General features: G+C 49.2%; 2 protein-coding genes and 1 long non-coding RNA gene across 8 annotated transcripts; 1 reads left to right on the plus strand and 2 right to left on the minus strand.

The window, feature by feature from the left end:
• The first annotated feature begins 24,578 nt into the window (after window positions 1–24,578).
• On the plus strand, window positions 24,579–29,701 carry LOC103634940 (Protein translocase subunit SECA2 chloroplastic). 6 transcript variants are annotated; one of them, XM_008657518.4, is made up of 7 exons: window positions 24,579–26,335; window positions 26,465–26,520; window positions 26,704–26,979; window positions 27,334–27,570; window positions 27,710–27,829; window positions 27,928–28,056; window positions 28,510–28,911. In XM_008657518.4, exons 1-7 carry the CDS (start codon window positions 24,709–24,711, stop codon window positions 28,528–28,530), a joined length of 2,466 nt encoding a protein of 821 aa, XP_008655740.1. In that variant the 5' UTR covers window positions 24,579–24,708; the 3' UTR covers window positions 28,531–28,911. The 6 variants fall into 6 exon arrangements, 2 of the variants coding, with proteins under 2 accessions (XP_008655740.1, XP_008655739.1); XR_004851906.1 differs by lacking the exon at window positions 28,510–28,911 and adding an exon at window positions 28,946–29,701 and having other exon boundaries at window positions 24,607–26,335; window positions 27,362–27,570; XR_004851907.1 differs by lacking the exon at window positions 28,510–28,911 and adding an exon at window positions 28,946–29,701 and having other exon boundaries at window positions 24,607–26,335; window positions 27,392–27,570.
• A 765-nt stretch (window positions 29,702–30,466) lies between these two features.
• LOC111589984 (uncharacterized) lies at window positions 30,467–31,775 on the minus strand. The gene has a single exon (XM_023300924.2). The coding sequence runs from the start codon at window positions 31,558–31,560 to the stop codon at window positions 30,808–30,810; it is 753 nt and encodes a 250-aa protein (XP_023156692.1). The 5' UTR covers window positions 31,561–31,775; the 3' UTR covers window positions 30,467–30,807.
• Window positions 31,776–44,560: 12,785 nt separating this feature from the next.
• On the minus strand, window positions 44,561–45,179 carry LOC109942020 (uncharacterized). The gene is made up of 3 exons (XR_002264648.1): window positions 45,113–45,179; window positions 44,936–45,004; window positions 44,561–44,861 (listed from the first exon to the last, which is right to left on the minus strand). It is a non-coding gene; the product is annotated as an uncharacterized lncRNA (long non-coding RNA).
• Window positions 45,180–71,265: the final 26,086 nt, after the last annotated feature.

Genomic DNA, 71,265 nt, shown 5'->3' on the forward strand with positions numbered 1-71,265 from the left:
GCCCCGAAGGACCCAACGGGCCTTGTAGCGGTCGAGGGAGCCGTCCGAGGTCAGCTTGTCGCGAAATAGCCACTTGTCGGTGACCACGTTGGTGCCTGGTGGACGCGGCACCAGGTCCCAGGTGTGGTTGGCCAAGAGGGCCGCGTACTCCTCCTCCATAGCGCGACGCCAATGTGGGTCGGCGAGGGCAGTGCGAACGGAGGAGGGTACCGGGGAAGCGTCGGGTGGAGTGCTAGTCGTAGCGGCTGCCAGGATGAGCCGGTCGACGGGGCGGAGAACGCCAGCAGCGCGCCGAGTCACCATCGGGTGGACGTGCCCGGGGTCGAGGTGGATGGCGACCGGATGGTATACGGACGACTCGGAGTGAGCCGCCGGAACGTCGAGAGCGGCTGGTGGGGCCGGCTCACGGCGGTGATAGACGACGGCGGGGTCGGTGAATCGGGCCGCGCTCGTCGACGGGCCCGAGTCGGGGGGCGCCGAGGTAGTGGCGTGGTCGCGGCGATGGTAGACGAGGAGAAAGCTTATGTGGAGTGGTAGCGGAAGTGTTAGGGTAGCAGGCACAGCCGAACACGCGCCACCCCGGCCGGAGGGACCGCCACGAGAGGAGCCACCGCTCCCACGGCCGCCCTTGCGGGAGCGACGACCCCCGTCGGTCGTGGAGGTCGGACGAGGGGCCGCCGGGACGGCAGGTGGGGGGCGGGTGGGAGCCCCGGTCGACGGAGGACGGGTGGCCTGGCCCCCTGAAGGCGGCTGACCACTGGTAGGAGCGTTGTAGAGGGCTGAGGCAGGGGTGGGTGCCTCATTCGCCATGGTGAGCTCCCGACGCTTCCCCGGTACCCTCCTCCGTTCGCACTTCCCTCGCCGACCCACATTGGCGTCGCGCTATGGAGGAGGAGTACGCGGCCCTCTTGGCCAACCACACCTGGGACCTGGTGCCGCGTCCACCAGGCACCAACGTGGTCACCGGCAAGTGGCTATTTCGCCACAAGCTGACCTCGGACGGCTCCCTCGACCGCTACAAGGCCCGTTGGGTCCTTCGGGGCTTCACCCAGCGCCCCGGAGTGGACTACGACGAGACCTTCAGCCCTGTCGTCAAGTTCGCCACTGTTCGCGTCGTCCTCTCCCCTTGTGGTCAGGGGAGTAGCCAAGGAATAGACAGCGGGTGGAGCGAGGAGAAAGCTTATGTGGAGCGGTAGCGGAAGTGTTAGGGTAGCAGGCACAGCCGAACACGCGAAGGTGGTCATAGGAAGGGGTTGTGCCGTATAGGGCGAAGTGGGGGGTAGGGTGTTATCGAACTCGCGGCCATTGTCACACTGCAGAGCACGGACCGGGCGACGAAACTGAGTGGATACCCAGGTGAAGAAGTGTGTGAGGGTGGTGAATGTGTCCGACTTCAACCGAAGCGGGAAGGTCCAGAGAAAATGGGAAAAATCATCCAAAATCACCAAATAATATTTATAACCAGAAAGACTGAGTACAGGGGAGGTCCAAAGATCACAATGAACCAGGTCAAAAGCCTACTCAGCCCGAGAAGAAGAAGTAGTAAATGGGAGACGAGTATGTCGGCCTAACTGACAAGCATGACAGAGACCCTCAAAATGTCCCCTACTACATGAAAGATCTAGACTACTGGTAATCTTGGTCATGACGTCGGGTCCAGGATGGCCGAGACGTCGATGCCATGTGGTGGAGGAGGTGGTGGAGACCAGGGCAGGAGGTGGAGACACGCCGGCGGTGGAGGGCTGGAGCGTGTAGAGAGGCCCCGAGCTGTCACAGCGGGCGAGAAGGGTCCTGGTGGCCAGATCCTTCACAGAAAAACCAGAGGGGTCAAACTCAATGGAACAGGAGTTGTCAGTGGTGAATCGACGAACAGAAAGAAGATTGTGGGTGATGTGGGGAGCTACGAGAACATCGTTGAGGTAAAACGGCCCAGGGAGAACTGAGGCACCTACTGAGGTGACTGGCAGAGTGGAACCGTTTCCAACGACGATCGAGGATGGGTGAGAGGGGAGGGGGGATGAGAGCGAGAGAGCGTGCCTGCCGTGGCAGTGGTGTGGTACGAGGCACCGGAGTCGATCACCCAGTCGGAGGGGGGTGGGGTCATCGCCATGGTGCTGAAGGCAGCAGCGAGGGAGGTGCTGTCCCAACCACCGGCCGGCGGGGACCAAGGCGTCGAGGTGGGGGTCCCCGGGGGCAGGAGCGCGGGCGGAGCCTGGGGCACGACGAGAACACCATAAGGAGGTGCGCCGTAGTGAGGTGTAGTCAGGAGGGCTGGCGCCGGAGGATGGGGGGTACTCGGTGCTTGGCCCGGCCACATGGCGATGGTCCCGGTCCAGGGGTTGTAGAATGACGGCCACGCGTGGCTGCCACCCCGGCCGGAGGGACCGCCACGAGAGGAGCCGCCGCTCCCACGGCCGCCCTTGCGGGAGCGACGACCCCCGTCGGTCGTGGAGGTCGGACGAGGGGCCGCCGGGACGGCAGGTGGGGGTGGGTGGGAGCCCCGGTCGATGGAGGACGGGTGGCCTAGCCCCCTGAAGGCGGCTGACCACTGGTAGGAGCGTTGTAGAGGGCCGAGGCAGGGGTGGGTGCCTCATTCGCCATGGTGAGCTCCTCGAGGAGAAGCTCGTTCCGCACGGCGTGGAAGGTGGGGAAGGGCACGCTCCTCTTGATGAGAGCCTTCAGGTGGCCGTAGCGGGGGCTGAGGCCACGCAGGAGGTTCAGCACCAGGGTACGATCGGCAACTGGCTCGCCGAGATCGCGGAGAGAGTCAGCCAGGCCCTTCATCTGGCGGCAGTATTCTCCCACGGAGAGGTCCCCCTGAGAGAACAGGTGGAACTGGGCATCGAGGTGGAGCGCCCGCGCATCTCGATTCCCAAGGAACTGGTCCTCGAGAGCGAGCCACGCCTGGCGTGCAGTGTCCGCCTGATCGCGGATGATGTCCTGCAGCTCAACGGTGATGGTGTCGTGGAGCCACGAGAGGACAACGATGTCCATGAGGCACCAGGAGCGAGGCGGAGGAGCGTCGTGGTCGACGAGGACGTGATCGTCGAGGACGAACCGCCGCAGCGTGAGAAGGACCTGTCCTCGCCAGCGTGGGTAGTGGGAGGACGCCGGATCCAGCACCACGAACACGAGGGCCCGGATGTTGTGCAGACCCGCGGCCTGAGCATGGAGAGCAGCGATGAGGTCGGCGTCGAGGTCAGAGTCGTGAGGGTCCTCCGGGTGGTCCACATGGGCGACCGGTGGGCGGCCGAGGAGACGCTGCGTGGTGACCATCTGGGTGGTCAGAGGGAGGCGGCGCGCTCACGCTCCCGCGAGGCCATCACAGCCGCCTGGATCGTAGCGAAGGTGTCGCCAAGTGTGGAGTCGGTACCGGGGGGTGCCGCGAGGGCAGGAAACCCCGGTGGAGAGCCACGACGGTGGGCCGGGGAAAAGGCGTCGCGGAGGGGCCGGAGGCCGACGATGTAGGGAGCCTCGGCATCTGCCACGGAGCGGCCGGGGCCCATGGGGTGGGTCTGGCCGGCAGCAGGGAGGCCCAGGGAGGCGACACCGGCGGCCAGGGAAGTGGGGGCCGCGCTCAGGCCCGCGGTCAGGGGCGGGTGTGCCAGGCCGGTGGTGGGCGCGTCCTGGGGAAGGTCCGCCATGGGCAGGAAGGGCGGCGGCTGGCAGCAGGGGACTGCGGCGAAGGGGGAGAAGGTGAGCCGGCACTGGCACGCGCGGCGCGGGGTGCGCGCAGGGCGCGGCTCGCACGGCAGAGGCAGCACGCGCTGCAGCGACGCGGCCGAGCGGGGCTGGGCGGCAGTGCGCGCACGGCAGAGAGGCAGGGAGGAGAGAGGGTGGGAGCACGCGGACCGGTGCACGCCGGAGAAGGAGGGGGGGCACAGCCGGAGAGAGGGAGCAGGGAGCCGGCGGCGGCTGCGCAGGGGCAGGCGCGCGCGGAACTGGCGACGCAGCAGGGAGGGAGGGGGAGGAGAGGCCGGCGCAGGGAGCTTCGGCGGCGGGGAAGAAGGCCCTAGCGGCGGCTGGGCAGGGGGCCGGCGGCGGCAGGGAGAAGCCCCTGGCGGCTGGGCAGGGAGAGGACCTAAACCTAAACCAAAGCTGATACCATATTAGAATAGGAACCCATAACCCTAACCAGGGATGGGGAGTAGTATTAATAGACTCCGTAACTGGGCCAGGCCCATTACAGTGAGGGGTGAGACGGTAATTACATGGGGAACACCCCAAACCCTAGAAACCTAGATGGGTAGTCTAACATCTACACATCACAACAAAATGGTATGGTAGAGAGGAAGAACATGACACTAATTGACATGGCAAGGACAATGCTTGGAGAATACAAGACGGCTGAGTGGTTTTGGTCGGAAGCTGTGAATACAGCCTGCCATGCCATAAACCGGCTCTATCTGCATCGCCTCCTCAAGAAGACATCATATGAACTCCTAACCGGTAACAAACCCAATGTTTCCTATTTTCGTGTATTTGGGAGCAAATGCTACATTTTGGTAAAGAAAGGTAGGCATTCGAAGTTTGCTCCCAAAGATGTAGAAGGGTTTTTACTGGGCTATGACTCAAATACAGAGGCGTATAGGGTCTTCAACAAGTCATTAGGTTTAGTTGAAGTCTCTAGAGACGTTGTATTTGATGAAACTAATGGCTCTCCAAGAGAGCAAGTTGATCTTGATGATGTAGATGAAGATGAGGTTCCAGCGGCCACAATGCGAACAATGGCAATAGGTGATGTGCGACCGTAGGAACAACAAGAGCAAGATCAACCATCTTCCTCTACATTGGTGCATCCCCAACTCAAGATGAGGAACGAGTACCTCAAGATGAAGGGCTGGATCAAGGGGGGCACATGAAGAACATGATAAGGAGGAAGAAGCGTCACAAGTTCCTCCAACTCAAGTTCGGTCAACTATTCAAAGAAATCATCCAGTGGATCAGATTCTGGGTGATATCAGCAAGGGAGTAACCACTCGCTCACATCTAGCTAATTTTTGTGAGCATTACATGTTTGTTTCTTCTATTGAGCCTTTTAGGGTAGAAGAAGCCTTGCAGGATCCGGACTAGGTGTTGGCCATGCAGGAAGAGCTCAACAACTTCAAGAGAAATGAAGTTTGGAGCCTGGTGCCATGTCCGAAGCAAAATATTGTGGGAACCAAGTGGGTGTTCCGCAACAAGCAAGATGAACACAGTGTGGTGACAAGAAACAAGGCTCGACTTGTGGCAAAAGGTTACGCCCAAGTCACAGGTTTGGATTTTGAGGAGACTTTTGCTCCTGTAGCTAGGCTAGAATCAATTCAAATATTATTGGCCTATGCTGCTTACCACACTTTTAAGTTATTTCAAATGGACGTGAAGAGCGCCTTCCTTAATGGATCAATCAAGGAGGAAGTGTATGTGGAACAACCCCTGGCTTTGAGGATAACAGGTATCCCAACCACGTCTACAAGCTCTCTATGGCGCTCTATGGACTTAAGCAAGCCCCAAGAGCATGGTATGAATGCCTTAGAGATTTCCTTATTTCTAATGCTTTCAAGGTTGGAAAAGCTGATCCTACTCTCTTTACTAAGAATTTTAATGGTGATATTTTTGTATGCCAAATAAATGTTGATGACATTATATTTGGTTCTACTAATCAAAAGTCTTGTGAGGAGTTTAGCAGGGTGATGATGCAGAAATTTGAAATGTCAATGATGGGCGAGCTGAATTACTTCCTTGGATTTCAAGTGAAGCAACTCAAGGAAGGAACCTTCATCTCCCAAACGAAGTATACTCAAGATTTGCTCAAGAGGTTTGGGATGAAGGATGCAAAGCCCGCAAAGACACCGATGGGAACGGACGAACATCTGGACCTCAATAAAGGAGGTAAGTTCGTTGATCAAAAGGCATACCGGTCTATGATGGGATATTTGCTTTATCTTTGCGCTAGTAGCCCAGATATTATGCTAAGTGTATGCATGTGTGCTAGATTTCAATCTGACCCCAAGGAGTGTCAACTTGTGGCCGTTAAGCGAATTCTTAGATATTTGGTTTCTACGCCTTGCTTCGGGATCTGGTATCCAAAGGGGTCTACCTTTGACTTAATCGGATACTCAGATTCCGACTATGCCTGGTGCAAGGTTGATAGGAACGACATATCAGGGACTTATCAGTTTCTGGGAAGATCCCTGGTGTCCTGAAGCTTTAAGAAACAAACTTCCATTGCCCTATCCACCGCTGAGGTCGAGTATGTTGCCGCAGGACAGTGTTGCGTGCAACTACTTTGGATGAGGCAAACCCTCCGGGACTTTGGCTACAATCTGAGCAAAGTCCCACTCCTATGTGATAATGAGAGTGCAATCCGCTTGGCGGATAATCCTATTGAACACAACCGCACTAAGCACATAGACATCTGACATCACTTTCTGAGAGACCACCAACAAAGGGGAGATATCGATATTTACCATATTAGCACCGAGAACCAACTAGCTGATATCTTCACCAAGCGTTTAGATGAGAAAAGGTTTTGCAGGTTGTGTAGTGAGTTAAATGTCTTAGATTCATGTAACTTGGATTGATCTATAGCATACATGTGTTCTATGCCTTTGATCATGTTACTTTAAGCATTAATGTCTTTAATTGCTTATTTTTGGTGCTCAAGTTGTACAAGTCATCCCCAGACCTCACAAGTCCATATGTAAATGATGCACATATTTAGTGGGAGGATGTGCTACAACTTGACTCCCTTGATACTAACTTGTTTGTTAAGCACTCTTGATATAGTTTCAAAGCTGCATTGAAAGGGAAAAGTGAACTTGGACAAAGAAAGGGCTTCCACTGCATTCCAGTATCAATGTATCTTGTCCCAAGTTCGTACTTGTGTTCTCATTGCCTTTTTCTCTTATTTGAAATTTTGGTGAGACAATGGGGTTAAAGGCCAAAAGTTCTCCTGTTTTGGTGCTTATGCTAAAGGGGGAGAAATTAAGGCCAAAGCAAATGGATCAGCCAACCACCTGTAAATTTCAAAAATTGTAGGATTAGAATCTTTGTGTTCGATCAAAATATTCGATCAAATCCCTCTTATTGCAAAAAATTCTTTTATGGGGGAGAATTTTGATTATGGGGAAAAGAGGGAGTTTGTGGCATTTGATCAAATTTACTCTTGAAAGATCTCTTGATTTGCCAAAACAAGTGTGTTGGACTTACATATAGGAAAAAGAATTTGTTTTGTGAAAATAAACCAAGTGGTGGCAAAAATGATCCAAACATTCCAAATTCCTTGAAAATCTTATTGGTCCTCAATTTGACATAAACTTGCGATTTTGAGCTCTTCAAGATATATTAGTTCGAAATGAGTTTTTTTGATGTGTTGGCATAAATCACCAAAAAGGGGGAGATTGAAAGGCAAATGTGTCGTTGGGCTATTTCTATATTGTTTTGGTGATTAAATGCACAACACACAATATGTGAACTAACATAATGTTGAGCAAAGGAAACAAATGTGAAGTAAGTTCTAGACACTTAGGGCTGATTTGGTGACTAGGGATCAGAGGAGGATTGGAGGGGATTGAGGGAGAAATTAGTTCATTTCCCCCTCAATCCCTTCCAATCCTCCTGTGATCCCCTTGTCACCAAATCAACCCTTAGTCAATTATTTTATGTGCTAAATATGCTTGTCCCCTCTAGGATACTTTCACGGTGCCACCCACCGGACAGTCCGGTGTGCACTAGACAGTCCGTTGCACGATCCACCAAACTCTCTGCTCTTGGGTTTTCCTGGCTACATCAACTATAATTCACCGGACAGTCCGCGCGAGGCGTCGGACAGTCCGGTGTACCAACCGTGCAACGACTACCTACCACGTCGACCAAGAACCAACAGTCATATGGCGCATCGGACCGTCCGGTGCCCCACACCAGACAGTCCGGTGCCCCACAGAAAAGGAAACCAACCAATAAGTCGATTCTCTGTCACGTCCTGAGCTCATATTGTTCATAGTCCGGTGTGCACCGGACAGTCCGGTGCGCCCACGGGCAGAAGACAAGAATTGCCTACCAAATGAAGCTCCAACGGCTCCTAGCTGCCTTTGGGCTATAAAAGAGACTCCTAGGCGCATGGAGCAGTACACCAAGCCTCCATTGAACATCCTAAGACGCCCAAACTCCGCAAGCACGCATCCAGATCACTGTGATTGAGATTTGAGCACTTGTTGAGTTGTGAACTCGTTGCGCTGTGTTTATGTGCTCATTTCTTAACTTGTGTGCGTATCGTTGCTGCAACTCTAGCTTTTGCGTGTGTTTCTTTTCCTCCCTTACTCTTGTGCTTTTCATTGTGATCAATATTGTAAGGGTGAGAGACTCCAACTTGTGGAGATTCCTCACAAAGGGAAACAACTGCTAAGGAAGAAAATTGTGGTATTCAAGTAGATCACTGGATCGCTTGAAAGGGGTTGAGTGCAACCCTTGTCCATTAGGACTCCACAACGTGGAAGTAGGCAAGTGTTTTACTTGGCCGAACCACGAGATAAAATCGATGTGTCATATGTTCTTATTCGTGTGCAATTCTCTCTCTGCTTCTACTCACTTGATAATTGCTCTAAGTTTAATACTCACCTTGTGAAGAGCAATTAAGTGAACAAGTCATCTCTTTCTCTCTAGACATAGCACCTTGGTTTTGATTCCACTAACATTTCATAAACCAAGTTAGTGCCATTTAGTATTGATTTTTACAGGATCACCTATTCACCCCCCCCCCTCTAGGTGCTCTCAGGTTCAACGGTTGGCTTCGCCAAAGAAGGAAAGAAATTGTGCACTGTTCATGTCCGGTGCGCCAACGGACAAAAGGCAAGAATTGCCTACCAAATGGAGATCCAATGGCTCCTAGCTGCTTTGGGGCTATAAAAGGGACCCCTAGGTGCATGAAGCAAAAAACCAAGCCTCCATTGAACATCTCAAGACGCCTAGACTCCGCAAGCACACATCCAGATCATTGTGTTTGAGATTTGAGCACTTGAGTTGTGAACTCGCTGCGCTGTGTTTGTGTGCTTGTTTCTTGACTTGTATGTGTGTCGCTGTTGTGACTCTAGCTCTTGTGTGTGTTTCTATTCCCTCCCTTACTCTTGTATTTTTCATTGTGATCAATATTGTAAGGGTGAGAGGCTCCAACTTGTGGAGATTCCTCACAAAGGGAACATCTTCTATAAGGAATAAAACCGTGGTATTCAAGTGGATCATTGGATCGCTTGAAAGGGGTTGAGTGCAACCCTCGTCCATTAGGACACCACAACATGGAAGTAGGCAAGTGTTTACTTGGCCGAACCATGGGATAAAATCGCTGTGTCATCTATTGTTATTCATGTGCGATTCTCTCTACTTCTACTCACTTGATAATTGCTCTAAGTTTAATACTCACCTTGTGAAGAGCAATTAAGTGAAGAAGTCATCTCTTGCTCTCTAGACATAGCACCTTAGTTTTGATTCCACTAACATTTCATAAACCAAGTTTGTGCCATTTAGTGTTGATTTTTACAGGATCACCTATTCACCCCCTCTAGGTGCTCTCAACAATAAACTAAACAAAACAAGGAACTCAATGCCAACAATCAAACTTCAAATGCAGGATACGATAAAAAAGAAACTCAACACTTAAGGTAGATAAGACTAGCAAGCTTTATTCATATAAGCGGAAGTACCATTATAGAAGAAGAGCCAACTCATCATGAACTGACCCTGACGAATACCCTTATTGTTCTTCTACTACTATTCCTACTACAACATTCTACTACTACTACATTACACTATACTAATATCTAAGCATGTGGCGCCTTGCCACCGACTCTCCCTCCCTTGCCGCTGGCACCATCACCGTTGCTACCACCCTTGTCGTTGTCGCTGTCACCACCATTGTCGCCATTGCCGCTATCGTCCTTGCTTCCCTCGTCGTCGCCGTCGTAGACGCCCTCGTCCGCTCCACCGACATCCTCTTCCTACTCCTCCTCAGAGTCCTACTCCTCCAAGTCATTCGAGCCTTCGAGCCCCGCTCGCTCGTCGGCCCGGATGTACTCTCTCCACCACAGAGAGCCCCATAGTGTCGTTCGAACCATCGGACGACGGTGAGGGGGGAACCGGCAGCGGGGACTCATCGCCCTCGAAAGAGAACCACTCCTCCGAGTACTTCGAGTCACCGAAGTCCTCCGACGGAGGAGTCAGAGTGCGCTTATCTATACTTGCTAAGGATGTCATGACAGTTCCTGCTTCTACTATATCTTCAGAATCTATTTTTAGTTTTAGTTTGGTTGGCAGGGTGATCGACGAGCGTCGTCGACGGCTCAACTAGACATGGGGAGGTTCTATCATGTATCAAAGACTGAGAGTTAGCAGATTTACACATGCAACACAATCTTGAGAAGGACACAATAAAAATAGAATTTGTCCTTGAAAGTTTGAACAATGATGGAGGAGACCAAGGAAGCCAACTAAGGGCCCAAAAGCCAAGGGTGAACAAGTGAATTATTGTAACTTGTAATCTTGTCCTTTGTCTCTATCTTTGATGAATTGTTGTATTGAATTATGGACATGGCGGCATACATTATAACTTTGAGCTGACTGTACTCTTTTTTCCTTCCTATGGTTTTCTCACGAGATGTAAGTTTTTAACTAGGAAGGTTTTTAATGAGACATCATTGCACAAAAAACTTGTCGGTGTTTCGACCCCGGGGGTCCCTGGACCGACGAGTAAATTGTCGCCGCGTGTCCCAGCCCGGATGGGTCGGCGCGAGACGGAGCACGAAGGGGGAAAAAAGGAGGGAGACAGGCAAAAGGGGAAACCCGCGGCCTTCGTGTTGTCCTGCGCCTAGGTCGGGTGCGCTTGCAGTAGGGGGTTACAAGCGTCCGCGTGGGAGGGAGCGAGGGACTTTGCGCGTCGTCCCGTCCTCCCGCGCGGCCAACCTTTCCGTAAGAGAGCCCTGGACCTTCCTTTTATAGGCGTAAGGAGAGGGTCCAGGTGTACAAGGAGGGTGTAGCGGTGTGCTAACGTGTCTAGCAGAGAGGAGCTAGCGCCCTAAGTACATGCCGTCGTGGCAGCCGGAGAGGTCTTGGCACCGTGTTCATGTGATGTCGTGGCCGTCGGAGGAGCGCTGGAGCCTTGCGGAAGGACAGCTGTCGAGGCTGTCGAGTCCTTGCTGACGTCTCCTTGCTTCCGTAAGGGGCTGAGAGCCGCCGTCGTCATGGAGCACGCGGGGCGCCATCATTATTTGTTTACCGGGGTGAGCCAGATGGGACGCTGGTCTTGTTCCCTGTAGCCTGAGCTAGCTAGGGGTAGGGTAATGATGGCCCCCCTATGACGTGGTCGGTCCGAGCCCTGGGTCGGAGGCTCCTCCGAGGTTGAGGTCGAGTCTGTCTTCCGAGGTCGAGGTCGAGTCCGAGCCCCGGGTCGGGCGAGGCGGAGACCATCGTCCGAGGCCAAGGCTGGCTCCGAGCCCTAGGGTCGGGTGAGGCGGAGTTCGTCGTCTTCCGGGGCCGAGCCCGAGTCCGAGCCCTGGGGTCGGGCGAGGCGGAGTTCGTCGTCTTCCGGGGCCGAGCCCGAGTCCGAGCCCTGGGGTCGGGCGAGGCGGAGTTCGTCGTCTTCCGGAGCCGAGGCCGAGTCCGAGCCCTGGGGTCGGGCAAGGCGGAGTTTGTCGTCTTCCCGGGCCGAGGCCGAGTCTGAGCCCTGGGGTCGGGCGAGGTGGAGTTCGTCGTCTTCCGGAGCCGAGCCCGAGCCCTGGGGTCGGGCGAGGCGGAGTTTCCTATGGCGCCTGAGGCCGGACTTGGCTGCTGTCAGCCTCACTCTGTCGAGTGGCACAGCGGTCGGAGCGACGCAGGCGGCGCTGTCTTCTTGTCAGGCCGGTCAGTGGAGCGGCGAAGTGACTGCGGTCACTTCGGCTCTGTCGACTGAAGAGCGCGCGTCAGGATAAGGTGTCAGGCGATCCTCACATTAAATGCTCCTGCGATACGGTCGGTCGGTGTGGCGATCTGGCCAAGGTTGCTTCTCGGCGAAGACTGGGCCTCGGGTGAGCCGAAGGTGTGTCCGTTGCTTGAGGGGGCCCTCGGGCGAGACGTGAATCCTCCGGGGTCGGCTACCCTTGCCCGAGGCTGGGCTCGGGCGAGGTGAGATCGTGTCCCTTGAGTGGACCGAGCCTTGACTTAATCGCACCCATCAGGCCTTTTCAGCTTTGTGCTGATGGGGGTTACCAGCTGAGATTACGAGTCTTGGGGGTACCCCTAATTATGGTCCCCGACAGTAGCCCCCGAGCCTCGAAGGGAGTGTTGATACTCGCTTGGAGGCTTTTGTCGCACTTTTTTGCAAGGGGACCGGCCTTTCTCGGTTGCGTTTTGTTCCGGTGGGTGCGCGCGAGCGCACCCGCCGGGTGTAGCCCCCGAGTCCTCGGAGGAGTGGTTTGACTCCTTCGAGGTCTTAGTGCGTTTCGTGATGCTTCGCCCGGTCTGGTTGTTCCCTCATGCGAACTGGTCGTAGCCTAGGTGCACAGTCGAGTCCCAAGTTCTCGGGCTGGTATGTTGACGCTGTCAACGGTTTGGCCGGAGCCGGGTTTGCGAGAGCAGCCCCCGAGCCTCCGCACAGAGCAAGAGGACGGTCAAGGACAGACTCGGCTTTTCGCATACGCCCCTGCGTCGCCTTTTCGTAAGGAGGAGGGGGGAAAGCGCCATGTGGCCTCGGAGGGTGCCAAACATGGCGTCTCCAGTGAGTTTCTAACGGGTAATCCGAGTGGACGCCCGTGCCCCATTTGTTAGGGGTCGGCTAGTGGCCTGGAGGCGCGCTCCAAAAGTACCTGCGGGTGATTTGCCGGACTCGGTCCCCTTTTGACGGGGTCCGAGGGCTCGATGCCTCCCTCTGGTGGGATTCCGTTACAAAATCGTTCCCGTTGGTCTCGAAAATGTCCTAGGGTACCTCGGGAGCGTAGCCCGAGCCTCGGTTATGTATCGAACGTACCCAGGGTCATCCCTCGCTCTGCGTCTGAGGCGGCTGTCGAACCCTTCGGGGACCAGCCTACGAACCCCTGATCAGTAGTGGGCATGGAGCCCGAGTGGCCTGAGGCGGCCGTTGAACCCTTCCGAGGGGCCGGCCTTTGAACCTCTGACCAGTAGTGGGCGCGGAGCCCGAGTGGCCTGAGGCGGCCGTTGAACCCTTCCGAGGGGCTGACCTTCGAACCTCTGACCAGTAGTGGGCGCGAAGCCCGAGTGCTCTGAGGCGGCTGTTGAACCCTTCCGAGGGGCCAGCCTTCGAACCTCTGATCAATAGGGGGGCTCGGGGCCCGCTTCCTTCACGGAGAAGGGTCCCTTTCGGGGCATCCCCTTTCCCGGTCCCTGTGGCAAGAGAGAGAAAGAGGAAGTGGAAAAGTATACGAAATCGAATGACGTGGCACACCTTTTTCTGACGCGGTCATTATGGCGGAGGTGAAGCGTCGCCTGCTTCGCCTGCCAAAGGTGCCGCCTGTCCAGCCGCAGAGTTAATGCGACAGGACGAGTGGTTTGCGGGGCGGCTGTTGTGCGTGCGCGAGCCGTTCGAGGAACGGAACACGGACACGTCGTCTTCACGCCGTGGGAGAGGGCTCTCTCGCTGTCCCAGGAGGGGACGTGAGCTTGCTGACGACTTGACTGCCGCTTCCGCCCGCCTGCCACCGCCATTACTGCCGGCCCATTTCTGGCCGTATCGACCGTCGCGCCCTCTCCCGCGGCTGACTGACTCGTGACCGATGTACTCGGTTGGCACTGTCGGGTCATGCGCAGGGTCGCCTCGAGTCGCGACACTAGTTCCGCGGTCGAGAAGGCGCGGTACTGGCGTGAGTGGTGGTGCAGTTTCTTGCACGTAGTAACCGGCGCGCCGGTTACATGACGTGTGGGCCTGGGCCTCCATGCTGGACGCGTCGAAGTCGAAAGGGTGCGCCCCCCTGGGTGCGGTTGTATGCCGCCTGCATGGCGGTCCGCCTTTTCACCCGCTGGTCTGGGCGAAAGTGGAGGAGCGCTTGTAACCGCTGGGCAGTTACGCGCACCGCGCGTGGCGGTTTGGCTTCTTCTGCCCTGGGCCAGCTTGCATGACGCGTGGGACCCAGCCCCCGTGTCATAGGGGGAGGACCTTGGAGCGTGTTGGAGAAGGCTTAGTTTGCGCCGGCTGAGGATGCAAGTGGGGAGAGTTGCCTTTAAAAGGAGGGTGACCCCTTGGAAGGCAACCATGTCTTCGCACTCCCCTCATGCATCGCGTCCTTCCACCTTCCGAGCCCCCGGATGGGGAACACTCGCGTCGCTTTCGTCTTGCTGTCGTTGGAGGAACGCAACTTCGCGGAAGTTGGTACCTTTCAGCCATCGTTCGGCTTCAAGGATTTTTATCAGGCAGCCCGGCTGCATCCCCTCGCCGGTGGTCACCCAAGACGATGACCACCAGTTCGATGGTGGGGAGAAGCGAGCCGGGCTGCGATCTTGGTCCCGCCCTCAGCTTCAAGGATATTCATCATCCTGGCTGGGGCGAAGGCCGGGCTGAGCCGGAGCTCTACCTCCCGCGCAGGTTCGAGGGTCACCTTCTCCCTCAGCATTCAAGGGAGAGGGCGCTCACCAGCCTAGCGGGAGGGTCGGACTTCGACAACGCGGGGCTGGTCGGCGGCGAGCATCGTCAGCTTCAGCGCGTTGGGCTCGCTGGCTCAGCTGGCCTGGCTCGGCTCCCGGTGGACCCTCCCGCCGCGAGAGTGATTGTCGCGCCGCGCGCACCGGGGGACCGCCCAAGACGTCACGCGCTGCTAGGGCGGCGTTCGTTTTCTGGGGCTGTCCTACCTTTGCCCCGGTACGGCGCCTCTGCACGGAGGTCGGTGCTTCGCTCGTCCGGGAGGATCCTAGTGGGGATCTGCCGGTGGGCAGATGGCTTCCGTCGCCGGCGCTGAGGTGGTGGCGGCTGAAGAAGTCCTCGTCGCCGACGGGGTCACCGCCACCATCCGCGCTCCGGGCCTCCGGCTCTTTAGCTTTGATAGCTTGTCCTCGCCCCTCGAGTGGGGGACGTGGGCGAGGGCATTGTTGTAGCGGCGTCCGCCCTGAGGCCATTGCCGCTGCAGTTTGGCCACCTAGAGTGGAGGTCGTTGTCGCTGCTGCCGGAGCGGGCGACGGTGAGTCACCTGGAGCCTTGTCGCCCCGCGGGCCCTCCAATGTGGGGGGTTGTTCGTACCCGCGGGGGCGGAACCGAAATTCCGTTTGTAATGGCACCTTGAGTGCCGATGTTTGTTCATTGTGGCTGTCGGGGCCTAAACATGTATGTATTTTTGGCGTGAAGCCGTGTTTTTCCCTCATTCCGAGCACTAGGACTCGCCTGTCAGCCAACTGAACCGCTTCACCAAGTGTGAGTTGCCTCGTGTGAAGGTGACGAGTGAGGTATCCGTATCCCGGAGGCGTAGGAGTCCCTTGGCTCGGTCGACCTTGCCGCTCGAGGCTTCTCTTGCTTAGTTAAAGGAACCCTCGGCCGCTCTTCGATGAGCCGGAGCCGGAGGCAGCGGTATCAGCGTGGACAGAGGCAGAGTTGGCTCGAAAAGAAGACTTCGTCGGCCGGAGCCTGACCGGGCCGTCCACTAGCGGGACCAGCGCCGGAGTCGAGTTGCCGAGGCCATGAGCCGGGCTGATGTCCTCGGGGGACAGCTGGCTGAGGCTTCGGGGCGGCCGACCGAGCCGTCTGCTCGAGCCGAACTCCTGGAGGAGACCCTGGCGGCGATGGCCCGGGCGCGGTGCTGATGTCGTCCTTTGGAGCGGAGATCCTCCGACCGCGTTGCCGTCCGAGGCTCGGTCGGACTTCGCCGAAGGTGTAGTTGACGCCGAGGGTGCTGCTGCTCCCCCTCCGTCAAGGTTTGAGCCTTGGCGATGACGAATGACCCTTCCCAGGGAGGCGTGAGCTTGTGCCGCCCTCGGGCGTCTTGTCGCAGCCGAAGCACCAAGTCGCCCACCTGGAGGTCTCGGGACCGAACCCCTCGGGCGTGGTAGCGTCACAGGGACTGCTGATACCGCGCCGAGTGTAGTAAGGCCATGTCCCGAGCCTCTTCGAGCTGGTCCAGTGAGTCTTCTCGGTCGGTCTGGTTGCTTCGGTCGTCGTACGCCCTCGTCCTCGGGGAACCGTATTCTAAGTCCGTGGGCAAGATGGCCTCGGCCCCGTAGACTAGAAAGAACGGTGTGAAGCCCGTGGCTCGGCTCGGCGTTGTCCTCAGACTCCAGACCACCGAGGGGAGTTCCTTCATCCATCGCCTGCCGAACTTGTGGAGGTCATTGTAGATCCTCGGCATGAGTCCTCGCAGAATCATGTCGTTGGCACGTTCTACCTGCCCATTCGTCATGGGGTGAGCCACGGCGGCCCAGTCCACCCGGATGTGGTGATCCTCGCAGAAGTCCAGGAACTTTCTACCGGTGAACTGGGTGCCGTTGTCGGTGATGATGGAGTTCGGGACCCCAAAGCGATGGATGATGTTGGTGAAGAATGCCACCGCCTGTTTGGACCTGGTGCTATTCAGGGGTCGGACCTCGATCCACTTAGAGAATTTGTCGATGGCGACCAGCAGGTGCGTGTAGCCCCTAGGTGCCTTCTGCAAGGGACCGACGAGGTCCAGACCCCACACAGCAAACGACCAGGTGATTGGTATTGTCGGCAGAGCCTGAGCGGGCAGGTGGGTCTGCCTTGCGTAGAATTGACACCCTTGGCAGGTGCGGACAATTCTAGTGGCGTCGGCCACCGCGGTCGGCCAGTAGAAACCTAGTCGGAAGGCGTTTCCAACAAGGGCTCGGGGCGCTGCGTGATGACCGCAAGCCCCCGAGTGTATTTCTTGTAAGAGCTCCTGGCCTTCGGTGATGGATATGCATCGCTGGAGGATGCCGGAGGGGCTGCGGTGGTAGAGCTCCATCCCGTCACCCAGTAAGACGAATGACTTGGCGCGCCGCGCCAGTCGCCGAGCCTCGGCTTGGTCGAGGGGCAGCTCTCCTCGGTGGAGATATTGCAGGTACGGGGTTTACCAGTCTCGATTAGGCAGGACCCCATTCTGCTCTTCCTCGACGCGCGGTGCCTCACCCTCGGGGGCCGAGGATGCCTCGGGCCGAACCGAGGGCGCCTCGGGCTGAGCCAAGGGCGCCTCGGGCAAGGTCGAGGCCTTCTCGGGCTCGGGCGTGTCGTCGGTCTTGACTGAGGGTTGATATAGGTCTCAGGAGAAGACGTCCGGGGGAACCGTTGTCCGCCCCGAAGCTATCTTAGCCAGCTCGTCCGCAGTCTCGTTGTATCGTCAGGCGATGTGGTTGAGCTCAAGCCCGTAGAACTTGTCCTCCAGGCGCTGAACCTCATCGCAGTAGGCTTCCATCTTCGGGTCACGGCAGTGGGAGTTCTTCATGACTTGATCGATGACGAGCTGTGAGTCGCCGCGAGCGTCGAGGCGTCGGACCCCTAGCTCGATGGCGATGCGCAACCCGTTGACCAGAGCCTCGTACTCGGCCACATTGTTGGACGCCGGGAAATGGAGGCGCAACACGTAGCGGAGGTGCTTCCCGAGGGGCGAGATGAAGAGCAGGCCCGCGCCTGCCCCTGTTTTCATCAGCGACCCATCGAAAAACATGGTCCAGAGTTCCGGTTGGATCAGAGCCGTTGGGAGTTGGGTGTCGACCCATTCAGCCACAAAGTCCGCTAAGACTTGGGACTTGATGGCCTTCCGAGGGGCGAACGAGATTGTCTCGCCCATGATTTCCACCGCCCACTTTGCAATCCTACCCGAGGCCTCTCAGCACTGGATGATCTCCCCCAGGGGGAAGGATGACACCACAGTCACCGAATGAGACTCAAAGTAGTGTCGCAACTTCCGCCGCGTCAGGATCACCGCGTACAGCAGCTTCTGAATTTGCGGGTAGCAGATCTTGGTCTCGGACAGTACCTCACTGATGAAGTAAACCGGCCTCTGGACGGGCAATGCATGCCCTTCTTCTCGTCTCTCAACCACGATCGCGGCGCTGACCACCTGAGTGGTAGCGTCAACGTAGATCAAGAGGGCTTCTCCGGCGGCGGGGGGGGGGGGCACCAAGATGGGCGCGTTCGTAAGGAGCGCCTTCAGGTTCCTGAGGGCTTCCTCGGCCTCGGAGGTCCAAGTGAAGCACTCGGTCTTTCTTAAGAGGCGGTACAGAGGTAGGCCTCTTTCGCCGAGGCGCGAGATGAAATTGCTCAGAGCCACAAGGCATCCCATGACCCTCTGTACGCCTTTCAAGTCCTTGATGGGCCCCATGTTGGTGATGGCCGCGATTTTCTCCGGGTTGGCCTCGATGCCCCGCTCGGAGACGATGAACCCCAAGAGCATGCCTCGGGGGACTCCAAAGACGCACTTCTCAGGATTGAGTTTTACGCCTTTCGCCTTGAGACACCGGAATGTCGTTTCAAGGTCGGAAAGGAGGTCGGAGGCTTTCCTCGTCTTGACTACGATGTCATCGACGTAAGCCTCGACCGTTCGACCAATGTGTTCGCCGAACACGTGGTTCATGCACCTTTGGTACGTCGCACCCGCATTCCTCAAACCAAATGGCATAGTAATGTAGCAGTACATGCCAAAAGGTGTGATGAAAGAAGTCGCGAGCTGGTCGGACTCTTTCATCCTGATTTGGTGATACCCTGAGTAGGCATCGAGGAAAGACAGGGTTTCGCACCCAGCAGTGGAATCCACGATTTGATCGATGCGAGGCAGAGGATAGGGAACTTTTGGACATGCTTTGTTTAGACCAGTGTAGTCTACACACATCCGCCATTTCCCTCCTTTCTTTCTCACAAGCACAGGGTTGGCAAGCCATTCGGGATGGAATACCTCTTTGATGAACCCTGCGGCCATCAGCTTGTGGATCTCCTCGCCTATGGCTCTGTGCTTTTCTTCGTCGAATTGGCGCAGAGGTTGCTTCATGGGTCAGGCTCCAGCTCGGATATCTAGCGAGTGCTCGGCGACATCCCTCGGTATGCCAGGCATGTCCGAGGGACTCCACGCGAAAACTTCGGCGTTTGCGCGGAGAAAGTCGACGAGCACTGCTTCCTATTTGGGGTCGAGCTCGGAGCCGATCCGGATCTGCTTGGAGGCGTCGTTGCTGGGGTCGAGAGGGACGGACTTAACCGTCTCCGCTGGCTCGAAGTTGCCGGCATGGCGCTTCACGTCTAGCGCCTCCTTGGAGAGGCTCTCCAGGTCGGCGATGAGGGCCTCGGATTCGGCGAGGGCCTCGGCGTACTCCACGCACTCCACGTCGCATTCGTACGCGTGTCAGTACGTGGGGCCGACAGTGATGACCCCGTTGGGGCCCGACATCTTGAGGTAGGTGTAGTTGGGGACGGCCATGAACTTGGTGTAGCATGGCCTCCCCAGCACTGCGTGGTAGGTTCCTCGGAACCCGACCACCTCGAACGTGAGGGTTTCCCTTCTGAAGTTGGAGGGAGTCCCGAAGCAGACGGGCAGATCGAGTTGTCCGAGGGGCTGGACACGCTTCCCGGGGATGATCCCATGAAAAGGCGCCGCGCCTGCCCGGACCGAGGACAGATCGATCCGCAGGAGCCCAAGGGTCTCGACGTAGATGATGTTGAGGCTGCTGCCTCCGTCCATGAGGACCTTGGTGAGCCTGACGTTGCTGATGACGGGGTCGACAACGAGCGGATACTTCCCCGGGCTCGGCACGCAATCGGGGTGGTCGCCCTGGTTGAAGGTGATGGGCTTGTCGGACCAGTCTAGGTAGACTGGCGCCACCACCTTTACCGAGCAGACCTCCCGACGCTCTTGCTTGTGGTGCCGAGCCGAGGCGTTCGCCACTTGCCCACCGTAGATCATGAAGCAGTCGCGGACCTCGGGGAACTCCTCTGCCTTGTGATCCTCCTTCTTGTCATCGTTGTGGGCCCTGCCACCCTCCGCAGGTGGCCCGGCCTTGTGAAAGTGGCGCCGAAGCATGACGCACTCCTCAAGGGTGTGCTTGACGGGTCCCTGATGATAGGGGCACGACTCCTTGAGCATCTTGTCGAAGAGATTGGTGCCTCCGGGAGGTTTCCAAGGGTTCTTGTACTCAGCAGCGGCGACAAGGTCCGCGTCGGCGGCGTCGCGTTTCGCTTGCGACTTCTTCTTGCCTTTCTTCTTGGTGCCACGCTGAGTGGACGCCTCGGGAACATCTTCCGGCTGGCGGCCCTGGGGCTGCTTGTCCTTCTAGAAGATGGCCTCAACCACATCCTGGCCAGAGGCGAACTTGGTGGCGATGTCCATCAGCTCGCTCGCCCTGGTGGGGGCCTTGCGACCCAGCTTGCTCACCAGGTCGCGACAGGTGGTGACGGCGAGGAACGCGCCGATGACATCCGAATCGGTGGCGTTGGGCAGCTCGGTGCGCTGCTTCGAGAATCGCCGGATGTAGTCCCGGAGAGACTCTCCCGGCTGCTGGCGGCAGCTTCGGAGATCCCAGGAGTTCCCAGGGCGCACGTACGTGCCCTGGAAGTTGCCGGCGAAGGCTTGGACCAGGTCGTCCCAGTTGGAGATCTGCCCCGGAGGCAGATGGTCCAGCCAGGCTCGAGCGGTGTCGGAGAGGAACAGGCGGAGGTTGCGGATGATGAGATTGTCATCTTCCGTTCCACCCAGCTGGCAGGCTAGTCGGTAGTCCGCGAGCCACAGTTCCGGCCTTGTCTCCCCCGAGTACTTTGTGATGGTAGTCGGGGTTCGGAACCGGGTCGGGAACAACGCTCGTCGTATGGCTCGGCTGAAAGCCTGCAGACCGGGTGGTTCGGGCGAGGGACTCCGATCCTCCCCGCTGTCGTAGCGTCCCCCACGCCTGGGGTGGTAGCCTCGGCGCACCCTCTCGTCGAGGTGGGCTCGATGGTTGCGGTGGTGGTGCTCGTTGCCGAGGCGACCCGGGGCCACAGGCGCTGTGTTGCGCGTGCGCCCAGTGTGGACCGAGGCTTCCCGCATGAATCGGGAAGTCGCGGCGCGATGCTCCGAGGGGTATCCCTGCCTTCGAGAGGCAGAGCTTTCGGCCCGTCGGACCGCGGCATCCTCCAGGAGATTCTTGAGCTCTCCCCGGATACGCCGCCCTTTGGTGGTTGATGGTTCCGGCATTGCGCAGAGAAGTATTGCTGCTGCGGCCAGGTTCTGGCCGACCCCACTGGAAGCCAGTGGCGGCCTTGCCCTGACGTCGTCGGCAATGCGGAGCTGGATGCCCTGGGGTAGATGACGCGCTTCTCTGGCCGGAGCTTGGCCTGCCCATTCCTGCCCGATGTTCCGGCGGAGCGGCTCAAGTGTTCCAGCTCCCTCGTTGAGCCTGGCCTGCATCCCGCGGATTTGCTCGAGCTGTGCGTCCTGACCCCCCGCAAGGACTAGGATCACAGCTAGCTCCCAAAGGATGTCAACGCGAGGCGCAGGCCTAGGGGATCACTGTTTTCCAGTATACCAAGATGGTTGCCTTCGTCGGGACCCCCTAGATCGACGTGGAAACATTCATGACTTGGGCCGCAGTCTCCGTCGCCGAAGCTGCGGCTACCGTCGGAACAAACGGAGAGGCAGTAGTCGCATGCGGTCATGAAGTCCCGCATGGCACTGGGGTTACCGAGCCCAGAGAAATCCCAACCAAAGTCGGGCTCGTCTTCTTCCTCGGAACCCGAGGGTCCGTAGGTCGAGACGGCCGTCAGCCGGTCCTAGGGTGACCGCATATGATACCCTGGAGGGTTGGTGCATGCCTCTATGAAGGCTTCCACCGAAGCGGGGTCGCTTGGTGGGTAGAGGCTGAATCCAAAAGGCACGAGATGGGAATCGGTCGGTACCTCTTGGTCGACAGGCGGTGACGAAGTCACGTCAGGGGCGGACTGCACCGTCGTCTCAGGTACGAGGGTGACGCCCAGCAAGTCCTTCGCAAGCGTGCTGGCGTCGTCCGCCCGCTTGGAGTTGGTGTGTTGCAGGGAAACGACGCTCGTCTTCGTCTCAGACGCGAGGTCGACGCCCGACGTGTCCCCCGTCGGGGCACCGGCGTCATCGACTCGCTCGACAGCCGACGAGGTGCCGCCTCCTGCTTGGCCACGGTTGCCCCGCCTCCTCCTCCGTCGGCGGGGGAGGTGACGGGACAAACTCGGATGTTGTTCTTCCGCCACGTGGGGAAGACGTCGTTGATTCCGCCGCCGGCGTGCGGGCTGTCGGCCGCCATTGTCGCTGTCGCGCGGCGGAGGAAGGAGTATCATGTCGTAGCTGCCGTCGAGGGACATGAACTCAAGACTCCCGAAACGGAGCACCATCCTGGGTTGGAAAGGTTGCTGGAGACTACCCATCCGGAGCTTGACGGGAAGCTGTTCGTCAACACGCAGCAGGCCCCTACCTGGCGCGCCAACTGTCGGCGTTTCGACCCTGGGGGGTCCCTGGACCGACGAGTAAATTGTCGCCGCGTGTCCCAGCCCAGATGGGTCGGCGCGAGACGGAGCACGAAGGGGGGAAAAAGGAGGGAGACAGGCAAAAGGGGAAACCCGCGGCCTTCGTGTTGTCCTGCGCCTAGGTCGGGTGCGCTTGCAGTAGCGGGTTACAAGCATTCGCGTGGGAGGGAGCGAGGGACTTTGCGCGTCGTCCCGTCCTCCCGCGCGACCAACCTTTCCGTAAGAGAGCCCTGGACCTTCCTTTTATAGGCATAAGGAGAGGGTCCAGGTGTACAATGGGGGGTGTAGAGGTGTGCTAACGTGTCTAGCAGAGAGGAGCTAGCTCCCTAAGTACATGCCGTCGTGGCAGCCGGAGAGGTCTTGGCACCCTGTTCATGTGATGTCGTGGCCGTCAGAGGAGCGCTGGAGCCTTGCGGAAGGACAACTGTCGGGGCTGTCGAGTCCTTGCTGACGTCTCCTTGCTTCTGTAAGGGGCTGAGAGCCGCCGTCGTCATGGAGCACGCGGGGCGCCATCATTATTTGTTTACCGGGGCGAGCCAGATGGGACGTCGGTCTTGTTCCCCGTAGCCTGAGCTAGCTAGGGGTAGGGTAATGATGGCCCCCCCTGTGACGTGGTCGGTCCGAGCCCTGGGTCGGAGGCTCCTCCGAGGTCGAGGTCGAGTCCGAGCCCCGGGTCGGGCGAGGCGGAGACCGTCGTCCGAGGCCAAGGCTGGGTCCGAGCCCTGGGGTCGGGCGAGGCGGAGTTCGTCGTCTTCTGGGGCCGAGCCCGAGTCCGAGCCCTGGGGTCAGGCGAGGCGGAGATCGTCGTCCGAGGCCAAGGCTGGGTCCGAGCCCTGGGGTCGGGCGAGGCGGAGTTCGCCGTCTTCCGGGGCCGAGCCCGAGTCCGAGCCCTGGGGTTGGGCGAGGCGGAGTTCGTCGTCTTCCGGGGTCGAGCCCGAGTCCGAGCCCTGGGGTCGGGCGAGGCGGAGTTCGTCGTCTTCCGGAGCCGAGGCCGAGTCCGAGCCCTGGGGTCGGGCGAGGCGGAGTTCGTCGTCTTTCGGGGCCGAGGCCGAGTCTGAGCCCTAGGGTCGGGCGAGGCGGAGTTCGTCGTCTTCCGGAGCCGAGCCCGAGTCCGAGCCCTGGGGTCGGGCGAGGCGGAGTTTCCTATGGCGCCTGAGGCCGGACTTGGCTGCTGTCAGCCTCACTCTATCGAGTGGCACAGCAGTCGGAGCGACACAGGCGGCGCTGTCTTCTTGTCAGGCCGGTTAGTGGAGCGGCGAAGTGACTGCGGTCACTTTGGCTCTGTCGACTGAAGAGCGCGCGTCAGGATAAGGTGTGAGGCGATCCTCGCATTAAATGCTCCTGCGATACGGTCGGTCGGTGTGGCGATCTGGCCAAGGTTGCTTCTCGGCGAAGACTGGGCCTCGGGCGAGCCGAAGGTGTGTCCGTTGCTTGAGGGGGCCCTCGGGCGAGACGTGAATCCTCCGGGGTCGGCTGCCCTTGCCCGAGGCTGGGCTCGGGCGAGGCGAGATCGTGTCCCTTGAGTGGACCGAGCCTTGACTTAATCGCACCCATCAGGCCTTTTCAGCTTTGTGCTGATGGGGGTTACCAGCTGAGATTAGGAGTCTTGGGGATACCCCTAATTATGGTCCCCGACACAACTCAAATATTATTCCTTCATTCAATTCTTGTGTGGTCTTTTGTGTTTTTTGTGAATTCTATTATATACCAGTATATATGTATTTTCTGTGATCTTCGGGCCAGCCCCGGTCCTGTACTGATGGGCTGTCAGGGCCAATGGTATGACATGACCCGCTCGAGTACCCACCGGGCCATGCCTTTTGGTCGAGAGATCCCGTGTCGCACCTGGCACGCTCTGAATAGGCCGGTGAGCGCATGCCCATGCCAGACTGGACGTCACGTTTGGACATCTAGAAGAGGTTAAAACCAAACTTTTTTATTTTTACGAACTCCTTCCATCATAATTTATAAATTCGTTTTACTTTTTCCTAAGTTTGATTGGTTCGATTTATTCATTTTTAAAAAAAATAAAAAATTGAAGCCATACTTAAAAGCATATTATATGTTAGACGATATGATAATAAAAATAAATAATAATTATGATTTTTTAATAAATCAAGTTAATTAAATTTAGAATAACGGGACTACGGGAGTGTGCAGCATGCACACCGGAACGGAAAGTCTTTGTTTGGCTGCTGTTCGTTGGTCAACAAAAAACAGTAGAAATGTTCTCCGCAACTCCGAATACACCTTGCTAATATCTACCCGCCGGCCGCAGGCCGCCGCCCGGCTTCCAGTCTCGCCGATTCGAGGAGACGACGACCATGCCAACCACAGCGCCACCGGTGGATGCAGAACCTCCCGAGTGCCCGGTGTGCCTCTCCCCATTCGACGCGGCCTCCGTTGTGCCGCGCGTCCTCCCGTGCGGCCACTCCCTCTGCGGGTCTTGCATCGCGGCCCTCCCGCCCGCCTCCGCGGCCGCAGGCGCCTCCTCCCTCCGCTGCCCTCTCTGCTCCCAGTGCGTCCCCTACGCCCGCGCGCTCGGCCCCTCCTCCCTCCCCAAAAACCTCGCCCTCCTCACTCTTCTCCCCTCCCCATCGCATGCTCTCAGCGCCGCCACCCTCGTCACAGCGCCGCTTCCCCACCCCCATCCGCTCCACGCCGCCCACTCGCGCCTCCTTTCGCGCTTCCGCCATGCCGTCCTCCCCGAGTCCGCCTCCCCGCTCGGTTCCGAGCCAAGCCCCGTCCACCTCGCGTTCGGATCCCTCGGCTCCGACCTCGGCGCGCCCTGGTTCTGCGCGCGGGGCCGCCCCGTGAGCCTCCTCCCGATCGAGACCCAACCAGTCCCCCCGACGAAGCAGGAAGCCGAATTCTACCGGCCCAGCCACGCGACGCGGGTCCTCGCCGCGGTCGACGCGCTCAGCGACGCGACCAAGGAGGAGCTGGCCGGTCTGATCGCCTCTTCCGCGAGGCTAGCACGGATGGTGAGCAGGCTCTACGGTGTCTGGATGTCCCCTCACGCGCCGCCACTATGGATGGTCTCTGAACGGCACCCACGTACGGTTTCCCAATTGTTGGAGGAGGAGATTATCAATAGAGAGGAGACGGTGGTGCGGGCCGGATTCCTTGTAATGGAGGCATGTGAAGTGATCATGGGGTTGCACAGCGAGGGGCTGGTGCTGGGGTGCCTCGGGCTGGACTGCTTCTGCCTCGATCGTTTTGGGCACTGCATGCTTGATTTGAATCAGGCGTTGGCCTTGTGCCGGGGAGTCCAAGCTGGGGCTAGCTCGAACAGTGTTCGAGCTTTCATCGCTCCAGAGGTGGCGGCAGTGCTAGGTGACACGTTGCGGACGGAGGGTCGTGATTTTGATGGTTTGGTTGGCTGTACCTCGGATATCTGGTCGTTGGGTTGTGTGTTCGTGGCACTTCTTACTAGGGATGAACAGCTTGTGCCTGTGGCAGGTTGGAACTCTGAAGGACTGTATGATGATTGGGAGAAGGAAGTGGTTACAAGGCTTGATGCCACATTGCTTGGTACTATACTTGAACCATTGGCTGCAGTTATAGCATCGTGCTTGAGATATGATCCAAAATCCCGTCCAGAGATTGCTGATGTTTGGAAATGTATTAGAGGCTTGTTGACAAAATTTGGTGATGTTACTTTAGCTCCTGATGATGATGTTGCAGCTCAGAAGAGTTTTAGATGTTTACTCCTTGGGGAGTTATCCTCCATGTTTGTTGATTCTGGTGCTGTTGAGTCAGATGATAAAACACAACTGTCTCGAGGAGCTGATGGCAACAGTTCGAATCAGGATCATGGAAGTAATGATGGTTTCTTAAACAATAGCGGAAATGATTTGTCAGGAATCGATGGTCCACAGTCTGTCGGAGTGTTTAAATCATCAACACTGCTTGCCCACCGTGATTGTGTAACAGGATTAGCTGTTGGAGGTAAAAATCCAACACTGCTAATAGATATATCTAAAACATTTGCTATTTTGTTTGTCATTTTCTTGTGTTCAGAGGGTTTTGTAATGCTGGCTCAAGAACTGCCTATTTTCATTCTTTCTTTCACTGCAGGTGGGTTCTTGTTTAGCTCTTCTTATGATAAAACTATCAATGTGTGGTCACTGCAGGTACGAACCTGTTACTATTCTCTCTGGATAATTTTTTAATTGGTCATCATTCTTGAAATAAGACAAATTTCTCCTGCCATGAGAAATCACAGTACACATTCATAATTATATTTCAATTCACTTCATTTCCTAGTTTTAATGTGGCTTCTCTTGATATTTTTATTGGTTTTATTTGTTCCATAGGACTTCTCTCATGTGCATTGTTTGAAGGGTCATGAACACAAAATCACAGCAATAGTTGTTGTTGACAATGATAGCCATTCTCTTTGTATAAGTGGAGACAGTGGCAGCGGAATTTTTGTCTGGCGTGTGGATTCTACTCTGAAGGAAGAACCTTTGAATAAATGGTATGAACATAACGATTGGCTCTATCGAGGGGTTAACTGCTTGGCTGTCTCTGGAACTGGTTATCTTTACACTGGTAGCAGAGACAAAACTATCAAGGCTTGGTCACTAGAGGTACTAATGTTTGCTTCATTAATGCTTTGTACTAGAATGTGTTTTCATATGAATGCTCTTTTTACCTTGGATCATTGAGTTTTTATATCTAATACTCCATCTGTTCTAAATTATAAGACACTTTGGATTTTTCAGATACATTGCTTTTACTGTGCATCTAGACATAGTATATATCTAAGTGCATAGCAAAAGCTATGGATCTAACAAAAAGGCAAAATGTCTTATAATTTGGAATGGAGGGAGTAAATAACAGCTATCCCCATTTTGGTTTTCATATTTTTTAATGAGTTTGTTGTCAATTCAACATAATTCAACCATGTTCTGTGAAGTTAATTCACTATGCTACTTTGGCAGGATTATTCACTTCGCTGCACTATGACAGGTCATAAATCAACTGTGTCTTGCCTTGCAGTGGCCAGTGGTATTCTTTACAGTGGAAGTTGGGATGGTACCATTCGTTTATGGTGGCTCACTGATCATACACCATTGTCTGTCCTGGAAGATGATGCAGCAGGAAGCATAGCCCCTGTATTGTCGATTTCAGCAGGAACCAATTTTGTTGCCTCGTCATATGAGAATGGCTATTTTAAGGTTGATCTAAACCTGAATCATGAACCTTAGACTTTGCTATCCCAATTCCCAAAGTGTTTGGCATACTCTTTTCCCCTAAATCCTGATGACATTCTTTTCTAAAATTTTAAGTGTTCTGGTTCCCTCTTCCTGAAACCAGGTCTGGAAGAACGATGTGCTTGTCAAATCAGAAAAGCTTCAAAATGGTGCTGTTTATGCAGTTAAATTGAGTGGCAAATGGCTCTATACTGGTGGATGGGATAAAGTCATAAACATCCAGGTATGTTACTTGCTTTGTTGATCTATAGTCTTCCATGAAAAGGTCCTGCTTAGATCTAACTGGTACTTTGGTTTCTTTCCCTTCTGTTAACTCCATAGGAGTTGTTGGATGATGAGTCAGAGGTAGAACTCCGAGACGTCGCTTCCATTACTTGCGACTCAATTATAACTTCGATACTGCCCTGGGATGAAAGGCTGATAGTTGGACTATCCAACAGGGAAATAAAGGTAAGAACTATTGCTCTTTGCTCATGTATCTGTTAGTTATAGCATTTTTCACTTTAGCAAAGCCTGTAGGCAGAGCTGTGCATATTACATGCTTTTCTAACTTATGGTTCTATTTGTTTATTTTCGTCACTTTGTGTATAATCATCAATTCTGCTATGATATTTTGCATCGTGATAGTTAATATTTTTTGCTCCCTTGTCCTATATGGGGAAATACTGAAATAGTACCTTCTTGTATGGTCCTCATCCGCAGAGTTTGGTTTGTAGACTGTATGCTCAATCATACCCTTGCCAATTCTGCCTGCCCAAAATACATGTTTTGCCTTGTCAATAATCCTGTGCGTTTCTTTTTGTGATGCAAGAAATAGTCTACTAAATGGACATTACTCTCTTTTTTTAAGAAGCGTCGTTACACTTAAACCACTATAAATTGTATATTTTCATATTTCACCAGGTTTACTACAAGGCATCATGACTCTTTGCTTCAACCCCATGTATACATTGTGAATAGTTCAGTATACAGTAAACGTGAGATAGAGGATTGGAATCCCCAGGACTAGAATACATCAAAAGTACAATCCGTGTTTTTTTCTTTAAACAACAGGGGCGTTCGTGTCCCCTCCTTTTTTTTATATTTTCTACAAAGGGATAGTATACAAGGGGCCTGTTTGGTTCAGCTTTTTTCTGACCAGCTTTTCTGAAAATCTGGCTGTGGGGAGAATCTGGCTGTGGGAGAGAATCTGGGTATCATTACGATTACCTGTGGAGGAAGATAAAGTTGTTCATAGGCGCAGTATCTAAAAAGTGACGTATTCCTACTATTACAACGACTCAACCGATTATGTGTTTATATTGATTTTGGATGGTTTTTGCCCCAACGAATTTTGTAGAAGCTGGCTGAAAAGCTGAGCGTTTGGCAGTCCGCAGCAGCTTTTGGTGGCCAGAAGCTGTCAGAAGCCGAAACAAACAGGGCCTAGGTGTCGCAATGGCCCTAGGCCAAAAACAAACTCTGTTTTCGTGGGAACTGGTGCCTTGAAGACTCTCCGTTTGAAGCATCGATGTGTAAGACTCTCTTCAACGGTGGACGCTAGCGCCCCCTCCCCTCTCTGTGACGGCTACAGGCCTCCCTCTACCGCTCCCTCTACCGCTACAACGGTGCCCCCTAGCACTGCTACAGTGCTAGCGGCTGGTGGGTGCGCACCCTACATCAAGGGATACCACAAGGGCTCCCCTTGTCTCGGTTTGTGTGTACAAAAGTATTTATTAGTTGGGAAAAAATTGATAATAGATGGTGAATAGGTATGGAAAATAGTATTTTATGATTATAGTGGAGTATAGGGGAAGTATTTAGGGGGAACCGCTGTACAGGGTGGAGATATAGGGGGAAGAGAATACTGACGTGGCAGTGGGATATAGGGGGAGAAATTTAGGGTTAACCGCTGAAGACAGTCTAAAGCCTATGCCAGAGGCGTCTCCTAGAAGGAGAGTACCAACATCTTGCTGCAGCCGCATACTCGCATACAAATTACCAAAGTAGTTGTAGCAGTAGCAGACTAGGACTCTGTTTATGGTACTGGTAACTTGGTTGTGGTAATTATTTGAGTATCTGTGTGATTAACAATATACAAAACATATATGCAGCTCCAGTCTTTTACCCACTACTAATTTTGCATACGTTGACGTACCTAAAGCTGGGGCCAGTGAACTGAACGAACAACGCAACGACCGACCCATCCGCACCTGAATATACGTTGCACGCATTACGTGCGTGCGTACTTGTGGATATATATGATGATGGATCATGCATCTACGCAGATATATACGGAGTATATTCTCCTCTTATACGTATATATAAAAAAGAATAGAATGCCCGAGGAAATGTTGCCAAATCGTGTACCAAAGAGATTGTTGGCACACAGTACAGTCCCTTTTGAGAGGATAGCGAATCAAAAGGTAATTAAAGAGAAAAAAAATGTAACGCTCAATATATTCGGGTATCCAGCGATCCTCGATGTAACGACATTATGTAGGATGCGACATGACCGATCGCCGACCGGAGTCGCATACTCGTCTCTGCATACGACACCAACATACGCTATTAAGAGAGTGAATTAATCTCATAGTTTAAAAAAACGGGCATGTTCCACCGTAATAAACACAAGCATTTCAGCTAAACTTCGGCACGCATGGATATATATGGCCTCTTGGCCTACAGCAGAAAGGTGCATATATACATGCTCTTCGGTGTCTCGTGTCTATAGTACGCTTTTCGCATCGGATGTATGACGATGATGCATCGAGATCTCTCTCTCTCTGTCTCTATTTATATTTTTATATATATATATATATATATATATATATATATATATATATATATATATATATATATATATATAAAGAAATATGTTGACTGAAATGCTGAGAATGAAGTTATAGCATTTCATCTCATATATACATATGAAAGACAGATCGATATAGATATGAGGCAGCTACCCAGCCTTGCTTGTTCTCGTCTCCTCACCGACCGACCCTATCTTATACTCGAGATCGATTATCACGGACGAGGAAAGTAAAGTAAAATTACACATGCAGGCAGTAAAACAGATCGGGCCCGCATGACAGTAGCAGGAGTATATATTATTTTATTTATAGGCCCCCGTGCTCCGCGGTCCGCGCCCATAGCCATATGCATGCAATGCACGCTGTAGCCATGCGGGCGGCGCGGCGTCCCGCGTCCGTGCTGGATGGACAGCTAGCGGCGCGCGCGGTTGTCAGGCGTGGCGTCGGCCTGCTGTAGGCGGAGAGTCTCGTAGAACTTGGTGATGAAGGCGTCGAACGTGGAGTCGGCGCGGGCGTCCAGACCCTCGGGCGGGTCGAGCGGGAAGGGCGAGTCGGTGACGCGCAGGCGGCGGGCTCCGGCGGGGCTGCGCCCGAGGCTAAGCGCCAGCATGGGCGAGGGCGTGGCTCCGGCGGCGGCCGCCAACGGCGACGGGTGAACGGCGACGTCGTCGGCGGCATCATGCATCGTCTCGAGCGCGCGCGCCACCTGGGCCAGGACGAGCCCGTCGTCGCCGCACCCGTTGGCTGCGGAGGCGCCGCGGCGGCCGCGGATCCTGAAGGGGAGCAACGCGCGTCCGAGGCCACCGGCGGCGGCCGGACGTGCGACGCCGCCGCCATTGTTATTGCCGGAGGAGCATGACGGCGCGGCGGTGCAGGAGTTGAACGACTGCACGTCGACCTGGGGCTGGGGGTCGGACGGGAGCGAGAGGCCCGCGGCGGCGGTGGGGGGCGCGCGGGAGGGCGGACGCGGCACGACCATGTGGTGGTGGTGCTGGTGGTGTGAGGCGGCGGTGAGGAGGTCGCGGAGCGCCTTGCCCGCGAGCTTGCCCCGGCCGAGCAGGAGGTGGAGGTCCATCATGAGACGCTTGCGGCACAGGCCACGTCGCATCATGTGGTAGACGGCATGGAGCACGGTCATGAGGCGTTTGCCGAGCCCCGGCTCCATATGCTGCCGCCGCCCCCGGCCGGCGCGCGGAGCACTACCGTGGCTTGCTTTTGCTTCACTTGCGCTTAGAGAGAGAGAGAGAGAGAAGCTAAGGCTGTTGGGTGTGGGTGGTGTACATGGGATGGGATGGAAATCACGGAATGGAACGAATGGGACGAGGAGGTCGGGGGAGTATTTGAAGGCGGAACTGAAGCCCCACTAGCACTGGCAGAGGGGACTTAACAATTAAGGAAAGGTGGAAAGGGGGGCCGGACCGGATGAGCGACGTCGAGGGCTTTTGCTGGTGCGCCGGCCGGTTCGGGTTCGGCAGGGGCTTTTGAATTTTGATGGTGGTGGCTTGCGTTGCGTCGCAGCAGCAGCCGGCCGGATCGACAAGAAGGTTTTGGTTTCCCGTGTGTGTCGTCTCTGTACGTAGGTAAGTTTTGAGAGAAACAGCTGGTCGAAATTTATAAAGTGGCCAAAGCAAGCAGCTTTCTTCCTTCTCGATCTTAGTGGCTACGTACGAATGAAAGGAAGTGGAGGAGGAGGGCGCGGGCAAGTTTTTTTTTTTTAGTTTTTGGTCGGTTGATCTATCTTACCAACCAGGATAAAAGAGTCTCCGGTGTGTATAAAATTTAAATCTCGAGCTAAATGTACATATATCTACGTAATAAGATCATTGATCTCCATTTCGACAAATTCATTTGGAACTAACGTTGCTGGGAAGAAGGTCTCTGGCCGAAAGTCTAAAATTGATGAAATCCGCATGCATATTCAAAGTTTTCCATGACATGCATGGTTATTACCGGCCAAAGCCAGAGAAGAAATTAAAGCTAATTCAAGAGCTTGCATCGAGACACACGTACGGACAGATCGAAGGTGCATGAAGACGAAGAAGATACGGGAAGCCAAATCTCTGGCGCTCCGAAAGAAATACGTTTTAGACAAGATAAGATTATTCATGGAGAGCCAGCCTACGAATAGAAAACATGCTCAACACGTCTCCGTATAGCGAAACGACCATATTGCTATGCGCTCCCTAAATACTATAGTGTTTGGTTGAAGAGCCAAGTAGAACGGAGCCGTTTTGTTCCAGTTTTGTTGCTGTTTGGTTACAAAGTAACTAGAACGGAACGAATGGCTCCAATTAGTGAATATTCTCCTCAGATCCGGAATCATTCCGTTCCAAAAAATCAACCGGACGGAGCCGCTCCGTTCCCATCCCGCTCTCACAGTCACGCTCCGTTCCGTTCACTCTGCAACCAAACAAAAAACAGAGCCGCTCCGTTCCAGATTACCAAACACAGAACAGAGCGGCTCCGTTCCTAGAATCAGGGATGGAACGGCTCCGTTCTACTTAGCTCCTCAACCAAACGCTAAGAGCGTCTATGTACCAGGGAGGGGTAAAAATATAATTTCTTACAAAGATGTATATGGGCTTGACCCTTTGAAATAGATGAAAAATACCATCATTTTCACATTCGTCCGTTTTCGTCTTTAGAGTATTCTGGTGTGTGAAGAGTCTCCGAAATTAAAGCATTAATGTATCGAAGCTATTGTATTAAGCATATATATGTTTGTTTCACGCTCAAGTATTCATATTCTTTCCCTCATGTGTAAATATAAGTAGAAAGAGAGCTATGATCTTTGGAGCTGTAATCAAACGAATGATATTGAAATTGAGGGGTGTTTAAATGCACTAAAGCTAACAATTAGTTGAAAATATACAACCCGTCTAGCTAATAGTTTAACTATTAGCTATTTGTAGCAAATTATCTAATATTGAGCTAGCAATTTGGTAGGTATAGCTAATTATACTAACAATTTTTTAGTTAACTAACTATTATTAGCTCTAAACACCCCCTAAATTGTTGAATGACGTACAATCTTACTACATCTTCTTCCCTTCAAAAGCTTCGTAGGTAAGAAAGATTTTTTTTACATGAATGATGATGTTACACTATCGTTGTTCTTTTTTAAAAAAATCGACAGATACCCAACCAACAATATAATCGTGCTTGTCGTTTTGCACGCGCTCGATCGTACGCGGGAGCAGCTCATGCATATTGTAGCGTTTTCCAAGTTAAAGCTGTGGGCTGTGGCTAATACTAGCTAGCTAGGGAGCAGCTTTATATATATAGTTTTTCTGTTCCAGTTATTATTATATATACACACACTAGTACCGCCAGTAGAATATATTCATTTATTTACAAAGTAATAATAAAGCGTAAAAAGTGGCAGTAGATGGTGGTTAATCATTAATCTCACTGCGCCGATGGTCGGTCGGTCAGGTAGTACGGCGCACACGACGGGTATTAACAAAGTGATCGAGTCGCCTTCCAGGAAGCTTCCAAAGAAGAATGTAGGTATATACTACTAGCTAGTAATAGTGCATGGTACCCATGTAACCCATCCATGCATGGTGCCTGATCGAGAGCCGCCTTTGCAAGTTGCAAGTCCATACCCATCCATCTCTCTGTAGGCAATTAGGCAGCAGCAGTGACCATGCATGCATTGCCAAGGTTTCTGAGAACAGTTTCTTGCTTGCGTATTTAATTAGTACTAGTTGTTGGCCGGAAACACTGCAGCTTAAGCTCGCGGGTCGGAGGTCTCCAGTTTTTTAGTTTTACCATGGCGAAAGTGTGCTTCGGCCATTCGGTGAGTATCTCACCAGTGAGCAGGGCACGAGCATTCATGGTCAGCAGGCGCACGACTGGCAGCTATACTTAGATAATTTTATTTTAAAATGAATAGAAAATAGACTCTTTCTAATCTGATCCGATCTTAAAATTTTGTAGCTCATTATCACCTCTATACGGGGGACGAACTCGCCCATGAAACGTGAGGTTCGTGGGCCACTCGAGATTCCACTGGCTGCTGCGACTAAGCAACCCGTGCGACCTGCTTAAAAAGTGAGTTTCGGTAGTGGCGGACTGCGGACCTAGGGGTTGAAGGTAGTGGGGCAAAAATGAAAAGCATCATTCATTTTGTATATCTAGCTATGGACATGGAGCCATGGCGAGACGAACTCCATAGAAACTCTATAGTGTTGTCCCTCTTAACCCTTGTGGCGAAGCTCGAGTAGTGCTCAGGGTCGTCAAACCCTGGACCGTCACTGAGTTTCAAGGCTGGTTTGGTAACTAGAGATCACGAGAGGATTCCTTTCCATTGATCACCTCGTGATCCCTGGTCATTAAATGAAATAGAATAAAGCCTGGTTGCTGAGATGACTATACAAGTGATGAGTTTGGTGTCTATCTTGGCTATCAGGTATAAACAAGTCTACAAAGAGTGTAGATTTGTGGAATGAAGACAGACTGCCTGAATTAAGTAGCATAAAACAAATAAAGAGCTGCTCAAACAAAATATGCAAAATCCTAGGAATCTGTAAAAGTATTTAAAAAAACTTTCGCTAAAAAATAGCGCACATCTAATTTGATCCCGAAATGGTCAATGGAACTAAAAATTAGTCAAAGCTAACTCTAATCCATTTAAATCTAAAATGGAAGGCTTGCAGATAAGACTATATTTTCTAGCCATGGCTTCTACTATTTCGTAGCCAACTAACCAACTAACTTCCATCTAACCAGAACTAATTCTTTAATCTCTATCTAATTTCGATCTAATCTGCTCTTTCTTGTTGCAACAAATCGTTGTGTAATTGAATGGTGAGACCAAGATTTCAGACCACTAAGCTGTACAAACTAACAATATCATAAGACCGGCCTATCTAAGAAGGGTATCCACTACCACTTCGGAATCCAAAGAAGAAAAATACCATCACATGCTCACTTGAATTCATGTTCATGCAGGTAGAGCAACACAAAAGCAATACAACAAGATGCATATAAGAATCAAATCGATGTAATGAAACGCTTCAGAAGACCGAGGAATGGTGAAGCGGGGAGGCGCCTGTTTATACAGTTCTGACGAGAGAACCCAACAAAAACACATCGATGGGAACCATGAAGAAAAGCTTGCCGCATCGCACCAATGGCCTCCGGCTCACAAAACCGTCAAAATCAAAGCAGGCTAGGACGAAGTGTGACGTGACTGGTTATACTTGTAGTAGTTCTAAAAAAGCACAACACCAGCAAGGGGTTGGGGTTCCTTGCAGGCAATCACGAGATGATTAGGGCAAACCGAAGTAATTACTCCTAGATGATGATAATAAGGTAGGATCAATGAAAATTAACCACGGCCATTATTAGCACAAGAACCTAGAACTGTCAGCCTATCTCCGAGTCCTGAGACAAGGAGCACATGGCGAGGCAGGGGGCGAATAAAGCCAACAACTTATCCGAGGAAAACCACCACAACAATATTTGTTGCAAAAAATAATCGAAGGGGGACAACAAACATCGGATCTCCTAACGGTCTGGTACCAACTTGGGGTATGGAAAGATAATATAAAACCTTAAACCCGAAGAGAGTGAGAGCCTGAACCCTAAACCCCAGATCTAGAAGCTAACACCATCGTCTATGTGTCCAAGCATGGCGTGCATGTCGCCGAGCAGCATCCAGCCGGAGAAGGCGGCGAGTGACAACTCCTTGCCCCTCTGGCTAGGCTCGACAGGCTGTAGCTGTAGGTGGTCGCCATCGCCGGCTACCCGGCTCGGCAGGCGCCTCTGGCGACGGCATGACGCTGCAACGTTGCGCTAATGGACGGGGATGTAGGGGAAGGTGCACGAGCGGCGGGAGCAGGGAGGGAGCAGTTAGGGAGTGCAAGTTGGGCTTCCCTTTTCCGTGGAGGTTGCGGCCACGAAAAGAATAGGAAAATAGTATATCGCCCATGCCTCTGCGGCTCTGTGTACGAGCGGATGCACACAACACACGTCAAGTCGTGCAAGCATCGTAGTACGCGTGAAGCGCGGAGGTGAGTCGAAAGGGGTTCAGGTTTTAAGGAACCTGATAGACGAAACTGCATACTATTATGCTATTCACAATAGAGGTTTCATGGGGTGTTTCATGTATTAATTAACCTGCCACATCAGCTATTTTGATGACATGTCACATCATTTAAGAAGGAAGAGTTTCATGGAGTTTCATGGGGATGAAACCATGTTAACTCGTTTCCAATATCTTGGAAACTGTGTGAAACCTCCACTGAGAGTGTTTTGTTTCATCTTCATATAATTTAGTAAATCCTATTGGTTATTTATATGCAGCATTTAAGAAGTATGTTGACATATGAAATAGTGAGATGAAACTCTCTATTGAGAGAGGGTATTTCATTCATCCATAAATCTGATGTGACATTTTTGGAAACAGAGACATGAAATCCTCATTGTGAGTAGCCTTAGGGGGTGTTTGAATGCACTAAAACTAATAGTTAGTTGGCTAAAAGTTGGTAGTAGAATTAGCTAGCTAACAAATAGCCACCTAACTATTAACTAAATTACCAAAAGTAGCTAATAGCTAAACTATTAGATAGGGTGTTTGGATGTCTCAACTAATTTTAGCCACTAATTATTAGTTTTAGTGCATTCAAATACCCCTTAGGCTGGTGGCAGTGCGGGCGGCAGCGCGGGCGAGAAGAGGCCGCTGCCACCCGCGCGCGGGCGAGAGGCCGGCGCCGGGCGATGGCGCTCTCACCCGCGCTGGAGCGCCCGCCCGGGCGAGAGGCGGGCGAGAGGGAGGCGAGGCACTGGCGGGGCAAGAGCGCGGGCGAGAGCGACATGGCGCGATCTGATTGGTCCACGTGTCGCGATCTGATTGGTCCACGTGTACTAGTCGTTGCAACTAGCCGTTTTTGACCGTTTGGAGTCAAAAAATTCGAAAAAAATTGCAACTAGCCGTAAAGATGGTCGAAAAAGAACTTGGTCTGCTAGATGACGAAGAAGAGGAACCGGAAGCGGAACGTGAAGAGGAGGAAGATGAGGATGAGATCGAGGAGTTCGATTAGAGTTATGTAATTTTATTTTAATTATCATGTCATTTTATTTTAATTATTATGTACTTTGTAATTTTTAATTCAATAAAAAATATTATGTTGTGTGTTTTCTGAGCGTTGAAATAAATCCGCGTGAATTACTTAATTCTGAAATAGAAAAGCTGACGTGGCTATAGTATGAGGCTGTAGCCTGCTGCAGCCTGTGCACTGGAGCAGCAGGGGCGAGAGTGGAGGCGAGAGCTGATGTGGCAGGGGCGAGAGGGAGGTTGTGCACTGGACTCAGCCTTAGTTGACGTTCGAACTGGCATTACTTTACGACGACTCAAAAGTTAATGCAGCGAGTAAAATAAAGCGGCCGGTAGCTCGAGAAATCGAAACCCAAAGCACATCACGCACATACATCTGGCCAGCACGAAACAGCACCAAGGTAAAGGAGAAATCGCGCGCCTGCCGCTTTTAATTAATACACGCGCGCTGCGAAACTACCACCGGGATCGATACGGCCATACGTACGGCCACGCAGCCTCCGTTTCAAAATAAATACAAAAGACTCATATATATATATATATATATATATATATATATATATATATATATATATATATATATATATATATATATATTATATGTATTTAGAGTCCTGGGCTCTATTTAGCTAGAGGAAGCCCCAGCCAAATATGAACGCACATGCATTCACAGCCGACTGACCTTTCAGTTTCCATATAAATACCGACGTGCTCCCGTGATTAGCTCCTTTCCTCCCGGCTCAGTTTCCATAACCGCAAAACCCCAACCCCGCCACGACTCCGGGAATCTCCGCCGATTCTTCCATCCCCGGCGACTCCGCTCCCCTTTCCGACGACTCTTCCAACCCCTCGCCGCTCGCTGTCGATCCAGTCGCAAACGGCATTTGAGCGGCGCGTCCTCGGTGTCCCCAATCCTCGCTCCAATATTCGAGCCGCTGCGTCCGGAGACCGGCGAAAACCCTACCTTCTCCGGCGACGCTTCTGCTCCTTCGCTCTCCGCCGACCCGACTGCTTCCACGTTCTCCGCCATCCTCAACATTCGCCGCCGTCAACGGGTACCGCTCCAATTGGTAGTCCATCCCCAAACATTTTCGGTGTGTTCTTCCCAACCCTAGCTCGCGCGCATTTCATTGGATCGAGTTCGACCGTCAACAAACTAGTTGTTTTTTGTTTATTTTGCATTGTGTGGATCACGGCTAGGGTTGAAATTATTTATGCAGTTGATGTATTACATTTACGCACATTTACACAGTTGGTTACGTACACTTACACAGTTGGTTACGCACATGTACACAGTTGTTTATGCACATTAGGTTACATGTTTATGCACATTAGTTAAAGTTTTTTGCATCATATTATGTTCAATTGGTAATTGAGTGGTCATCTAGTTGTTTTTGTGACTGCATACACTTATTTATTCCATTATTGTTATAGTTAATACATTGTGTGACAACATGTATTGTTTTATTAAATCATATCCAGTTTTTTATTATTTTAAAACAGACATTATTTATTACACTAGTTCACAGTTAATACAGATTGTTTATAGCAAGTTTACTTTTGCTCAAACATATCAGTTTGCAGGCAAATTGTGTTTTATGTTTGCAACTGTATGCAATGGTATGTAACATATTCAGATTTTTATGAACGTATAACAGGACAGAACATATATGCTACTTTGTTTCATGTATGCATCTGTATGCAACATATTCAGTTTGTTATGCTGGTATATCAGGTCAGAATATGTATGCATCTGTGTTTAGTAAATGATCAGCCAACTAGTTGTTTTTCATAGAGTATATGTTTTATATAAAATTTCATATCTGTTTAGTGCATACATTTATGTATTTCAGATGATTACAGCTAATACATTATTTGGTTACAACAAGGTCTGTTATTCACTTATTATTGAACAGTTCAGTACATGTTTTATCGAATCATATACAGTTTTTTATTATTACAAAACAGACATTATTTATTACACTAGGTCACAGACAATACAACTTGGTTATAGCAAGTTTTGTTTTGCTCAAACATATTCAGATTTTTATGCAACTGTGTTTAGTAAATGAGCAGTCAACTAGTTGTTTTTCGTAGAGTATATTTTTTATATAAAATTTCATATCTGTTTAGTGCATACATTTATGTATTTCAGAGCATTACAGCTAACACATTATTTGGTCACAGCAAGAGCTGTTTTTATTGAAACATATTCAGTTTTTCCTAATAATTCAACAGTTCAGTATGTGTATGCAAATGTAAATAGAGAACAGTATATTCAGATGTTTTAAGTTTGGTATTTAAAACAATTAGGTTCATTGATTCAATCATACCACACCATAAATACATATGCATATATAACATTTTATTTTTTACAACATTGTATATTATATATGCAGCTTTTAATTTTAAAAAATGAAGCAAGTGGACCGTCCTCCAAATAACCCCAAGCGTATAACAATTCAGTCAAGCCAGGAGTGTTTCAGTGTTGACATTCCCTCTGCAGAACAACCTAATCCATGTCCAGAAGTTGAAAATCCTCCAAATGTTGACAGTCAAAATTTGACCAATGAAACAGTTCAGATTGATTCTGATGAAGATGACTTCATGCCAGCTCTGAAGAAGCATAATGTTTCTGAAAGCCACACAAGAGTGTTAAGAAAAGTCGTGACAAAGAGAATTAAACATGAGGAGCTACCCCGACAGGTTAATGTTATGCATACCCAACAAACAATTTCATATTTGTAATGTTCTGATTATTTTTTTTATAATAACAAAATTATTTCATGTTGTATATTGTTTAACAGAGGCTTAATGTGAGGTGCAACCCTCAAGATGTCATTGCAAGCATTAACATTTTGAATGAAAGACAACGTGAGGCTATAAGACGTAAAGGTTTCTCTACCATTCTTGATATGACAGTAGATGCGCTGTGCAGTAGATCACACCTTCAATGGTTGATGGACAAGCTAGACCCCAAGGATATGACAATACGTCCTGGTCCAGGAAAGGAACTCAAGATCACAAAGGACATTGTTCATCTTATCCTTGGCGTGCCAAATCATGGCGGTGGTAAACCTTTGGGTATTGACGAAGCAGTTGCAGCAAGCAACTTGAGGGCAGAGCTTGGTGTGGCCAAAGATGAGTTCAATGTGACATTTCTACAGGATCGTTTAAGGAAAGGCGAGGATGATGACCTTTCAATCAGATGTTTCTTCCTCATTCTATTCAACCGTTTGCTGTTTCCAACTGCTAGCTGGGGCATCACATATTATGAGGTGCTTCTCACAGAAGAAATGCACCGTTTCCATGAGATCGACTGGTGCCAGTTGATTTTTAATGATCTATGTGAAGCTGCCAAGAAGTGGCACAACCGAATCACCACAAATGTCTCCACGACTATATACGGATGCTCCATTGTTGTCCTTGTAAGTATAGTGTTTTTCCGTATGCACATTTATTTCATTTTTGGTTGCTAACTGTTGGTAGTTATGTAACATGTTTTACGATGTTGGTTATGTCTACTTACATAGCTATTGAACATTGTAATTCTTTTTATGTAGTTGTATTACTTGGATCACCTGCATACAGCCGCTGCCCCCCAAAATAAGACTGGCACACCTCGCATTAAATTTTTTGATAAGAATAGCATAAAAGCTTTGACCAAAGCTGACAAGAGGAAGGTACGCCATGGGGCTGAACCTTTCGGACATTGTGAAGTAAGTTATTCATATTTTCACAGTTGGTTATGCACACTTACACAGTTGGTTACTCACAGTCACTACAATTTTATTTCTAGTTCCGAAGCTCGACGGAGACATGCTATGCAGTTGGACCTAAGATCGATCGCCAATCTGAGGCAAGTTTATGATGTATTATATACATTGTTTATGATTATTTATGGAACAAATAGAATAGGAAGGTGGACATGGATTCTTATTAATTCTTGCTGAACAACCAGCCGGAGTGCAGGACCAATATTTTTGATGCACCGCGCCCTGCCCCCATGCCTCGGCCAACTTTTAACATCAAACTTCCATCTATCAAAGAGATGATGTCAAGTAAGATCAACGATCTCCCACATCGTCATCGATCTAAATTCACAGATATTCTTGCTGCATATGACTTGGAGGTTGACAAGTCATGCGTAGCCATAAAAGACAGCATTGACAAAATTATTGAGAAGCAATACGACATAGCAGACAAGTTTATAGAATTGATAGACGAGGTACTACGTGCCGAGTCTGAAAATTTGGAAAACGAGACTGATGAGCCACAGCAACCGGGGAATTCGGCTGATTCAGTAGGTATTCCTTATTCAGAACATTTTATCTTTCGACATGTGCATACATTTTTTGTTATAAGTACAGTTAATAGCTTATGTTTTTGTCAAGTATACACATCAACATTTGATTTATAATGCAAGTTTTGACATATATTATTTTCAATATAATTGTGTACAAGGACACACTGTTGATGCCACCCAGCCCACACCCGATATGCCATCCCAAGCTTCGCAGCTTGAGACCCAACTGGGTGGTACTCAGTTTGAAGAAATTCACAAAAGACAACAGCATATCCGTAGAGTGCTTGAGACGTGTCCCGACGAATCGGATGTGGTTTCAGATCAACAGGTAATTTGTCCAACTCCAATACTATTTTTACTCATCATACGTACATGTATGCAAAATTCTTTTTAGCAGTATACGAACCACACTTTTTTGTCAACAGGATTTCTGTTTTGATGTTCGAAACATAAGTTTGAGGAACACAAATATCACACCTCAAACCACATCAACTTGCACCTGCTTGCCGAAATTTGACGTGACACCGGAAAAAAATGTTTGTTAGCAGTCCATGTCTCATGTTATAATTCCATTTTACTATACATACTACACAGTTATACTAATTATATACCTTTGTGTAGAGAGGTGAAATGGCAACAGAGGAAATGGAACACAATGACAGTGGGCCAGTTTTTGACCAGACCCCAACTCCTCATGTCAGTATGATAACATACTTATTACATAATGCATTTTATGATATTAAACTGATTTTTTTAATGTTCAACCACTTACAACCATGTTGCATTTCAGGATGATACACTGAAAGGTACTACAAACTCTGGATCTGATCCACCCCTTACAGAGCAAGAGTGTGTTCGTTCTCTGTGGGATTTAATTTGTTCCAAGGACATTGACCAAAGCAGGTACATGTTACCCAAATTACGAATAACGTATTTATAAGTTTGGTTCATTTATGAAATATGAATCTATAACTTTGTTCATCATACAGGGTTGTTATAGATTACGGTGAATACAGTGCAAACTGTATGGATATTTATGAATCTTTCGCGGAGGGCAAATGTCTTGAGAATGTCTTCATGCAGTGTTACATTGAGTGTGTTCGTGATGATTCTAAAAATCATCGTCGAACTCTGACATCTAACAGATTAATACTTGATGTCAACGTTGGGGTAGGTTCTTCTTCACAGTTATTGTAACTATACACATAATATACTTACACACTCTATTTTTTTATAGGCTCTGTTAAATTTTGAAGAACAGGAACGTTACAGCAAGAATCCTCAGCCGTTTGATCAAAATGTCTTACAGAATTGCTTGCACAACACATTGCCTGCTTTGGTGAATCTGGATAAATGCAAGTCGGTAAGTCCCATTAACATTTTGTTCCCAGTTTCATCAGCTCATTAACTGTACATTTTAATTATCATGACATTGTAACAGCAACATGTAACCTATATTTACTTTTCTCATCAACAGATATTGGTACCTATGCTTAGCAGGGGACATTGGACACTGTATGTGATCAATCTACACCATCGGGTTATACACATTTTAGATTCGAATCCGTATGGTATACAACTTGGTGGCACCGAATGGAAGGACTACCATTATGATCCAATTTATTTAGGTGGCAGGAAATTCCCATGGGCTAGGGTGATAATGAGTAGGCTGAGCAAAGCGTTACAACACGTTTGCCCCAATGCAGACTTTCCTAAGTTTGGTAATTTTCCAATGGATATGCCATCTAATTGCCCAACAATGAGGACAGGGTCAAATGACTGTGGATTTTTTGTATTGAGTTACATGAAGTTTTATGATCACAATGCAGGTGTCATATCTTCTTTCAATCAACCAGTAAGTGACTGTGCTAACTGTTTTTATAATCCGGTTGCCATCATTTGTACATGTTAGCTATAGACGTGTCTAATGCACGATATGCTTTTATTGCAGAACAATTCCCGAGACCTACGTGCTCATGCCCTTCATCAACTCACATTCCATCGCATCAACAAGGCGTTGCCACTTCCATTAGATATCCAGAGATTTATGTTTGCGCGCAATTAGTGAACTATGTCAGAACTAAGCAATGGTGTGGGAAATGTACCATACTGTGGTATTTTGGCCATTATTGTCAGTTAACAATTTTAGGAAGCTTCCTTATATGTGCTGTTTTAGAACAATTGTCATGCTACTTTGCCTTAGGGGTGTTACCCAGGTTCTTTCTGTGAACTTTAGTTGGCCGGATACTTATGGTTATGCTGCGAATATGTGAACATCAGATGTTTTCACTTCTGTGGGCTTTAAATATGATCTGTTTTTATGTTATGAAGATGTTATATGAATACCTCATTCCTTAATATTACCATCAGTTCATATGCGAGTATCATCCAGGTTATATACGATCTTTCCTACTTCAAATTATGCAACATTAGTAAGCAATATACGCTCTATTTATCATATTTCAACAACCTTATATCTTAGATTATTCGTATCAGATACAACAGACTACTCGCGCGCCTGACTCACTGCTGTCGTTATCAACAGACTAATTACTGGTCATATAGTTTACAAATTATACGATCATCCCACAAGTTATCTACGATGTTTTGTAGTTCCACTTACGCAACATTATTAAGCAATATACGCACCATTTATTAGATTTCAATATCCACCTCTATATACATCAGTTGCCAAACATACAAGGTTTATTGTAAAAAACAAATTAATCGTATCTCATACAACAGTCTAATCACTGTCTGACTCACTACTATCGAAATCATTTGCGTGTTTTTTTGATGTTGTTGTCTCATTCCAATCAGGAGCTTTACTGCCACCCTTGTTCCTAGATCCTGGAGGTCGTCCTCTCTTACGTCCAGCAAGGCTTGCCAACCTTTGTCTATTTTCCTCCATTGACAAACATGTCCTACTGTTGTGACCATCAGCAATTCCACACTTCTGACATTTCCTGGTCATTTTCTTTGTACCTTTTGCTCCCAATTTAATAACCCTTTCTTCACTCCCCTTTATTGTTCTTCCTTTGGGTTTTGAGTTATTTGGTCTTGCCAAGCTTATCCCATCGACTGCAAAATCCAGTTTCTGCATTTCAAAAGTAAATACTTCTCAGCATATAATATTATGTAGTCCAACATACAGTATTATACCATTATTACCTTTCTGGCATGATCATTTTGTTCACTGACACCACTAACATTCATAATTGCGTGATCATGCAAATTAACCTGTAATTGACAACACATTTTGTTAAGCTCAATCATAACCCAATAACTCAAACTTATAAATCATGTATATGTATAACTGCAAATCAGTATAGTTGTTATAGATATTACCTCTTCTAATGGACGTATTGGTATATGTATTTGATCATTGGCCACACCTTGTTCAAGTATATTAGATATGTCTTGAATTTCCTGAAAATTTGGATGAAAGCTCAATATACATCATTTACATCATAACAATTTTCAGACCATAGTTTCACAGTGCATGCACAATATAACTACTGAATGTCATACCATCTCTAGCTGCCTTCTACTGTATACAATTTAACCTACAATACTGAAAATTCAAATCAGTTCAATATTACTTACATGTCTCTGCAGAATCACAGGTGTGTCCTGTTCATGATCACCAATAGTACGCATAGTATTAATGTCACACCCGGTTTCAGAAGGCAAACCGAATGCGAACTATGTACGTGCCAGGATCAGAATTCACGTACACAGCGATTACATAAATGAACATCATCGCACAGTGCTCGAATAATAACATAAAAGAGTATTAACTTATTACATCACGGAGTCATAGACATCCACATAGTCATCGACTTAACAGTTAAATCAAAGTGCTAGCGAAACGCAGTAAAGATAAGGCCTTCACAGGCAGCTGACTGGGGGTTGCCGCCAACCCACACCTAGAATTCGTCGTAGTCTTGGAACTCCTGGAAGTCTCCTTCCACGACTTCGTCTTCTCCTGAGCAGTGGTTACAATGCGGACAACCTGGTGTTTTGTGGTAAAGCAAGGGTGAGTACACATCAACGTACTCAGCAAATGTCCCGTTTGGCTGAAGTGGACTAGCTTTATGTGGGGTTAGGCTCAAGCAGTTGCTTTTAGTTGGTCAGGTGTTTATTATTAGTAGGAGCCAGGTTTTATCATAAAACCCAAGTTATAATCCCAAAAAGTACTTCTTCAGAGAAGAAATACTAGAAAACATAATTAAAGTCACCATCGTTAACCATCATCATTAAAGTCATCATTTGAAGTGTTGAAAGGGAATTAGGCTTACACCTAGTTCCTATATAATTTTGGTGGTTGAATTGCCCAACACAAACCTTTGAACTAACTAGTTTGCCCAAGTGTATATATTATACAGGTGTAAAAGGTTCACACTCAGCCAATAAAAAGACCAAGTGTTGGATTCAATAAAGGAGCAAAGGGGCAACCGAGGGCACCCCTGGTCTGGCGCACCGGACTGTCCGGTGTGCCACCGGACAGTGAACAGTACCTGTCCGGTGCACCAGGGGACTTAGACTCCAACTCTTCACTCTCGGGAATTCTCGGAAGCCGGCGCGCTATAATTCACCGGACTGTCCGGTGTGCACCGGACTGTCCGGTGTGCCAGCGGAGCAACGGCTCCCTGCGGCGCCAACGGCTCTCTGCGCAGCATTAAATGCGCGCGCAGCGCGCGCAGACATCAGGGCTGCCCATACCGGTGCACCGGACATCAAACAGTGCATGTCCGGTGTGCACCGGACACCCAGGCGGGCCCACAAGTCAGAAGCTCCAACGGCTAGAATCCAACGGCAGTGATGACGTGGCAGGGGCACCGGACTGTCCGGTGTGCACCGGACTGTCCGGTGCGCCATCGAGCAGACGCCTCCAGCCAACGGTCACTCTTGGTGGTTGGGGCTATAAATACCCCAACCACCCCACATTCATTGCAATCCAAGTTTTCCACTTCTCAACTACTACAAGAGCTCTAGGCATTCAATTCTAGACACATACAAAGAGATCAAATCCTCTCCAATTCCACTCAAGCCTTTAGTGACTAGCGAGAGAGATTTGCCGTGTTCCTTTGAGCTCTTGCGCTTGGATCGCATTCTTTCTTTCTCTTGTGCTCTTGTGATCAACACTCGATTGTAACCGAGGCAAGAGGCACCAATTGTGTGGTGGCCCTTGCGGGGAAGTTTTGTTCCCGGTTGATTGAGAAGAAGGAAAGCTCACTCGGTCCGAGGGACCGTTTGAGAGAGGGAAGGGTTGAAAGAGACCCGGCCTTTGTGGCCTCCTCAACGGGGAGTAGGTTTGCGAGAACCGAACCTCGGTAAAACAAATCCGCGTGTCACTCTCCTTATTTGCTTGCGATTTGTTTTGCGCCCTCTCTCACGGACTCGTTGATATTTCTAACGCTAACCCGGCTTGTAGTTGTGATTATTTTTGTAAATTTCAGTTTCGCCCTATTCACCCCCCCTCTAGGCGACTATCAATTGGTATCAGAGGCCGGTGCTTCATTAGAGCCTAACCGCTCGAAGTGATGTCGGGAGATCACGCCAAGAAGGAGATGGAAACCGGCGACAAGCCCACTACAAGCCAAGGGAGCACCTCATCGGAAGAGTCCCGCACCAAGAAAAGGGAGAAGAAGAAGAACTCCTCCAAGCGGAAGGAGAAAAGATCTTCCTCTTCTCACCACAAGGAGAAGAAGGAAAAATCTTCTTCTCACAAGCCGCATCGGAGTGGGGACAAGCACAAGAGGATGAGGAAGGTGGTCTACTACGAGACCGACACTTCATCGACATCTACCTCCGGCTCCGACGCGGCGTCCGTCACTTCTAAACGCCAAGAGCGTAAGAAGTATAGTAAGATTCCCCTACGCTATCCTCGTGTTCCTAAACATACACCTCTACTTTCCGTCCCATTAGGTAAACCACCAACTTTTAATGGTGAAGATTATGCTATGTGGAGTAATTTAATGCGATTTCATCTAACCTCTCTCCACAAAAGAATATGGGATGTTGTTGAGTATGGTGTACAGGTACCATCAATAGGGGATGAGGACTATGACACGGACGAAGTGGCCCAAATCGAGCACTTCAACTCCCAAGCCGCAACCATCCTCCTTGCCTCCCTAAGCAAGGAGGAATACAACAAAGTACAAGGATTGAAGAACGCCAAGGAGATTTGGGACCTACTCAAGACGGCGCACGAGGGTGATGAACTCACCAAGATCACCAAGCGAGAAACGATCGAGGGGGAGCTCGGTCGCTTCCGTCTTCGCCAAGGGGAGGAGCCACAAGACATGTACAACCGGCTCAAGACCTTGGTGAACCAAGTGCGCAACCTCGGGAGCACAAAATGGGATGACCACGAAGTGGTTAAGGTTATTCTAAGAGCTCTTATTTTCCTTAACCCCACTCAAGTACAATTAATTCGCGGGAATCCTAGATATCCACTAATGACCCCCGAGGAAGTTATCGGGAATTTTGTGAGTTTTGAATGCATGATTAAGGGCTCCAAGAAGATCAACGAGCTTGACGAGCCTTCCACCTCCGAGGCGCAACCGGTGGCCTTCAAGGCAACGGAGGAGAAGAAGGAGGAGTCTACACCAAGTAGACAACCAATTGACGCCTCCAAGCTCGACAACGAGGAGATGGCCCTAATCATCAAAAGCTTTCGGCAAATTCTCAAGCAACGGAAGGGGAAGGACTACAAACACCGTTCCAAGAAGGTTTGCTACAAGTGTGGTAAGCCCGGTCACTTTATTGCAAAATGTCCTATGTCTAGTGACAGTGACAGGGGCGACGACAAGAAGGGAAGAAGAAAGGAGAAGAAGAAGTATTACAAGAAGAAGGGTGGCGATGCTCATGTTTGTCGGGAGTGGGACTCCGACGAAAGCTCAAGCGACTCCTCCGACGACGAGGACGCCGCCAACATCGCCGTCACCAAAGGCCTTCTCTTCCCCAACGTCGGCCACAAGTGTCTCATGGCCAAGGACGGCAAAAAGAAGGTAAAATCAAGGTCCTCCACTAAATATGAAACATCTAGTGATGAGGATGATGATAAAAATGAGGAGGATAACCTGCGCATTCTTTTTGCTAACCTTAACATGGAACAAAAGGAAAAATTAAATGAACTAATTAGTGCCATCCATGAAAAGGATGATCTCTTGGACTCCCAAGAGAACTTCCTAATCAAGGAAAATAAGAAACATGTTAAGGTTAAAAATGCTTATGCTCTAGAAGTAGAAAAATGTAACAAATTATCTAGTGAGCTAAGCATGTGCCATGACACTATTGCCAACCTTAGAAGTGAAAATGCTAAATTAATTGCTAAGGTAGATTCTCATGTTTGCATTGATCCTAGAAATGATAATGTTGATTTACTTGCTAGGATTGATGAGTTAAATGTTTCCATTGCTAGCCTTAGAAATGAGAATGAGAAACTAATTGCTAAGGCTAAGGATTTTGATGTTTGCAATGCTACTATTTCCGACCTTAGAACTAAAAATGATATGTTGCATGCTAAGGTTGTTGAACTAAAATCTTGCAAACCCTCTACATCTAATGTTGAGCATATTTCCATTTGTACTAGATGTAGAGATATTAATGTTGATGCTATCCATGATCACCTAGCCTTAATTAAAAAACAAAATGATCACATAGCTCAACTAAATGATAAGATTAGAGAGCATGACTTAGAAAATGAAAAATTTAAATTGGCTAGAAGCATGCTCTATAATGGGAGACGTCCTGGCATCAAGGATGGCATTGGCTTCCAAAGGGGAGACAATGTCAAACTTAATGCCCCACCTAAAAATTTGTCTAACTTTGTTAAGGGCAAGGCTCCCATGCCTCAGGATAACGAGGGTTACATTTTGTACCCGGCCGGTTATCCCGAGAGCAAAATTAGGAGAATTCACTCTAGGAAGTCTCACTCTGGCCCTAACCATGCTTTTATGTATAAGGGTGAGACATCTAGCTCTAGGCAACCAACCCGTGCCAAGTTGCCTAGAAAGAAAACTCCTAATGCATCAAATGATCATGCCATTTCATTTAAAACTTTTGATGCATCTTATGTGCTTACTAGCAAATCCGGCAAGGTAGTTGCCAAATTTGTTGGGGGCAAGCACAAGGGTTCCAAGACTTGTGTTTGGGTACCCAAAGTTCTTGTATCTAATGCCAAAGGACCCAAAACAGTTTGGGTACCTAAAGTCAAGAACTAAATTTGTTTTGTAGGTTTATGCATCCGGGGGCTCAAGTTGGATACTCGACAGCGGGTGCACAAACCACATGACCGGGGAGAAAAGGATGTTCTCCTCATATGAGAAAAACCAAGATCCCCAACGAGCTATCACATTCGGGGATGGAAATCAAGGTTTGGTCAAAGGACTTGGTAAAATTGCTATATCTCCTGACCATTCTATTTCAAATGTTTTTCTTGTTGATTCCTTAGATTACAACTTGCTTTCTGTTTCACAATTATGTCAAATGGGCTACAACTGTCTTTTTACTGATATAGGTGTCACTGTCTTTAGAAGAAGTGATGATTCAATAGCATTTAAGGGTGTGTTAGAGGGTCAGCTATACTTGGTAGATTTTGATAGAGCTGAACTCGACACTTGCTTAATTGCTAAGACTAACATGGGTTGGCTCTGGCATCGCCGACTAGCCCATGTTGGGATGAAGAATCTTCATAAGCTTCTAAAGGGTGAACACATTTTAGGACTAACCAATGTTCATTTTGAGAAAGACAGGATTTGTAGCGCATGTCAGGCAGGAAAGCAAGTTGGAGCCCATCATCCACACAAGAACATCATGACGACCGACAGGCCGCTTGAGCTACTCCACATGGATCTATTCGGCCCGATTGCTTACATAAGTATCGGCGGGAGTAAGTATTGTCTTGTTATTGTGGATGATTATTCTCGCTTCACTTGGGTATTCTTTTTACAGGAAAAATCTCAAACCCAAGAGACTTTAAAAGGATTCTTGAGACGGGCTCAAAATGAGTTCGGCTTAAGGATCAAGAAAATAAGAAGCGACAATGGGACGGAGTTCAAGAACTCTCAAACTGAAAGCTTCCTTGAGGAGGAGGGCATCAAGCATGAGTTCTCTTCTCCCTACACGCCACAACAAAATGGTGTAGTGGAGAGGAAGAATCGAACTCTATTGGACATGGCAAGAACCATGCTTGATGAGTACAAGACACCGGACCGGTTTTGGGCCGAAGCAGTCAACACCGCCTGCTACGCCATCAACCGGTTATATCTTCACCGAATCCTCAAGAAGACATCATATGAACTCCTAACCGGTAAAAAGCCCAACATTTCATATTTTAGAGTTTTTGGTAGCAAATGCTTCATTCTTATTAAAAGAGGTAGAAAATCTAAATTTGCTCCTAAAACTGTAGAAGGCTTTTTACTTGGTTATGACTCAAACACAAGGGCATATAGGGTCTTTAACAAGTCCACTGGACTAGTTGAAGTCTCTTGTGACGTTGTGTTTGATGAAACTAACGACTCTCAAGTAGAGCAAGTTGATCTTGATGAGATAGGTGAAGAACAGGCTCCATGCATCGCGCTAAGGAACATGTCCATCGGGGATGTGTGTCCTAAGGAATCCGAAGAGCCTCCAAGTACACAAGATCAACCATCCTCCTCCATGCAAGCATCTCCACCAACTCAAAATGAGGATGAGGCTCAAAATGATGAAGAGCAAGATCAAGAAGACGAGCCACCTCAAGATGATAGCAATGATCAAGGGGGAGATACAAATGATCAAGAAAAGGAGGATAAGGAAGAACCAAGACCGCCACACCCAAGAGTCCACCAAGCAATCCAACGAGATCACCCCGTCGACACCATCCTCGGCGACATTCATAAAGGGGTAACTACTCGATCTCGGGTTGCTCATTTTTGTGAACATTACTCTTTTGTTTCCTCTATTGAGCCACACAGGGTAGAGGAAGCTCTCCAAGATTCGGATTGGGTGGTGGCGATGCAAGAGGAGCTCAACAATTTCACGAGGAACGAGGTATGGCATTTAGTTCCACGTCCTAACCAAAATGTTGTAGGAACCAAATGGGTCTTCCGCAACAAGCAAGATGAGCATGGTGTGGTGACAAGGAACAAAGCTCGACTCGTGGCCAAAGGGTATTCACAAGTCGAAGGTTTGGATTTTGGTGAAACCTATGCACCCGTAGCTAGGCTTGAGTCAATTCGCATATTATTGGCCTATGCTACTTACCATGGCTTTAAGCTCTATCAAATGGATGTGAAAAGTGCCTTCCTCAATGGACCGATCAAGGAAGAGGTCTATGTTGAGCAACCTCCCGGCTTTGAAGACAGTGAGTATCCTAATCATGTCTATAGGCTCTCTGAGGCGCTTTATGGGCTCAAGCAAGCCCCAAGAGCGTGGTATGAATGCCTTAGAGATTTCCTTATTGCTAATGGCTTCAAAGTCGGCAAGGCCGATCCTACACTCTTTACTAAAACTTTTGAAAATGACTTGTTTGTATGCCAAATTTATGTTGATGATATTATATTTGGGTCTACTAACGAGTCTACATGTGAAGAGTTTAGTAGGATCATGACACAGAAATTCGAGATGTCGATGATGGGGGAGTTGAAGTATTTTCTAGGATTCCAAGTCAAGCAACTCCAAGAGGGCACCTTCATTAGCCAAACGAAGTACACTCAAGACATTCTTGCTAAGTTTGGGATGAAGGATGCCAAACCCATCAAGACACCCATGGGAACTAATGGGCATCTCGACCTCGACACGGGAGGTAAGTCCGTAGATCAAAAGGTATACCGGTCGATGATTGGTTCATTGCTTTATTTATGTGCATCTCGACCGGACATTATGCTTTCCGTTTGCATATGTGCAAGATTCCAATCCGACCCTAAGGAATCACACCTTACGGCCGTAAAACGAATCTTGAGATATTTGGCTTATACACCTAAGTTTGGGCTTTGGTACCCTCGGGGATCCACATTTGATTTACTTGGTTATTCGGATGCCGATTGGGCGGGGTGCAAAATCAATAGGAAGAGCACATCTGGGACTTGCCAGTTCTTGGGAAGATCCTTGGTGTCTTGGGCTTCAAAGAAGCAAAATTCGGTCGCTCTTTCCACCGCCGAAGCCGAGTACATTGCCGCAGGACATTGTTGCACGCAATTGCTTTGGATGAGGCAAACCCTGCGGGACTACGGTTACAAATTAACCAAAGTCCCTTTGCTATGTGATAATGAGAGTGCAATTAAAATGGCCGACAATCCCGTCGAGCATAGCCGCACTAAGCACATAGCCATTCGGTATCATTTTCTTAGGGATCACCAACAAAAGGGGGATATCGAGATTTCTTACATTAATACTAAAGATCAATTAGCCGATATCTTTACCAAGCCACTTGATGAACAATCTTTTACCAGACTTAGGCATGAGCTCAATATTCTTGATTCTAGAAATTTCTTTTGCTAAGCTTGCACACATAGCTCTTTTGAATACCTTTGATCATATCTCTTTTATATGCTATGACTAATGTGTTTTCAAGTTTATTTCAAACCAAGTCATAGGTATATTGAAAGGGAATTGGAGTCTTCGGCGAAGACAAAGGCTTCCACTCCGTAACTCATACTTCGCCACCACTCCGAGCAACTCTCTCTTCTTTGGGGGAGAAATGAGCATCAAAGAAAAGGACTCTATCCTTGGGGGAGAGAGTAAAAGCTCAAAAGCAAAAGGACCGTACTTCATCTTTGGTATAATCTTAACTCATTTACTTATGACCAAAGAGGAAGATAGTACTTCGAGGGCTCTAATGATTCCGTTTTTGGCGATTCATGCCAAAAAGGGGGAGAAATGAGCCCAAAGCAAAAGGACCGCACCACCACCACCAAATTCAAAAACTTAGTGCTTTCCAAAAGTCTTTATCATTTGGTATCCTATTGTGTTCAAAAGGGGGAGAAAGTAGTATTTCAAAAATGGTATATCAAAACCCTCTTGAACACTAAGAGGTGGATCTCTTTTAGGGGGAGTTTTGTTTAGTCAAAGGAAAAGCAATTGAAACAGGGGGAGGAAATTTCAAATCTTGAAAATGCTTTTGCAAACTCTTATTTATTTACCTTTGACTATTTGCAAAAGATCTATGAAATGGATTAACAAAAGGTTTTGCAAAAACAAAACAAGTGGTGCAAACGTGGTCCAAAACGTTAAATAAGAAAGAAACATTCCATGCATATCTTGTAAGTAGTTTTATTGGCTCAATTCCAAGCAACCTTTATACTTACATTATGCAAACTAGTTCAATTATGCACTTCTATATTTGCTTTGGTTTGTGTTGGCATCAATCACCAAAAAGGGGGAGATTGAAAGGGAATTAGGCTTACACCTAGTTCCTATATAATTTTGGTGGTTGAATTGCCCAACACAAACCTTTGAACTAACTAGTTTGCCCAAGTGTATAGATTATACAGGTGTAAAAGGTTCACACTCAGCCAATAAAAAGACCAAGTGTTGGATTCAATAAAGGAGCAAAGGGGCAACCGAGGGCACCCCTGGTCTGGCGCACCGGACTGTCCGGTGTGCCACCGGACAGTGAACAGTACCTGTCCGGTGCACCAGGGGACTTAGACTCCAACTCTTCACTCTCGGGAATTCTCGGAAGCCGGCGCGCTATAATTCACCGGACTGTCCGGTGTGCACCGGACTGTCCGGTGTGCCAGCGGAGCAACGGCTCCCTGCGGCGCCAACGGCTCTCTGCGCAGCATTAAATGCGCGCGCAGCGCGCGCAGACATCAGGGCTGCCCATACCGGTGCACTGGACATCAAACAGTGCATGTCCGGTGTGCACCGGACACCCAGGCGGGCCCACAAGTCAGAAGCTCCAACGGCTAGAATCCAACGGCAGTGATGACGTGGCAGGGGCACCGGACTGTCCGGTGTGCACCGGACTGTCCGGTGCGCCATCGAGCAGACGCCTCCAGCCAACGGTCACTCTTGGTGGTTGGGGCTATAAATACCCCAACCACCCCACATTCATTGCAATCCAAGTTTTCCACTTCTCAACTACTACAAGAGCTCTAGGCATTCAATTCTAGACACATACAAAGAGATCAAATCCTCTCCAATTCCACTCAAGCCTTTAGTGACTAGCGAGAGAGATTTGCCGTGTTCCTTTGAGCTCTTGCGCTTGGATCGCATTCTTTCTTTCTCTTGTGCTCTTGTGATCAACACTCGATTGTAACCGAGGCAAGAGGCACCAATTGTGTGGTGGCCCTTGCGGGGAAGTTTTGTTCCCGGTTGATTGAGAAGAAGGAAAGCTCACTCGGTCCGAGGGACCGTTTGAGAGAGGGAAGGGTTGAAAGAGACCCGGCCTTTGTGGCCTCCTCAACGGGGAGTAGGTTTGCGAGAACCGAACCTCGGTAAAACAAATCCGCGTGTCACTCTCCTTATTTGCTTGCGATTTGTTTTGCGCCCTCTCTCGCGGACTCGTTGATATTTCTAACGCTAACCCGGCTTGTAGTTGTGATTATTTTTGTAAATTTCAGTTTCGCCCTATTCACCCCCCCCTCTAGGCGACTATCAAGTGTATCCGGAGTATCTCTAATCAAAGAGGATCCCAAGGCTGCTCTTAACCGTGAGCACGGCTGATATATCAGTTTCACTACCCTCTGCAGAGGTCGCACACTTTACCCAAGAGCCGTGATTCCCTCTCTAGCCCGGGCTTGCAAGACCCTTATTCACTCCCAAGGTGAATGGCCAGGGATTCACTACGAAGCCTTTACAAAGATTCCCTAGAGGTCATAGCTGCCCGTTAGGTTTCTCCAGTTTGATAAACACAGTACCTCTCCCCGCAGGAGGGTGACTAAAAAGCAAAACGAAAGAACCTCGGCACCCAGCCTCGGCAGAGCAAGCACTGTGCCTGGACCCCATTGACGGCACGACGGCGAAGCAACTACACTTCTAGTTCCTCTAATTAATTAGCTAAGGGCACCCCATTCCACCCTCATGGTTGCACTGTTATCCCGGGTGGTCTCTCAACGAACAGGTCCTTACGGAGAGGTACTCAGGAAACAGCCTGAGCCCCCTAGAGTATCACAAGATCATCAACATCATCAGGATAACAGTATCATAAATAGTCACATCATGTTCATTGATTAAGTTAAGGCAATAGCAGAATGCTAACCATAACAGCCCATAAGGTCATCAAGGATAAAGTAAAGTGTAAAGCTAGTCAATCCTTAGGTTTCAAGTAAGTAATGCGGGATAGTAAGTTATAAGTGAATAGGACATAATGGGTCAGAGGACACTTGCCTTCACCAAACTGCTGATCAGGGACTTCCTCTGCAACTTCCTCGGGAAACACAGACTGTCCGTTGTCTACGTAAAGTAATCATTCACACTATGCACTTGGGAAATAACAAACAAAAGCAATATACCAAACATATGCAGCAGAGGGATCACAAGTTCATAATAGAAAAGGATAGACACTCTGGTGTTCCCTAGGTCTAGGGTAGAGGACTATACAAGGTGATTCATTATCCACTAATCAGGTTTAAGTCAGTGGTGGGGTTAAATCATTACATGGTTTTAAGTCCCTGAACTTGGGTGTTTAAGTCCATAAACTTAGGTGCTCCAACTTTTATTAAAGTCTACCATCTTCTATTTATCTCAAATAGGGTTCCAATAACCTTAATCCTATCCTAATGATCAACTATTAATTGGGACATGGAAACAGCAGGGAAACATTGTTTAAGTAGATAGACAAAAATACTATGAGCATTTTGCAATTTGAAGCACCTAATTTGGAGTTCATATGACAAAGTTATGAATTTTACAAGTTTAGGGATTAAAAATATACCCTAAATACTTATTTTGAATTAAATAAAAGGTCCGAGGACCTAACTGCGAGAATCCAGGGACGGCGGGTCAAATTGCGGAAAGGTGGGGGTCTCTTTAAGAAAACGCGCGGGCGAAGGGGTATCGGGCTCTAATAGCCGTTGGATCTCGGATCAACGCCCGAGATTAGATCCGCGGGCGGGCGCGCGAGCGCGCGGCGGCCTGAGCGGCTGACAGGCGGGGCCAGGCGGGCAGCGCGGGCGCGGGCGGCTGACAGGCGGGGCCCAAACGGCAAGGAGGCGAGGTGTGGGGGAAGCGGCCCTGGGCCGTTGGATCTCCGGTAAGCGGTCGGGATTGGGCTCGGGCTATTTAAAATAGGGCCATCCGATCCAAGATGGACGGCGGGGATGGGGCGACTGGCTTCTGTCCCCTTCTCCAGCCAGCTGAGGCGGCGGTGGCCGCACCCGCGGCGGAGAAGCTCGCCGGAGACGAGGGCGCAGGGGCTCTGCGGGTCCTTAGGGCGACCGGAGTGGCCTGGGAGGTTGGGGAAGGCGCGGGGAATCCTCTGGCGGGGGCTAGGTCGGGACAGGGGCACCGGAGGGGGGCGGTCCACGGCGAAGTGGCTCGGCGGCGGCGCTAATCGACTCCGGCGAGGAATTAAGCGCAGCAGGGGGCAATAGAGGGGAAGGGAGAGGGCAGAGGAGGTTCCTTACCTCAAGGCGAACTCCGGGGACTCCTCGGTGGCGGCAATGGCGCGACGACGGCCCGGGTCGACGGTGGCGGACCTCTGCGGCTGCACGGAGGGCGGCGGGTGAGCGCGGACAGGGGAAATTAGAGAGGGGGAGGAGGAATTGGGGCGTGTCCCGGGTTGTGGACGCCGAGGCTAAGATCACCGTGGCAGAGGGCACGACGGGGATCCGACGTCGACGGAGAAACGGGCTCGGGACAGCGGCGGTTTAATGGCGGCGGCGCTCCGGCGTGGGGGAGGCGAGAGAGGGGTCTGCAGGTGCGCAAATGAGGGAGGGGGAGTGTAACACCACAAAAGCCATCAAATAAAGATAATGAATTTAGTTGTTATATTAATTAGCGTAATAATTTTTTTTAAGTGATTAATTATTTATTTGCATTTTTGGATCAGTTTTCTTTGCATGTGCTTGATTGATTATCGGATGATTGTTATTAACTTCCTTTTAAAAAGAAATCCTAGTAATTAGACAATAATTAAGAAATATAATAATTATTAGTCTAAAATCAAGTACTCCATTTATAAATATTTTTGGTAATTTTTTTATGACTTTTAGAGTTCTTTAAAAATGAATTTCGGAATTGGAAAAAAAAAGAAAAAAAACCAAAAACTACTCCTAACCCGGCCGGCCCACCAGGGCCCATGCCCCTAACCCTAACACGCCGCGCGCGCGCCCTGGGAAGAATTCCCAGCCGCCGCCTCCCAGCTCTCCCTCTCTCCCACTCTCTCTCTCCCTCACCGGTCCTCTCTCCTCTCTCTGTTTGCTCGCCTGCGTGCACACCAGCGCCCGGCAACGAGCCGCGCCAGCCCTGCGCAAGCCGTGCGCGAGCCGGCCGCACGCCGCGCTGCCTCCCGTGCGCGCCGGCGTCCAGGCGGCCGAGCCGTGCGACGCGCGCAGCCGAGCGCCGGCGCCCTGCAGCCGCGTACCACACGCCAGGAGCCCGATGTCGCGCACGACCCCGACGCCGGCCCCTGCGCGTTACTGTCCCGACACCGCGATTCACGCGCGCGAAGCCCAAGATTAATACCGCACGCCCGTTTGGAATCTCGCGTCATGGAGCTTAATTTCGTCCGTTCCCTCCCCCATTATGATTCTCTCTAACGTCGCCATTGATGGCCGTTCATGGCGCCGGTCGCCGCGCCTCTCCCTCTCCCGGCGTCTTCCCTCTCTTCTCTCTATTTAAGGTAATACCGAGCGCCAGTTCCCGACCACTTTGAGCTCGCGCCCACGCATTTCATTCCTCTGTTGGTCGTCCATCGTCGTTGTGGAGCTCGCCGCAGTGAAGCTCGACACCGCCGGAGACCTCGACGTCGTTCCCCGTCCTCCCCTTGAGCGTCGTCGACCTTTCCCCGCGTCGGCGACCTCCTCTGCTGCCTTGGCCGAGCCCTGCCCGACGAACTCGACCGCGGCTGACCCCTGCCGGTCCTCTGCTCGTCGTCGCCTCTGTTCTTTGTCGCCGGCAAGCAGCTCGTCGTGACGCCCGTGGCCGCCTCGACGTCATCCCCTGCTCCGTTCGACGACCCGAGGCCGTCCCTGCCTCCCCTGGGCCTTCGTACTCGTGCTGTGCCGTGTCACGCGCCAAAGCCGTCTGGTTGTCCTTCGTGCCCAAAGCCCCACGGTCGTGGCTCTCTGCTTCTCTGGTATGTACATTCCAGTGGTAGAAGAAGGCGATCTTCTAGTCTACCCCCTGAAAAATAAGTTGAATAGGATATCTAACCCCTGCAGCGATTCATTATTTTTAAATTTGTATATTTTGGAATCCAAATCATATGTATGTGGAACGATTAACTTCATGTGTATGTGATAAGATATTTTAGTTAGTGTCTCTGCTGTCTTTCGAGTTTGTGCATTTTAATTTGGTTATACCCATTGAGAATTAATTTAATTATGGTTTGTTGGAGTAAAGGACTAAGGAATAGGTAGACTACATATTAGTAACAAAAAGCGCTAGATAAATAAGTATGCGTTCACCGTTGCTTACATTATGATTCTGACTTATAGACAAGACTCGCACGCTCATGCGCAATATAATTATATTGGTTATTCGCTAAGAAATAGTAAATATTTTATTGACGTTGAAACAATATAGTCCAACGTAATCTAAATAGTAGAGATAAAATTTGTAGTTTAATTTAGTTCTTTAATACTATGGTTATGTGATTTATAAATAATATTTTAACAATTGATATAAGTTCCTTTTAGAAAGAAAGACTAAAACTAGAATGTGACCCGTGTTTTACGATAGAGATAATTATTTAGTAAATAAACTAGAGTCCCTAGAATTTGGGTTAAAGTTGTATCTATGATTTTAAATGAATTTATATAGTATGCATATCCATAGTCGAATTGTCATACAAGTTTTCTAGTAAGATAATGAAACAAAGTAGTTAGTCATAGCAAATAAATTGATCGTTGATATGGTTAAGATTTATAGGGTAGATACAAATCATGTTTTGCATTCCTTCTTATAAATGTGATTCGTTTAAATGTATGTTTTATTGTATGATGTATGCTTCACCTATGTAATGGTGTATGTTTATTTATTGGTGAATGTTTTCTTTTGTATGTACGATGTGCGACGCTATTAGAAACTGATTGTGTGGTAGAGGACCCAAATACGTTTGAAGACGACACGCAGGACGATTTTGTGCAAGGCAAGTGGATTCTCCCTCTGCATATTCTGTTTGTACCCATTCATTGCATATAATAATGTTTATTGTTTTTATATCTATTGCATAACTTGATGGGATGTACCTAATTAAGGATTTCCTAGATTTACTACCTGTATTCCTTGTTTAACCTGGGAAAATAATTAAGCTGTGCAAGATTCATGCTACCGCTCAACTTAATGATTCTTAATGTCACTCTTTAATTGGTTTTAATGTTCCAAAAATGTTAATTGGCAATTATGACATTAACCCGATGGTTAAGATAATTTTATTACAAATTTAATTGGAACATGGAGTGACCACCCAGGATAACAGTGCAACCACGAGTGCTATCATGGCTCTGGCTTTGGTAAATAGCTCTATATGCTTAGTGCCTAGCAACCTTACCTGAAAGATGGGCAAGAGGGGGAGCGGTAGGTGCTGGCAGCCCACGTTAACATGGGGTCGTATTCTTGGCTAAGGTACTTCACCCAGGGGGCCACCACCATCGTCTTAGAAACCTTAGCGGGTTGCTTTGTATTAAGGTATTTTGTGAAAACCTCATAATGGATCCCTAGCCATTCACCTCGGCAGTGTCTAAGGGTCCGATCAACCCGGGCTAGATGGGATACATGGCTTGTGGGTAAAGTTGTACCACCTCTGCAGAGTGTAAAACTGATATATCAGCCGTGCTCCCGGTTATGAGCGACCTGGACTCCTCACATGATAATTGAACTTGAAGATGGAATTAAATTGAGATCCGATGATCTGCCGATAATTTGCTTAAGTGGTTTCACTTAAGTGTTTTTGTTATATTCATATTCCTTTGTTTAATTGGGATATTTGGGATTCACTATTATTAGTAAGACAGGTGTTGTTAATAAAATGTTGACCAACTAAAATGCTTACTGCTCAAACTTAGCCTCACCTTGTATTACCTGCATTAGTTTTTCCCCCACTTGCTGAGCCCCGACCATAAGTGAGCTCACCCTTGCTTAATTTTGATCAGAGGGTGATGCTGGAGACTTTGATGGAGATTTTATCGACGCCGATGATTTCTAAGTCTAACGATGCGCCGGTCATCTTCCTGTGGGAGATTGCCCAATTGTTTATTTCCGCTTACTTTGATGTGATACTTGTTAAAGATACAATGTTTCAGATGATGTAATAAAGTTTTATACTCTCTTTACGCCTTTATTGCATTGTCTTTTGATATATTACACTTGTGACGTCAACATATGTGTGGAAATGGATCCTGGCACACATATGGTATGCGCTCGGTTCTACCCCCTGGAACCGGGTGTGACAGAAGTGGTATCAAAGCTATGCTGACCCTAGGTCGTTAGATTAGTTAGAAATGGAAAGCCTAGTTGTTCAAAACTTGCTAATTTCATTCTTATAAATTCCTTTATCAGTCTTACCTCTTTGAAATTCAACTAAGTTAACTCTTCTCTTGTAGATGGTTCGCACTCTTCAAACCACTCGCGTCAACACCAGCTACGCCCCTCAGCCCCGGCAGATCCCGGCCTACCCAGTGGTAGTAGAGGATGCTCCAGCGAACCTCCCTCCTGTCCGAGTGGAGAACGTCATCAACCTGGAGGACAGCTCGGAGGAGCAGCTGCCGACCCCCACCCCGTTGGCCGAGTCCCTGGCCTTCGCAGCTGCGTCATCGACGTCAGCATCGCCGGCACCAGCCTTCCAAGCACCTGCACCTGGAGGCGACGACCCCGATGACTCCGGAGACGGCGACGACGAGGATGACGACGACGACGACGATGGAGAGGACGAACACGTCCACGAGGAAACTGACTACGCCCAGGAGGACCACTTCATGGGGATTGGTCCAGTTGTCGAACATTATACATCAATGTTCGAAACAGGGCACTTCCCCAACCTGCTGCAGGCAGTGCTGCACGAGCTAGGAGCCTACGCCCGCCCCCTGTACGAGACGAGGCGAGTGAGCGAGCCTCCCCGGGCTTGCTATTACATCACTCGCATCCATGTCAGGGTAATGGATGCAGGTGACAGGGGATTCAGGACTCTGTCTGCTCACGAGTCCCTGATACCGCTGTCCACCTACGCTGCCTCGGTCAGCGATGCTGCCCGTCGGACCCTGTGGTCGCTCAGCCACACCTACCGGCAGCAGCTGCAGAACACGAGGTTCAGGCACCTTCCTCAGCGCCTGCGTGGAGAAAGCCAGACCAACATTGTCCCAGGTGAACCTGGTGAGGATCGCCTCAACACCCTAGCTGGTGTAGTGGCCGGTCTCAACACCGACCTGGACAGTGCCACTCTGGACCTCTATAGTGTGCACTTGGAGCTGGAGAATGCCCACGCCAGGATTGCAGCCCTGGAAGCCCAACTGCAAGGACTGGATCCGCCAGAAGCTCAGGTCCCCGCCGTGGCGCTGTCTCCTCCCCGCAAGAGGATGCGCTATGGAGAGCTCGGATCAGTCACTAGGCTGCTTTAGGAGTTTTTGAGTCATGATGTAATAAGTTACGCTTCGCGTTAGACGATGGAAACTATCTTTAAATTTTCATATTAATAAATATCAACCATGTGATGGTGATTGGTTGAAATGTTTGATTTGGATCTTTGTTTGAGTGCAATGGTCTTATGGAATGATGGCCATAAGAACATATAAAAATTTTAAAACTTAAGTCATTTCCCCTCTAGAATCTTTCTACTCTTCTCTTCTCTAAGATGTTCGCTTTTTAACCAATCAGATGGTGAACCAACGTCAAGGACCTAACAACCGGAACCAGCGTGGACAACAAGCACCACCACCACCGCCACCACCAAATCCCAATATGGAGCAGTTCATCGCCGCCCAAATGCAGATTCTGCAAGGACTCACTGCTGCGGTTCAACAATTACAACAAAACCAACAGATTCAGCAACCCCAGCAGCAGCAGTATGCGCCCCCAGCCAGAGATAAGCACCGGGACTTCATGAGTCATCACCCGCCAACATTCTCTCATGCGGTTGATCCTCTGGACGCTGATGACTGGCTCAAAGTCATTGGAAAGAAGCTGGACATAACTCAGTGCAATGACCGGGAGAAGGTCTTGTACGCCTCGGGAAGACTCGAGGGAGCTGCGTCCGATTGGTGGGATGCCTTCACCGCGGCACATCCCAACGCAGATACCATAACCTGGCAGGAGTTCCAAGGGAGCTTCCGCGCTCACCACATTCCCTCTGGAATCATGAAGTTGAAGAAGAAGGAATTCCTTTCCCTTACTCAAGGGAATATGTCTGTCAGTGAGTATCGTGATCGCTTCACTCAGCTTTCACGCTATGCCCCTGAAGAAGTGGACACTGATGAGAAGCGCCAAGAGCGTTTCCTGGAAGTATTGATTGGACCTCTGAACTATCAACTTCAGAGTCACACATTCCCCAACTTCCAGACACTGCTGAACAAGGCAATTGGCCTTGAGAGTAAAAGGAAGGAGCTCTCTGACCACAAGAGAAAATTCCAAGGTCAGTCAAGCAGGAACACTCGTCCGAATAATGCTCAAGGTTCGCAGTTCCGCTCTGGAAATCAGGGTGGAAATAATTATCAAGTACAACGCTCTGGACAGCAAGGCCAGAGAAGCAACCAGAATCAGAATCAACAAAGGAGCAACCCCCAGACCAACCAGAGGTCTGGTGGAAATTCACAGAACCGTCAAGGTGGCACCAACAACACTCAGGCCAGAAACAACGCACCTGTCCAACCCAACGGTTGTTTCAAGTGCGGTGAACTAGGCCACTATGCCAACAATTGCCCAAGGCGCAACCAGCAAACACCTCAGAGGAGCAACACTCAGAGAAATGACCAGAGCACCCCCGCTCGTGGATCTGCTCAGAACAAGACACCACAGAACTAGAGCAGAGGAAGGGTCAATCACGTCACTGCGGAATCAGTGCCTGAGGATGCCGACATAGTGTATGGTATGTTCCTTGTTAACTCCATACCTGCATCAGTTTTATTTGACTCTGGAGCATCACATTCATTTATAACTGAGTCATTTGTGGAAAAACATAACATACCTAAGTACCCTCTGAAGAGGATATTACACATTAGTTCACCGGGAGGTGACATGAAGGCTACACACTCATGCCCTCATGTTAATATCAAGATTCAAGGAATAGATTTTACAGTCGACCCAGTGGTCCTAGGATCCAACGGTATTGATGTGATTCTTGGATGCAACTGGTTGAAAAGTTGTGATGGAGTGATACGGTGTGCCAACGGAACAATTACGTTGACAAGTCCTCAAGGTGAAAGAATCCAAGTCAACATAGACAAGTCAACAGATGAAAAAGGGAAGACAGTGATCAATCACTTGGAAGAAAAGCCCTTGGAAAATATCAAAGTAGTGTGCGAATACCCAGACGTATTTCCGGAAGAATTACCAGGTATGCCACCTGACCGTGATGTAGAGTTTTCTATTGAATTAGTACCTGGAACCGCACCTATCTCGAAAAGACCATATAGAATGGATGTTAAAGATTTAGTAGAACTGAAGAAACAAATAGAAGAATTACTAGAAAAAGGTTTTATTCGCCCAAGTTCATCCCCTTGGGGAGCCCCAGTGCTATTTGTGAACAAGAAGGATGGTTCGAGAAGAATGTGTGTTGATTATAGAAGTTTGAATGAAGTAACCATCAAGAATAAATACCCACTGCCTCGGATTGAAGATTTATTTGATCAGATGAAAGGAGCTAAGGTATTCTCGAAGATAGATCTGAGATCGGGATATCATCAGTTAAAGATTCGAGCAGAAGATGTACCGAAGACAGCCTTCACGACGAGATATGGATTATATGAGTTTTTGGTCATGTCGTTTGGACTGACTAATGCACCAGCATACTTTATGAACTTGATGAATAAAGTATTCATGGAATATCTGGATCAGTTTGTGGTCGTATTCATTGACGACATACTGATATACTCTCCGAATGAAGAAACACATGAAGATCATCTAAGGCTAGTCCTACAAAAGCTTCGTGACAACCAACTGCACGCAAAACTCTCGAAGTGTGATTTTTGGTTGAAGGAAGTTGCTTTCTTAGGACATATTGTTACCGATGGTGGAATTAAAGTGGACCCAGGAAAGATAAGTGAGATATTAGATTGGAAGCAACCAAAGGATGCGTCCAAGATCAGAAGCTTTCTTGGATTGGCGGGGTACTATAGAAGATTTATTGAAGGTTTTTCCAAGTTAGTAAAACCACTTACTTCTCTACTGGAGAAAGGCAAAGAGTTCAAATGGGATGAAGCTTGTCAGAATTGTTTTGAGGAACTCAAGAAGAGGTTAACCACTGCACCAATATTGGTAATGCCAGACATCCACAAGGGATTTGATGTGTATTGCGATGCATCGCACCTTGGACTTGGATGTGTGCTAATGCAAGAAGGAAAGGTGATTGCTTATGCCTCAAGACAGTTAAGGAAACATGAGAAGAATTATCCTACGCATGATTTGGAACTAGCTGCCGTAGTGCATGCTTTGAAGATTTGGAGGCACTATATGATTGGAAACAAGTGCAAAATCTTCACGGATCATAAAAGCTTGAAATATATATTCACTCAGAAAGAACTCAACCTCAGACAGAGAAGATGGCTTGAGTTGATTAAGGATTATGATTTGGAAATACAATATCACCCCAGAAAAGCAAATGTAGTAGCTGATGCTTTGAGCCGTAAGGGTCAAGTGAACAACATCACTACTCATTTGATGTCACAGGAATTATGCTGGGAAATGGAACGACTCAACCTTGGATTTCTCAATAATGTAGAAGCAACGGTGATGGAAGTCGAATCTACTTTGGAAGAAGAGATTCGTAAAGGACAAGAGTCTGATGAGAAAATTAAGGAAATTAAAGCTTGGATTAGTTTGGGTAAAGCCCCAGATTTCACGGAAGATGAACAAGGCACAATATGGTTTAAGAAGAGAATCTGTGTACCAGAAATCGAGCACTTGCGCCAACTTATTTTGAGAGAAGCTCATGATTCAGCTTATTCTATTCACCCTGGAAGTACCAAGATGTACCAGGACCTTAAAGAAAAGTATTAGTGGTACGGTTTGAAAAGAGATGTTGCTACTCATGTTGCATTATGTGACGTGTGTCAGCGAGTTAAAGCTGAACACCAAAGACCAGCAGGATTGCTACAACCTCTCAAGGTACCGGAATGGAAATGGGAAGAAATCAGTATGGATTTCATATATTGGACTACCCCGTACTCGAGATGGCTATGATTCAATATGGGTCATAGTAGACAGGTTAACTAAAGTAGCACACTTTATACCTGTGAAGACAACCTACTCAGGAGCCCAGTTAGCAGAGTTGTACATGTCGAGGATTGTTTGTCTGCATGGAGTACCGAAGAAGATCGTATCGGATCGAGGAACTCAGTTTACCTCGCGCTTTTGGAAAAGACTTCATGAGTCCATGGATACCAAGCTAAACTTTAGTTCAGCTTATCATCCTCAAACGGATGGGCAAACGGAAAGAACAAACCAAGTGTTGGAAGATATGCTAAGAGCTTGCGCTCTAAAGCATGGTAGAAGCTGGGATAAAAGTTTGCCTTATGCAGAATTTTCGTATAACAACAGTTATCAAGCAAGTCTCAAAATGGCACCATTTGAAGCACTATATGGACGAAAGTGTAGAACACCGCTTTATTGGAATCAGACTGGAGAAAGTCAAGTATTTGGTCCAGAAATTCTCCAGGAGGCAGAAAAGCAAGTGCAGATTATCAGAGAAAATTTGAAGACAGCACAGTCAAGGCAGAAAAGCTATGCTGATAATAGAAGAAGAGAATTGATGTTTGAAGTAGGAGACTTCGTATACCTTAAAGTTTCACCGATGAGAGGAATGAAAAGGTTTAAGGTTAAGGGAAAACTATCACCTCGCTATATTGGCCCATTCAAGATTTTGGAAAGAAAAGGTGAAGTAGCCTACCAGTTAGAGCTACCCGATAGATTATCTGATGTGCATGACGTATTTCACGTATCACAACTCAAGAAGTGCTTAAGAGTACCAGAAGAACAGTTGCCCATGGAAGAATTGAATGTTAATGAGGATTTGACTTATTCGGAGTACCCGATCAGAATTTTGGAAACAACTCGCAGAATTACACGGAGTAAAGTCATTAACATGTGCAAAGTTCAGTGGAGTCATCATTCGGAAGATGAGGCCACTTGGGAAAGAGAAGATGAACTCAAAGCAGAATTCCCTCACCTATTCTCGGAAGTTTCTTAATCTCGAGGACGAGATTCTTTTTAAGAGGGGTAGGTTTGTAACACCACAAAAGCCATCAAATAAAGATAATGAATTTAGTTGTTATATTAATTAGCGTAATAATTTTTTTTAAGTGATTAATTATTTATTTGCATTTTTGGATCAGTTTTCTTTGCATGTGCTTGATTGATTATCGGATGATTGTTATTAACTTCCTTTTAAAAAGAAATCCTAGTAATTAGACAATAATTAAGAAATATAATAATTATTAGTCTAAAATCAAGTACTCCATTTATAAATATTTTTGGTAATTTTTTTATGACTTTTAGAGTTCTTTAAAAATGAATTTCGGAATTGGAAAAAAAAGAAAAAAAAAACCAAAAACTACTCCTAACCCGGCCGGCCCACCAGGGCCCATGCCCCTAACCCTAACACGCCGCGCGCGCGCCCTGGGAAGAATTCCCAGCCGCCGCCTCCCAGCTCTCCCTCTCTCCCACTCTCTCTCTCCCTCACCGGTCCTCTCTCCTCTCTCTGTTTGCTCGCCTGCGCGCACACCAGCGCCCGGCAACGAGCCGCGCCAGCCCTGCGCAAGCCGTGCGTGAGCCGGCCGCACGCCGCGCTGCCTCCCGTGCGCGCCGGCGTCCAGGCGGCCGAGCCGTGCGACGCGCGCAGCCGAGCGCCGGCGCCCTGCAGCCGCGTACCACACGCCAGGAGCCCGATGTCGCGCACGACCCCGACGCCGGCCCCTGCGCGTTACTGTCCCGACACCGCGATTCACGCGCGCGAAGCCCAAGATTAATACCGCACGCCCGTTTGGAATCTCGCGTCATGGAGCTTAATTTCATCCGTTCCCTCCCCCATTATGATTCTCTCTAACGTCGCCATTGATGGCCGTTCATGGCGTCGGTCGCCGCGCCTCTCCCTCTCCCGGCGTCTTCCCTCTCTTCTCTCTATTTAAGGTAATACCGAGCGCCAGTTCCCGACCACTTTGAGCTCGCGCCCACGCATTTCATTCCTCTGTTGGTCGTCCATCGTCGTTGTGGAGCTCGCCGCAGTGAAGCTCGACACCGCCGGAGACCTCGACGTCGTTCCCCGTCCTCCCCTTGAGCGCCGTCGACCTTTCCCCGCGTCGGCGACCTCCTCTGCTGCCTTGGCCGAGCCCTGCCCGACGAACTCGACCGCGGCTGACCCCTGCCGGTCCTCTGCTCGTCGTCGCCTCTGTTCTTTGTCGCCGGCAAGCAGCTCGTCGTGACGCCCGTGGCCGCCTCGACGTCATCCCCTGCTCCGTTCGACGACCCGAGGCCGTCCCTGCCTCCCCTGGGCCTTCGTACTCGTGCTGTGCCGTGTCACGCGCCAAAGCCGTCTGGTTGTCCTTCGTGCCCAAAGCCCCACGGTCGTGGCTCTCTGCTTCTCTGGTATGTACATTCCAGTGGTAGAAGAAGGCGATCTTCTAGTCTACCCCCTGAAAAATAAGTTGAATAGGATATCTAACCCCTGCAGCGATTCATTATTTTTAAATTTGTATATTTTGGAATCCAAATCATATGTATGTGGAACGATTAACTTCATGTGTATGTGATAAGATATTTTAGTTAGTGTCTCTGCTGTCTTTCGAGTTTGTGCATTTTAATTTGGTTATACCCATTGAGAATTAATTTAATTATGGTTTGTTGGAGTAAAGGACTAAGGAATAGGTAGACTACATATTAGTAACAAAAAGCGCTAGATAAATAAGTATGCGTTCACCGTTGCTTACATTATGATTCTGACTTATAGACAAGACTCGCACGCTCATGCGCAATATAATTATATTGGTTATTCGCTAAGAAATAGTAAATATTTTATTGACGTTGAAACAATATAGTCCAACGTAATCTAAATAGTAGAGATAAAATTTGTAGTTTAATTTAGTTCTTTAATACTATGGTTATGTGATTTATAAATAATATTTTAACAATTGATATAAGTTCCTTTTAGAAAGAAAGACTAAAACTAGAATGTGACCCGTGTTTTACGATAGAGATAATTATTTAGTAAATAAACTAGAGTCCCTAGAATTTGGGTTAAAGTTGTATCTATGATTTTAAATGAATTTATATAGTATGCATATCCATAGTCGAATTGTCATACAAGTTTTCTAGTAAGATAATGAAACAAAGTAGTTAGTCATAGCAAATAAATTGATCGTTGATATGGTTAAGATTTATAGGGTAGATACAAATCATGTTTTGCATTCCTTCTTATAAATGTGATTCGTTTAAATGTATGTTTTATTGTATGATGTATGCTTCACCTATGTAATGGTGTATGTTTATTTATTGGTGAATGTTTTCTTTTGTATGTACGATGTGCGACGCTATTAGAAACTGATTGTGTGGTAGAGGACCCAAATACGTTTGAAGACGACACGCAGGACGATTTTGTGCAAGGCAAGTGGATTCTCCCTCTGCATATTCTGTTTGTACCCATTCATTGCATATAATAATGTTTATTGTTTTTATATCTATTGCATAACTTGATGGGATGTACCTAATTAAGGATTTCCTAGATTTACTACCTGTATTCCTTGTTTAACCTGGGAAAATAATTAAGCTGTGCAAGATTCATGCTACCGCTCAACTTAATGATTCTTAATGTCACTCTTTAATTGGTTTTAATGTTCCAAAAATGTTAATTGGCAATTATGACATTAACCCGATGGTTAAGATAATTTTATTACAAATTTAATTGGAACATGGAGTGACCACCCAGGATAACAGTGCAACCACGAGTGCTATCATGGCTCTGGCTTTGGTAAATAGCTCTATATGCTTAGTGCCTAGCAACCTTACCTGAAAGATGGGCAAGAGGGGGAGCGGTAGGTGCTGGCAGCCCACGTTAACATGGGGTCGTATTCTTGGCTAAGGTACTTCACCCAGGGGGCCACCACCATCGTCTTAGAAACCTTAGCGGGTTGCTTTGTATTAAGGTATTTTGTGAAAACCTCATAATGGATCCCTAGCCATTCACCTCGGCAGTGTCTAAGGGTCCGATCAACCCGGGCTAGATGGGATACATGGCTTGTGGGTAAAGTTGTACCACCTCTGCAGAGTGTAAAACTGATATATCAGTCGTGCTCCCGGTTATGAGCGACCTGGACTCCTCACATGATAATTGAACTTGAAGATGGAATTAAATTGAGATCCGATGATCTGCCGATAATTTGCTTAAGTGGTTTCACTTAAGTGTTTTTGTTATATTCATATTCCTTTGTTTAATTGGGATATTTGGGATTCACTATTATTAGTAAGACAGGTGTTGTTAATAAAATGTTGACCAACTAAAATGCTTACTGCTCAAACTTAGCCTCACCTTGTATTACCTGCATTAGTTTTTCCCCCACTTGCTGAGCCCCGACCATAAGTGAGCTCACCCTTGCTTAATTTTGATCAGAGGGTGATGCTGGAGACTTTGATGGAGATTTTATCGACGCCGATGATTTCTAAGTCTAACGATGCGCCGGTCATCTTCCTGTGGGAGATTGCCCAGTTGTTTATTTCCGCTTACTTTGATGTGATACTTGTTAAAGATACAATGTTTCAGATGATGTAATAAAGTTTTATACTCTCTTTACGCCTTTATTGCATTGTCTTTTGATATATTACACTTGTGACGTCAACATATGTGTGGAAATGGATCCTGGCACACATATGGTATGCGCTCGGTTCTACCCCCTGGAACCGGGTGTGACAGGGAGAGGGCGTGCGAGGCTCTGGGCTCAAGTGACCGAGGGCGAGGCGGTTGCGAGCTCCACGCGCGACGTGGGCGCGGAGTCCGCGGCAGCGCGCAGCTCGGGCGGCGGTTACGCGGGGATGAAGGAGCTGACAGCCCGGGCCCGCGAGCAGAGAGAGAGAGAGGAAAGCGGGCGCGGGCGCGGAGAAAGCGGCTGCGCTGACGGGCGGGCCCGCCAGGGCAGAGAGAGAAGGGGGGGAAAGAGGCGCGCGCGCGGGATGGGCCTGGTGGGCCGAAAGGCCGAGGGGGCGAGGGGAGT

Source organism: Zea mays, chromosome 8 (assembly GCF_902167145.1).
Source record: "Zea mays cultivar B73 chromosome 8, Zm-B73-REFERENCE-NAM-5.0, whole genome shotgun sequence".
Lineage (NCBI taxonomy): Eukaryota > Viridiplantae > Streptophyta > Magnoliopsida > Poales > Poaceae > Zea > Zea mays.

Bases quoted from the DNA above. Each gene is read 5' to 3' on its own strand.
- LOC103634940 (XM_008657517.3), top strand. From the start codon at position 24,709: ATGCCAACCACAGCGCCACCGGTGGATGCAGAACCTCCCGAGTGCCCG. The intron at 27,830-27,927 runs GTATGTTACTTG...TTAACTCCATAG, and splicing joins ATAAAGTCATAAACATCCAG to GAGTTGTTGGATGATGAGTC. The intron at 28,057-28,945 runs GTAAGAACTATT...CGAATTTTGTAG, and splicing joins TATCCAACAGGGAAATAAAG to AAGCTGGCTGAAAAGCTGAG.
- LOC111589984 (XM_023300924.2), bottom strand. From the start codon at position 31,560: ATGGAGCCGGGGCTCGGCAAACGCCTCATGACCGTGCTCCATGCCGTC.